This window comes from Cupressus sempervirens, chromosome 6, assembly GCF_028749045.1.
Source record: "Cupressus sempervirens isolate cs-2001-9-10 chromosome 6, ASM2874904v1, whole genome shotgun sequence".
Classification (NCBI taxonomy): Eukaryota; Viridiplantae; Streptophyta; class Pinopsida; order Cupressales; family Cupressaceae; genus Cupressus; species Cupressus sempervirens.
In genome coordinates this window covers 267,343,524-267,415,612 of record NC_143123.1, presented here as the reverse complement: position 1 = coordinate 267,415,612, position 72,089 = coordinate 267,343,524, and positions in this window count along the sequence as shown.

Below are 72,089 nucleotides of genomic sequence, written 5' to 3'. Positions count from 1 at the left end.
TCCCCAGTCAGAGTCACTATTAACCCTGGTTTTGTTCCCTATTATTTCAAAATAATCCTGCAATGTTTTTGAAATTTTAAAGTGATCATATCCCTTTGATAAGGGTAGGAAATTTGAATTAAACCCTAAATACAAGTGTGAAATACCTTTAAAAACCCTTGTATTATTTTAATTTTCTTTGGTAGGATTTTTTCCATGTTATTTTAAAATCTATGTAGAATAGGGTTATTTCCTTAAGCCATATCTTTGCCCAAATTTTCGTTTCATCCTGGTTATCCTATATCCCATATAAATTGCCTTCTTTTAATCCAAGTTATGAGTTGTTGTGATGATTCTTGATCTTCTTGAAGATCTATGGTTTTTGCTATATCATTGTAAGAAGATGTAGTAAATTTAACCAAAGTGAGATAGTGACAAGATAACAACTATCATGTGGGACCAAGGGGACACAACAATTAGAAGCATTAATTTCAGCCATCAGATCAATCTCATTTGGATCAACATTTCTTGCTATGTCACTATAAAAAGTTGTGCAAGTTTTTAGTAAGGTGACATAAAAACATTATGAAACCTATTAGTGAGACAAGGAAACTATTGTAGCACCCAAAAACAACCTCACCATAGTTATCCTCAAGATCAATGATCGTCCTTATGTCATTATGGAGAGTTACAAGGTTTTTAGTCTTGGTGACATAACAACAACATGCCACGTGGAACAGGCGAGACTAGTTTGAGTATCAAATAACCAAATATAGTAATAAAAATGAGTAATCTTAGTCATTGATCAGGTTGAATATCCATGGCTATCATTATATCATGATGAAAAGCTATAGGTTTGTTACATAGGGCAACATAGCAATAGGTTGACACTCATCCCTGTGGGCCAGTGTAGTTAGTAAGTATAATATCTTCTCAATCGTTAGATCAAGATTAAATCTACAATGGTCATTATGTCATTATTCTAAAATATATGAGCTTTAACTAAAGTGACATAGTGACCATGTGACACATGGAATGTGTTCCCACCTGGGGTAAATTAAGATTACTTCATTCATAGTCATCAGATCAAAGATCAATCCAGGGTTTTCATTATAGAAAGATGCAAGATTTTTAATTATATCAAAATAATGACATGATGAGATACATCCAAAATAGTATATCCATTACATGAAGGATACTAATAAGATGGAAGGATTCCAAATGTCATAGTGTGATTGGTTTGACTACCAAGTTAAGAGGCAAAATATGAATTGGCCACTAAATTAAATCAGATCCATTAGATTTTTCTAGATCAATAGTCTTTTCTCAAATGTCTAAGGCTTAACATGCATACCTACTCCCTCTAAAGTATTTATGAAAATTGAAGGCCTCTCATGCAAATTGATGTACAAAATATAAAGGAAATTTGACATTCACATTTTACAAAGAAATTATTGAAGAGCCAGAATATAGTGCTAGTAGAAGTTGGGGTCTATACAAAAAGATAAATTGTGAATCACTACAACAAGTAGTTGAAGAACTCAATCCCAATAAGTAATTTTCATTCCCCTTAAATTTTTTTGATAATTATCTTTTTCTTCTCACAATGCCTCCAAAAAAGGGGTTTTTTGAGCAAAGAGATTATTAGTAGAGAAATATCCATGATGGTTTTTTTGAATAATTGAATGAGTCAACTATTATCACAACACTGATCAAAAAATTGGTTCCTATTAATCCAAGGTTGAAAGTGGTCGAGGGTTTATATGATAGAGGAAATTGGACTTGTGATAAGATAATATCTAAGATTGGGTTGCATCTTTTCATATAGTGGCTCTCAAAGAGAAGAATATTTGCCCCACAGAAAAATTTGGAATTTTGAACTTGGGAAATTAGTTGTCCCTAGGGTATTCATGGACTTTTACCTTCTAACTTTAGTAACTAGAATGTATGATCTAATAATTAGGTTAGTGAGGGGTGTAAATAGAGAATTTCTATTGAAAATAACACCTAAGGATATTCAAAAAATATTTGGAATGGACCCTATATCACAATATCATCAAACTATTACTTTTTAGGAGTTAGAAAAAGGATACCAATCTCAAAAAATGAAAATTAGGCAAGGAGCCTTGAGGGGACACCTAACAACTATTGGAAACTGCACATTGGTCACAGACTAGACCCAAGAACATTTCAAGAAACAATTTTTCAATTCTCATGCCTTATATATCTATATGTCCTTATGTAGGGTTTTTGGTGAAGACGATGTTGAGAATAATTGAGAGGGGAGGTGAATTAGTTATCCAAGGTCTAGATGTACAAATAAAACTTTTCACAACTTAGTCAACCCATATCCATAAAAAAATATTCAACATGCATGCATCTATATTAGATCATACAACTCTTAAATTTGTAGGTTAGTATCAAATCAACTTTGTAGAAATATAAGCATGAAACATAACAAATTCAATAAAATATTTGACACAGTGATTTTATGTGGAAACCCAATTTGGGAAAAATCACCAGTAACATGATACTCATTCTCACTCTTCTAAAGTGATGCCTTGTGAAAGGCCAATCTTGTTAAAAGTTATAATACACACTATTAAATGTGACCTAGTTAGGGGATTTTAATCATCCTATTAGGAGTGAGCCTCATTAGAGGACTTAGGTCATTTCATTAGAATGCCACCTAGTTAAATGGTTTACAAATGATTGTTAGGTTAACCTTAATCCAAATAATTTTACCTAAAATGATACAATTATTAGAGAGTAATAATAAGGCTTGATCTAAGAATAAAATACAACTCACTTTGTAGATTACAGATCTTAGTTTAGTCCTCCATTTTTTTTGGCTTCATTCACTTAAACTTTAATAGCTTGTTCACCCTTCAAGAATTCATACCCTTAAGTCCTTTTTCTTTGCATGCCAAATGCAGACTATACAGTTTGGCCACCATATGAAACAACACCCTAGACTCCTTATCTTTCTTATGTTCTAGCACATGCCAACTATTGTTTCATGCCTTTTATCCCCTTGTAAAGATAACTTATATCATTTCTCATTCATCCTTCATCATCCTTCATCATCCTCTTTGAATTCACCTCAAAATGGTTTACCATGAATTATGTGGCACCATTTCATTAAGCTTATCATCCACATGTTTCAAAAAATTCAAGAAATCAAACTTGTCAACTCAAATTCATCGAATTCAAGATCTTTCTCATAATTTTGTCACTTGACATTAACTTGTTTTTAATGCTTGGTAGATACTATGTTACACAACATCTACTATCAAATTACTTATGAAAAACTAAAGTTTACTAATGCTTGACATCAACTAAACTTTACTTAGCTTACATTGTATCACTTGGCATACAATAAAAAATGACTTTTCTCAACTCCAATTAATTTTCTATTAAGCTTGCACTAACTTTTCTTAGCACATACTATCCACTTGGTCAAGCTTGGAAAACTTAATTCTTTTTGCTTTATCTTCTAGACTTTGTCATTATATCCAACCTTTGCAACCTTAAGTGGAAAATCAATGCACTATAATATCACTATCATAACTGGTCTTTGTACTTCTTTTCTTTATCATAACTCAACCTTTCCTCTAGGTGCTTTCATTATCTCATTTGATCAAGTCCTCTTCATCAATCAAACAAATTATAGTTCTCAAAACAATTATGAAATTATCTTACCAACATAGTAGGTTTCACATTAGTGACAAAACAATCATTGAAACATATTCTCATACTTGTATCAATCTATTTTCAACAATCTCCCTCTTTGGCATTGATGGAAAACTAACTTAACCAATACAACCAACAATAATACCAAAAATAAAATAATTCCTTGTATTGAAATCTTTCCCTCTATCAACAACTTTCACCTTTTTTATAGTTTACAAAATTTTGTTCTAATCAACAAACAATCAACTCATCCTTATGACTCCCTCTTGATCATTTTCTCTCTTTATGACTCCTTATATCTCCCTTAGTACTATCTCCCTCTTACTAGGTAGATGTATGTCTTTTAACTATTAGGTAAACTTTCTCTCTTTCTATATAATATAATCTTCCTCTTTGAAAATAATGCCAAAGACTTGTCATCTTAATATACAGATATGAATATTATCAGTTTCTCCCTCAGTCACCTAGCTTGTGATTGATTTGTAGTTCTGGCACTTTGATTACTTTAGTCAACTCCTAAAGTAAGGTCCACTACATTAATGTGTGACATATGTCAATCATCTCATTTTATTTAGGGCACTTCTCATGCTTCTTTAATAGCCTTGGATAGGGGTATCACCTCTAATTTACCTCTTAGATACCCTTGAGCATCCTTAGGTAATGTTTTTTTGAAGATATCAGCAATTTTCTCTTTTCTATTTACATATTCCATCTTCATCTCTTTTTCTTGAACTAACTCTCTCAAATAATGATACTTGATTAAAATATGCTTAGTCTTTGTACGCATCATAGGATTCTTTGATATATCTATAGCACTTGTGTTATCATAATAAAGTATCACCTATTTAGTGATTTCCTCTTTCATACCTTTGAGTAGCTATTTGATCCATACAATATTTGTACAATTTACTACTACAACAACATATTCAACTTCAGCAATAGATTGAGATATAGAGTTTTGTTTCTTACTAGTCCATGTAACCAACCTCTTTTCTAAAAAAAATGTTCCTCCACTAGTACTCTTTCTATCATCAATATTTCCAACCCAATTAGTATCAGTGTAGGCTCTTAACTCAAACTTCTAATTTTTCTTATAGTATAGACCATAATCCTCTATTCCTTTTAGATATCTCATTACCTTTTAACAACCATCAAATGATTCTCCTTGGGATTAGCAGAGAATCTTGCAACTATCCTAATATATAATGTAATATTAGCTCTACTATGTTTTGTATATTACAATTTGCCAATCATAGACCTATACAATATTTGATTCACTTCAACTGAATCATTATTCTTTGACAATTTATGTCCTATCACCATAGGTGTTCTTTCTAGTTTGGAATCTTCCAATCCAAAAAATTTCAATATCTCCTTGATATATTTTGACTAAGTGATGTATATACCATATTTCATCTAATGTACTTGCAAATTCACAAAGAACTTGACCTCTCCAAACATAGACATCTCAAATTATTTCTTCATTTCATTTGCAAAGGCTTTACATGAAGTACCTTGACCTCCAAATATGATATTATCAACAAAAATTTTAGATAGTAAAATATATTTCCCTTTCTCTATCTTCAAATAATTTTTTTTGTTATCATTAGTGCTCTTGAATCCAATCTTCACAAGATAATTGTGAAGCCTTTCATACCATTCTCTTGGTGCTTGCTTCAAATCATATAAAGCTTTATGTAGTCTACATACAATTTTTTTTGTCAACATCAATAAATCATTTTGGTTATTCTATGTAAACCTTCTTCTAATATACCATTCATGAATGCAGATTTGACATTAGTTTGATCAAATTTGTAACCTTTGTATACAAAGTAAGCAAGCAAAGTTCTTACTCCTTCCAATCTTACAACAGGAGAAAACTTTTCACCATAGTCTATCCCTTCTTCTTGTGCATATCTATTGGAAACCAATCTTTCTTTATTTCTTGTGATTTCACCATTTTCATGTAACTTGTTTTTGAATACGCACTTGGTGCCAATCACATTTTTATCTTCTGGTCTAGGAACTAGAGTCCATGTCTTATTCTTTTCAATCTCTTCTTTCATGACATTCCTCTATTCCACATCTCCTAAGGCATCTTTCATTGTTTTAGGTTCATGTATTCTAAGAAAACATATCATTTTTCAGCTTGTTCCTTGTCATTGGTCTTGCATCTTTATTTCCAATGATTTGTGTAGCAGGGTGATGTCTCTTGACATACTTCAACAATCTAGGTTCTATTCCATTTTTTTCATTTGGTCTCTCAACTTCTAAATCACTATGTACTACTACTCTATTAGGTAGCTCAACATCTCTTTCATGTACACTAATCTTTGAATTAGAATGTGCCTCAACTTTATTTTGTAACTTGGCATCTGATTGTAGCTCAGTTCCTAAATGCAACTCATTATTCAGTATATAACTCAACAATCACTAAAACTTGTTGTTGATTTACAAAAACTTCATTAGCAAGCATACCTTTATAAAAGTATACAAATGATTTGTATTCTTTTGGTTCCTTCTTAGGTTTAGCCTCATATTTTTGTATATTCATCAAATTTCACATTTGCACTTTCCAAAACTTTGTTAGTGTTAGTATTTAAACATGTATAAGTTGTACTTCTTATGGAATGGTCAAGGAATATACCTTCTTCACTTTTTGCATCTACTTTACCATTCTTGAAATCTTTGGAAATATAACACTTGCTTCAAAAAAACTTAAAATATTTTACATTGGGTGAATATCCATACCATAGTTCAAAAGGTGTTAAATGAGTACCTCTCTTCACTTGCACACAATTTAACATATGGATAGATGTACTTACAGCCTCTCTCCAATATTTCAAAGCAACATTCTTCTCCATCATGAGTCTCCTACCACATTCCATTGTAGATATGTTCTTCTTTTCAGCATTTCCATTTTATGGAGGGGTTCTAGGGGCGGATGTCTATCTTTTGATTCCTCTATCATTACAAAATATCTCAAACTCATTTGATGTGAATTCTCCTCCTCTGTTAGATCTCAAACATTTCAGACTTTTTCCTATTTCCTTCTCAACTCTTGCTAAGTACCACTTTTGAAAATCATCATATTTATGTATTAGAAACATAATTGTCATAATCCTAGAATAGTTGTCAACAAACATCATAATGTACTTATCACCTTTGTATCTTTTCACATCAATTGGTCTACACAAGTGAGTATGGAAAAACTCCAAAATTCTTTTATAAGTGTGAGCCTTACTCTTAAAAGTTGACTTAGTCATCTTGCCTAATTGACACTATTTGCAAATTATATTATCAGGTATCTTTAACTTAGGAAAACCTTTTACTCTTCTCATGTTACTAATACTAACCAAGTTATCAAAATTAACATGAAATAACCTCTTGTGCCATAGTCACACATCATCATATTCTACAACTAGACAAGTATCATCATTCATACCAAGGTAGAATAGATTACCTCTAGTTTGATCACCTTTTCCAATTAGCTTTCCATCAGTGCCATATATCTTAGCAATCTTATTTTCAAACTCAACCTTGCAGCCCAAACTATTCAGTTGTGACACACTTAACAATTTATAGTTAAGTCCTTCAATGAAATAAGCATTTTCACATTAAATCTTTTATGTGAGTTTAATAGAACCTTTTCCTTTTATCAAACATGGTGCATCATTACCAAACCTTACACTATTTCTATTATAATAATTCAAGGTAATGAACTTACTTTTATCTCTAGTCATGTGATGTAAACACCCACTATCAATTATCCATCTATCATTCTTGTTTACATAAGACACTAGAGCAGTTGCCTCATCCTCATTATATTCATCCTTCATTGAAACATAAACCACTTCATCATCATTATCATCTAATCCATCTTTGGTTTCCTCTTCTGCAATATAGCAAGACTTCTTTCCTTTGTCTTTGTAATCTTTGTTGTCTTCATCTCTCTTAATTTTGTACTTGTATCCACCTCTATATTTCTTCTTCTTTGGACATCTAGCAAGAATACAACCAACCTTATTGCAATTAAAGGACATGATAAGTAACTTACCTTTGAATTTTCCCTTACCTCTATGCAATCTCCTTGCTAGAAGTGCTTCAAGTTATTCCACATTTTCCTCATCTATATCACTATCAGTGCAAACAGATTTTACCTTTTTCTTCTTCTTTTCATTAGGTTCTTTTAATGAAAACTTGTCTTTCAAAGAAGATTCCATATTTTAGATTTGAAGTTATCAAAAATAGATAGCTCAAAATAAGTGAGTCTACCTACTATACCTTCAAGAGTCAGATTAGAGCATGGTATACATCTCAGTTCTTGTATTGCAAAAACTCTAATAGCATAGATAGGCAGTAATGTTCTCAGAACTTTTATTAATACAATCTCATCATCTACCTTACCATTGGTTCCATTTATGGCATTAAAAACATCTTTTATCATAGAGAAATATTGAGCAACATTCTCACCTTCTTGCATTCTCGTATAATCAAACTTACCTTTAAGACTTTCAAATTTTGCTCTCAAGATGTTTGCATCACCTTTATAGATGGTTTGAAGAGCATCCCATATATTATTTTCATTATCACAACCCTTGATGTCATCAAAATCGACACAACCTAGGGCAAAGGCAATCTCCAACATTGCCTAATTGTGTTCTTTCTTCTTTTTCAAACTTTCAATAGTTAGGGCTCTAGTAGGATCAACATGCTCAGTGATGATGATAGATTGTGCATGGTCTCCAAAACTTTCCAATTGAAACTTCATCAGGCTTTTCCATGTAGGAAAGTTATATCTATTAAGCTTAGGTACCTCTCTTTTTGACATCTTGATCTTTTACTTCTAGTACCTTCAAAAAATTCCTCTTAAGCAGATGGCTCTAATACAAATTATTTGAATTCTTAAAAATAACTGAGAGGGGGGTGAATTAGTTATCCAAGGTATATATGTACAAATAAACCTTTTCACAACTTAGTGAACCCATATCCATAAAACATATTCAACATGCATGCATCTGTATTAGATTGTACAACTCTTAAACTTTTACATTACTATCAAATCAACTTTGCATAAATGTAAGCATGAAACATAACAGATTTAGTAACACATTTGATATAATAATTTTATGTGGAAACCCAATTTGGAAAAAACCACCAATAACATTCTACTCATTCTAACTCTTCTGAAGTGATGTCCTATGAAAGGCCAACCCTATTAAAGGTTACAATGCACACTGTTAAATGTGACATGGTTAGAGGATTTCAATCACCTTGTTAGGAGTGATCCTTATTAGAGGACTTTAGGCCATTCCTTTAGAATGCTACCCAATTAAAGGATTTAAAATGACTACTAGGTCAACCTTAATCCAAAGGATTTTACCTAAATTGATACAATTATTAGAGAGTAATAGTAAGGCTTGATCTAATAACAAAATACAACTCACTTTGTAGATTATAGATCTTAGTTCAGTCCTCCATTCTTCTCGACTTCATTCACTTTAGCTCTGATAGCTTGTTTACTCTTTATGTATTCATACCCTTAAGTCCTTTTACTTTGCATGCCACTTGTAGACTCTATAGTTTGGACACCATATGAAACAACACCTTAGACTCCTTTTATTTCTTGGGTTCTAGCACATGCCAACTTTTTTTCATGCCTTGCATCCCCTTATAAAGATACCTTAGATCATTTATCACTCATCCTCCATCGTCCATTTTAGGTTTAGATAAGATTAGGTAGGATTCAATGAATCTACACATCTTTTCATTTTAGTCCCTTCTAGAAACTTATTTTTCAATGCTCTTTGAATTCACCTCAAAATGGTTTTCCATGAATTTTGTGCCACCATCTCATCAACCTTATCTTCCACATCCTTCAAAAAATTCAAGAAATCAAACTTGTTGGCTCAATTTCATTGAATTCATGATCTTTCTCATAATATTGTCACTTGGCATTAACTTTATTTTGATGCTTGGCACATACTACATTACACATCATCCACTATCAAATCACTCAACACGAACTAAAGTTTACTGATTCTTGACATCAACTAAACTTTACTCAGCTTACACTATATCACTTGACATATACTAAAATTTGAATTTACTCGACTCCAATTGATTTTATTCTTGACTTGCACTAACTATTCTTGGCACCTACTATCCAATCAAGCTTGGTAGACTTAATTCTTCTTGCTTGTTCTTCTAGACTTTTTGAGTGTATCCAACCTTTGCAACCTTAAGTAGAAAATGAATGCACTATAATATCACTATCTTGACTGGTCTTTGTACTTCTATTCTTTATCATAACTTGACCTTTCCTCTAGGTTCTTTTGTTATCTCATTTGATCAAATCCTCTTCATCAATCAAACAAATGATAGTACTCAAAATAATTAAGAAAATTTCTTACCAGCATAGCAAGTTTCACATTAGTGACAAATCAATGATTGAAACATATTCTAATACTTGTATCGATCTTTTTTCAATAGATGAATATGAATTTATGCCTATCAAGTTCATGTATATGATGGAAAAAAATTTCTATTTGATTTAGTATCATATTTGATTTTTCCTCTTTTCTAACTGAAGAAATATGCGTTGGATTGATTAGGATTACAAAAAGAAAGATAGAGAGAACCTTTGGGTGGTATTCAATGTTGAAGCATATTTTTCTTTTTAAAGGAGCTAATTATTTTGAGAAGGAGGTGTAATTAACAAGAGAGCACCTATACAACTTTGGAGTGAAGACATATCCTAGGATGTGAATGAAGCAAGTTTTATCAGGTTTGAGAGGTATTTCACATCTAGATTGAGAATTATTTTGTCTAGTGATAACCCAAGGATTCCCAAATTACTCTTAGATTTTATTAGACCTATGGATTCCCCAAATGAATTGAAAGTCTCCTATAATTGGGTAAACATTATACTATATCTAATTTCTACTATGTTCAGAGTGTATGGATTTCAATGAACTCCACATGTACTACCATACCAAGAGCCTCTAAAGGTTGGTTTAGTAGAGATATAATGGTAAATATGAGGGCTAGAGGAACTAGAATTAATAGCTAGATCAAGAGGCTATATTTTCCCCACATTCACTATTGCACATCAATTTGTGATCACCAAAGGGTGTTGGGTTTTTTGTTTAAACTTTTGAACCCTTATTAAATGGTCATTTCTCATGCAAGGTTTGCTGATAATGATGAATTTTTTAAGATATTCAAGAAGAGAGAAAAAAAAAATCTTATTATCATGTTTTCTACTACTATTAACTTTGAACCTCTTTGAACCTCTTTAATAATCATATTCCTAAAGGTTATGCTATCTAGAATGGTTTACTTAAAGCTAGGGACTTGGCAAAGGCAAAAGTTTCTTGGAAATTGGGAAAGGGGGAGGATATCCAGTTCTAGTCTAATAATTAGCTTTTTTAGGGGCCCCTAAAGAACAATTTGGTCTATGATGTTTGGGCAAACCACTGTATCCAAATTTTTGGGCTGAAAGTCAGTAATTATAAGAATGACCAGGGTTGGATAGATCTATCTATAATCTCTAAAGATCTAAGTCCAATCATGTTAATGTTAAACTCAATGGTTCTCAGCAATGAGAGGGATGAAATGATCTAGGGGGACAACTCTAGTGGCTATTACTCTATTGTTTCAAGGTATATGGATCTTTGGAGCTCTAAAGAGAGACCTCCTTGGTCAAAAGCTTGGATCACAGGCCTCACTCAAAAAATAAATATATTTTATTGGCTGGCCTTAGAGAACAAAATTCTCACTTAAGACAACCTATTAAAAAGAGGTCAAATTCTGCCAAGTAGATGTAGTTTATATAAGAACCAGCTAAAAATTGGCAATCACTTGTTCATTCACTATAACTTCTCTAGGGAGGTCTGGGACATCCTAACCCAAGACTTAGGGATTAGCTAGTCCATGATGGGCTATTACAACTCATCTATGAGCACTTCAAGGCTCAAATGATTAGTACCATCCTATCGCAGGCTAGGAATGAGGAAATCAATAGCTCTAGCTATTTTTCTAACTCAGATGATATTCAGAGCATTAGTTCTAAGGAAGAAGGGCTTACCTTCATGGGTAAAAAAGCTTTGCCAAATGTTAAGAAGTCTCCCTCCCCCATCATCCCTAGAAGAATTAGCCCTAGAGATCATGGTCAAAAGAAGACTAAGAAGGAGGAATAGGACACCTATGATGAAGAGGAGGTGATGGAGTCTAAAGATGAGGAAAAGGAAAGGCGGGAGGAAAAAATGGATTCCCAGAGTGGGAAGAAACACAAGAGGGTGGGCATGGAGGATGAGAGGTTACAGCAGGACCTGGATTCTTCCTCGATCCCTCTTTCCCTTATCCAGCCCTAGGCCCATTCGGAGGTGCAGACTCAAGATAGTTTTGGAGCTGAGAGTGGGGAGGTGCTGGCCAAAGATAGAAGGAAAGTATGGAGAAATTTTAATGTGAGGACCTTGAAAATGGGTATTTTCAAGGAAGTGATGAACCCCTAGATCCTAGTGGACAATCAAGAGGAATCGCATCTTGAAGAGCTCATTAACCATGCAATTGTGGCTATCTTTGATAATGCCAAGGAAATGGGGATGAACCTCTTGAACAATGCCCGCAACAACATGGTTGATAATTTCAAGTCAATCAAGTGGCTTTTTCATGAGCTAGAGGAGGTTAAGGAGAAGGTGGTTCAAATGGAACGAGCTAGGAATCTTAAGGGCCTAGAGAAAGGAATCAATTATAATGATAGGCATATCCTAGTGGAAAGGAGGATCCACAATTTGGAAAATTATAATCACAATCTGTCGAGCCAAATGATCTCACTGCTCAACTCGATCAATAACAACATTTTATCTTTAACTAAGTGGCTTAAAGATAGAGGCTTGTAGGGGGGTGTGGAAGGAAAAAATAGGGGTAAAGCCAGATTTGATGAAGACAATACCACTGGTATCACCTTTTCTACTCTAGACCAGGAAGATCTTAGGACTCACCGGTAGGAGGTTGAGGAGAACAAGATGGCTCAGGAGGCTGCTCAGGTCGTGTAGGAGCTAGAAAGAAAGATAGAGGAGTAGTTCCTGTTATTTTCCTTTTTTGCTAGCTTTTCATTCTGGCTTTTGGCTATTTCATTCTGTCTTTTTGGTTTGGCCTTTTCTTTGACCTTTGTTTATTTGGCTAGGCCTTGTGCTACTTCAAACTTTAGACTTGTTTCTTTTGTGGCTGGGCTTCTAATGCTTATTTTCAGCCTAATTTGTATTAACTCTCAAGTTTCAAGATCCCTATAAAACTTGTTTATCTAATCAAAAACTTTGAACCCTTATTAAATGGTCATTTCTCATGCAAGGTTTACTAATAATGATGATTTTTTTAAGATATTCAATAAGAGAGAAAAAATAAAAATCTTGTGATCATGTTTTCTACTACTATTAACATGTCATAAGGAATGAGTTTTCCTTACAAGAGTAGGAAGTGAAAAAAAATGGAGAGTTTGTTCTAGATTTTTGGAATTTGTGAATTATTTTAAGAAACATTATAGCCCATTATCAGATGCTAAAACAATGGGCAGTAAATTAAACAAGTTAATGACCTTCTTTGTAGAGATGATGGATACTCTCAATGAGAAGAAGTATATTCTCATCAGAACTTTCCCTAATAAATCAAAAAAGATCACGAGAAGACTTCTTTTAGTGCTCTTGTAGATCTAGGGAAATATATTGTTCAAAAAAGGTCTAGATATAGTGTAATAAAGATGGAAGAGCACATTGATAATAAGGGAAAAGAAGAAAAAATGGTAGATGTTCTTGTTAGCACACCTCACAAGAGACCTCAAGTTGAGGAAAGACCACTAGAAAAGAACCCAAGAGGAAAAGAAATGGAGAATAGTCCATGACTCAAGGGCCAATTTATACACCATCTTAGTCACCCCTTTGCTTGGGAGATGAACAACTCTCAATTGAACAAATGGAGCAACTTGGAAGTTAGGGTGGAATATTTATTACTTTAGTTGGGTTACAAGAAGAAAATTTGAAAGAACATGTATTTCCTCTCGTGTTTGTAGTCTAAACCTTGTTATATTTTGATTCAAGAGATACTTGATACTCTTGTTATGTTTCATTTGAGATGATCTGAGGGTTGGGTGTTATACTTTGATTTTAGTATCATAGATTCTATACTACTATGTCATTATGTTTATCATATTTGCATGTTCATGTCATTTTGAGATGACAATAGGTCTATGATGATATGTGGTTATCTAGTATTGGACATATCTCTAATTCTATTATGTGATGGATTTTATGCTATAGATATTTACTTCATTCTTGGTTAATTATATTTTATGCAAATGCAAGTGATGTAAATGGAGTATATCAGTATAATTGAGTAAATGGTAAAATTAGGTATTTAATGCATTTATTACTTTGGCTATGATATTATATGCAATCCCACTTGATCATTTATTTTAGTGTGTGGGATTTATATCCTTGGTAGTGGCTCACGGAGTTAGTCATTTAGTTATTCATAGTTACCAATATCATCCATGTATGGTCAATGTATCTTATTTAAATGTTTAAACTAAACCCTTGTATGATTTATTAAATCTAGACTTATTTGCATAATGCAATTAGACCAGTGAGCATGTCTATGCATTTAGAGTTTCTCATTATTGTGAAGTTGTTAAGGCCTTTTTTGATTTTGGTTTCAAGGTTTTTGGGCTTTATTTAATTGATTTTCAATTTCTAGTACCTTTTTGTCCTAGATGAATTCCTATTACTAGGAATAGTTTTTTTTTCTTTTGGGTTGATTCAGAGTCTAGCTAGTCTAATTGACTATTTACCCTAATCTATTATTCACTGAAAAAGTGAATAAATGTTGAAAAAGGAATTTAATTCCTCACTTCTCACTTTTTCAATTTGGAAAATTGAGACCTTTTCTGAAGGATCATGTTTCTATTCGTTGTGAGAGCTATGAGCATGCGATCTTCATGAGGATGATCTCATTGGATCCAAATTAGTGAGACCTTTCTTTGTTTTCATTTTTGGCTATATCTTTGGATAATTTATTTTACCCGACTATTTTCTATTTTAGCCCTTTTGGCTATCAAGTAGGGCTTTCCCATTTTCATGTTTCAACTCCATTTCTAGTTTTTTTCCTGGCAGTTGTTTGTTTAGAGGTTGAGTACTAGTGTTCCCCTCCATTTATGTTTGTTGATTCTGCCTAGTTGGTCAGGTATGAACATTTTCCCAATTTTTGGGATGAGGGTTTGGGTATGAACATTACTTTAGCCATTTTTGAATACAGTGTTCGAACCCAAATTTTTCTAGGTTTTAAAGGAGTTTATGCCCTAAGACCAAATGGGTTTTTATTTTGAAGGCTTCTAATTTTGGGTTTTTTTACCTCATTTTGTGTGCCACCCTATTTTATTAGGTTTTCTTGGCATGATGTTGGTCATGGACCTGGATCTTCTATTTGGATGTCAGTCAGACTATTATTGCTCTTTTTTTGTTGCATTGAGATGCATACCACATCCATCCTCTTGAGCTCATTTTTTATTAAGTGATATTTTTCTTGTGTTCTCATCTAGTCCTTATGTTATTATCTTTGTAATAATGGTCCACCATACATGAGTGCTTGTACGTACATTGTCAGGTGACTTATGAGGCTTGATCTCTCATTTGTACTTTAGTGGAGTTATGATCATTTGTAGTTGGGTTGGGAATATGCATGCCTATGGATACTCATCATTGGATGAGCATGGGTAGGGTAGGGTAGCATATGGAGGGGGCTTTTATCTTGTATTCTGGTGATCATTGTGCCCTAAGGGTTAGCAGAGGAATTTTTTAATCAAATTATAACTAAATAAAATGTTTGGTGGTAATAAAACTTAATATAATAAAATGTTATGTGCAAGAGCCTTCTATTGACGAGTTGAATTGCATGATTTGAGCTTCATCTTTCTGATACCAAGTAACTCTTCATGATGTTAGCCCCTACATAGTAGCCCATTGAGTATCTGAGTAGGACTTATAGTTTATGCATTCTCTCTTGTCTTGGTTTCAATCCTCATTATTGTCTAGTGTGAGTGTTAGCCATGGACATTTGATTTATGTGTGTTTGTGGTTGGATAATTATCTCTATTAGCATGGTAGGAGTGGGCCTATGGGTTTCACATGGTTGGGAGGCATAGCTACCAATACCACTATTGGGGACCAGTGTAAAGAGATGGTCTATTGTCCTAGTGTGAACATTGTTGGATGTTTTCACTTGGTACTTTAGATTTTAGAGTATGCTTTCTTGTGATTTATGCTCTCATTGGAATGCTTGAATATCATGATTAAATGATGTTATTTTATTGATGCATTCCCTTATTATGATGTTTAGACTATGATTAGATGATGTTATTTTCTTGGTTGGAGTATCTATTGCTTTTGGTTTAGCATGTTAGATTTCTTTTTCTTATGATGTTGTTAGACTTTAGTAGTGACATGCTTATAAGATAACTCTAACTATCTTGTTGGTTATTTTAGATGTTACATGGAAGGGATGGCTAGGACCATCAAGGTTTCAGGATGCTATTATAGTTGGGAGGAACCATGTATTTAGCTTGTTATTTAAGTATATTGCAATGTTTTTTTTAGTTCTTTCCCTCCATTTCTATGTTAGATGGTTAGATGTAGTTTCCATCTTGTAGTTATTGTTTGAGTTTCTATGCCTTGACTATGGATCCAATACTCCCCAATGTGGAGATTATGACTTCTTGTTTTATCCCTTTGTTTGTTCTTGGAGATTATCTTTCTTTTCTTGAGTGACCATGTTTCAGCATTGGGTGATACTTTATAGTATTTCATGCCCAAAGAAGAAGAATTGTGTGATATTAGAAAGTATCACACACTCATAGGAAAATTATCATGTGATACTTTAAAGTATCACATGCCCATTGAAGAATGGTTGTACAATACTTATGAAGTATCACATGGCTTTAAGAGAAGTGTTTCCCAGACCCTAAAAGTATCACATGCCTTCTTTAGAAAGGTCGCATGATATTGGAAAGTATCACACAATGTTGAATTAAAGTATCACCTAGGTCTTGGAAAAACATGTTTGAGCAAATAGCGAGAACTTTTTGGTTTGACTAGAAGTTTTTGGGAGGTGTTTTGGCTACCATCTATGGTGTTCTTCAATACCTTGGAATTGCATTTTGATTTCTAAATGTTTCAAATTTTAAATCATTTGTGTGCTTCTATGGTTAGTCATTTTGGTTAGTAGTAGCATTTAGAGATCTATTGGTGTTTGGATGTTTGTTTAGACTTCTATTGTGATCTTTGTGATCCTAGTATGTTGTATGTCATGTGCATCCATACTTGTCTAAAAAAAATTTTATCTCGCCTTATATTTATCCTTGTTCTAAGGAACTCTAGGTGGGGCATTACATATGGTAGCAAAGCCCATGTTGTAACATTGGGATCTCTATGTTATGCTTCCACTAAGTTTTGTTTTTTGTTTGTGTATTGTTATATTATGGTTGCTATTTTGATATCTTGTTGGTTCATGCTTTTGACTCTTATGTTTTGTATGTGGGTTAATTATGATGCTTATCTTGTGTTTCCTTAGTGATGCTTTTTGCATGTAGACCTACTGGTCAAGGTGGTAACCAAAGGAATAACTGTGAAGAAGAGCACCATGAGGAGGAACAATAGGATGGTGAGGGAGAATAGGGTAACATAAATTAATGGCATTGTGGCATTGATGTTAGTGCTTTAGGAGATTCTTGCTTGATTGGGTCCTCATGTAGATGAACACCAACAAGATCATGATCAGGGAGAGGGATCTCATCATGGAGATTCCCATAGGTTAGATCATAGGGAAGAGGAAGAGCATGGAAATGAATGGGAACATTCTCATACACCACCTAGTGGTAGACGATACCAGTGGAGAGACCATGGTTGGAATTTTAATGATGACATCATCTAAGTTGAGATGATGTGGGAACTTCAAAGGTCCAAACCACTACTATTTGATGGCTAGGAGACAAAACTCAAGGCTAAGACTTGGTTACTAGATATGGGGCATTTCTTCTCCTTACTACCTTATAGGAGAAATGTGAAGGTCCATTGTGCTATCATGTAGTTGAGTGAACATGGTTCAATCTGGTGGGATATGGAGTGTGAGAAGCCTCGTATCAATGTGGCAGATCTCTCTTTAGAGATCTTCAAGGAGAGGTTTAGAGAGAAATTCCTTTCTCCATAGTATTGTAAAGCTTGTACTCATGAATTTCAAGAGCTCAAATAGGGAAATATGATGGTGGGTCAGTATGAAATTTTTTTCCTTCGGTTGAGATAGCATTTAAGTTATTGGCATAACAAGGTACTCCTTGTGCAACATTTTGTTAGGGGCCTTCAAGACTCTATCATTGGGGATGTATGTGTTCACCAACCAAGGACACTTACACATGTCATAGAGAAGGAAAGAATCTTAGAAAGTAATGTGACCAAGGGGTTCAATAGAAAATTTAATTCTCATAACCAAATTGCACAACCTTCAGAGTAGGATGCACAATATCCTCAATTCTTAGGAAAGGCCCAAACCTAGTCAACACCCTCTCAAGGTGGATACCATTGTAAGAATCATAAGGGGTTTTGGCCTAAGGGTAGAAGTAACTTAGGGAATAAAGGAGATGACTAGAACCATGGATATAAATCTCAATAAGATTGCCCTCCTTAGAACAATTAGAAAAACTCTAGCAAGGGTGGTGCACCATATCCTAGTGTTGTACAAGGTGGTCATGGAATAGATTCCAACTTCAAGGGAAACTATTATTCTTGTGGTCATCCTAGCCATAAATATTTTGGGTGTCCTATCTAACCATCTTTAGGAACTAGTAACAGTACAACAAGATTGGAGCCTATTGTGGGAAGTGTAGGAAGGAATCATTGAGCCTTTGCGACAGATGATAACCATTAAGATGAGCACCAAAGTACAGTAGTCAAGAATATAGGTATATTACATGGTATTTCATCATTAGTGTTATTTGACTTAGGTGTTTTAGATTCTTTTATTTCACCATCTCTTGTTAAGAAATGTGGGCTAATGGATATATGTTAGGTCAATAGGTGGTAGGTTGAGTTAGCCATGGGTTCTAAAGTAGCTATAGACTCCTTGGTCAGTGGTTGTAGTTTGAATTTGGGAACCTTCACCACCATAGTGCATCTTTATGTCCTACCTCTAGGATTGTATGACATTGTATTGGGTATAGATTGGTTATCCATCCATTAGGCCAATATAGTTTTTTTTCATAAATTGATACAGTGTGTTGATGACACATGTGGGTAGATGGAACTTGTAGGGGTTCAAAGACCAGTCTCACTTTGAATGATCTCATCTAATCAGCTAAAGTAGAGTGTGTGGAAAATTTATCAGATGTTTCTTATTTCTATCAGTGATCTTGAGGAAGCCAAGAGTCATATGGTGACACTTGATGATCACACACTCCTTTGTGAGTATGCAAATGTGTTTCTTAATGGAATTCTAGGTATACTACCATAGTGTGACATTGATTTTTGGATTGATCTCATACCAGGAGCAGATTCAAGTTCATGAGCTCCTTACCACATGACTACTCAGGAGTTAATTGAGATCAAATTTTAGTTGGAGGAATTGTTGGCCAAGGGTCATATCATCTTGTTTATCCCGATGGGGTTCACCAGTTATCTTTGTGAAGAAGATAGACAAATCATTGTGTTTTTTCATTGACTACTAGCAGTTGAATAAGGTGATGGTGAAAAACCACTATCCTTTATCAAGGATTGATGACTCGTTTGATCAAATGAAGGGAGCATGAGTGTTCTCAAAGATTGATCTAAGTCAAGATACCATCAGCTTTGTGTCTAGGAGGTTGGCATTCATCAAATAGCTTTTCATATAGGATATGGCCATTATGAGTTCACAATTGTACCCTTTGGGTTAACCAATGCTTCATTAGTGTTTATGAGTTTGATGAATCTAGTATTTTGCACATACCTCGATTAATGTGTCATTATATTCTTGGATGACATATTGATCTATTTGAAGACTATTGAGGAACATGAGTTCTATTCATTAGTTCTATGGAAACTTGGGTAAATATAGATTCTTCCAGTTTGAGGTAAAGTATTTTGGGGCATATCATTATTGGTAATGGTATTGCAGTTGGATATGGAGAAAATTCATGCTAGCATGGATTAGCCAGTATCCAATAATGTTTCAGAGGTTCATAGTTTCACGGGGTTAGCAATTTATTACCATCTCTTTGTGAAGGATTTCTCATGAGTGGCTCATCCCATCACTTCACTTTGATAGAAAGGGAAGAAGTATATTTGGTCATACCAATGCAAGGTATCATTTGATAATCTAAAAGAGTATTTGACCAGTGTACTAGTACTTACAATGCCTAATCCTATAGGTGATTTCATGGTTTGCATAGATTCTTCATTGGAAGTTGTGGGTGTGGTGTTGATGTATGATGGTTTCATGATTGCATATGAGTCTATAAAGCTCAAGGACCATGAGCTTAACTACCTCACTTATGATTTGGAACTTGCGGTCATAGTCCATGCTCTAATTCATTGAAGCCATTTCCTTTTGAGACAAAGGTTTGAGTTGCATAGTAACCATAGGAGTTTGCAGTATATTTTTACTCAACCAAACCTAAATGCACAATAATGTCGCTGGATGGAGTTCCTATGTGAATATGACTTTTATATTTACTACATTAAGGGGAAGGAGAATGTTTTCCCTGATGCTTTGAGTAGGAGGTGACGTTAGATATCAATGTTGTCATTAGGAGTAGATTTGTGAGGCCATATCTTGGTGGCTTTTTCTAGTGACATTTGGTATCAGGAGGTAAGGGCAATGTTGGTTTCCAAAATTGTAGATTGAAAATCCAAGAGCCTACCACTTCTCTAATAGGACTTCTCAATCACTTCTGGCCAATGAATAGGAATACTATTTGATTCCCTTGCACTTTAGGGTCTGCTACACCCAGGCAAGTAAACCTTCACCTCAAAATTTGATTGTCTAGTTCAAGAATTTTCTATAGCAAATTTAAACTTTTGGAGCTCTCTAGTTGGCAAGGTCCTCAAACTCAAAAATGAAAAATTGGATGTTGGATAATGGTTGGATGTTTTGTATAATATTTGTAAATAGTGGATTTGATGCTTGTAGAATGAATATATAGATTTTATTACTTCAATAATAAAAGACCAATGCCTCTACTCATCTTGGCAATAGAGTCAACTTCAGTGAATTTCCACATACAACTTTATAAAATTATTTAAGCACTTGAAACATCAACAATTAAATAATCAAGATACAACAGATCAAATATATTCATAATATTAAATTAGTGCAAATTGAATTTTAAATCCTCTAGTAGGGAGACGAACTAGACATAGATACAGAATCAATTTAATATTTCACACTATTTGTGATGATCAAATTTAAAAGCTAAATGACTTTGTCCACTTATCTAACATTTAAATTGTATGCAAGATTCCAAAAAATAATTACAAAGATGATTCATCTACAGTTTAAATCTCCACGCCTTTAATAATAAGCAAAGAATATTTTTATATTATAATTAAAATAAAATAATAGAATTTATATTACAAAATCATATTAAACTCCTTTTCCCTTCGTACAAATAATATAAAACAATTTCTCCTGAATATAAATGTGAATGTTTGAATATTGAATTGTTTCTCTTACAAATAACTTGTCCCTTATTTATATCTTACATATAAGGAGACATGACTTTTAAATATGAAAGGGTGTTCCCCTTTTAAAATAAGTAATACTCTCTATTCAATTATAATCACACCTCTCCATTTTCTTAATTCATATTTTTGGGGAAAATAATCATTGTTAATTATATTATCAAAAATCACTTTGTAATTTCTTAGCATAGTCATCAAATATACATTCATATCTGACCATCATCAAATAAGGAAAATTGGTTTGAATCCATCAGTAAAGATGTTGTTAATATTATAAATAATATTTAATCATCCTGTGACTAATGGTTTCTCAATGCGGATGATGCCTCTGGTATTTTTTTAATTTCAATGACAATAGTCATAATATAATTCATGTACCACCAACACAATGACCCTTGTTGTTTCTATCTTTCTATATGTTGTTCACGCCTTTGATACCTATTCTAGCTTTTTATTTAAAACCTTGTCTCATTCTTGGACACGTGCTTATATGGCAACATTGCCCTGACCATGTCAAAATTGTGTTGGGTGTAGGTAGAAGAAATTTGTGATCATTGACCCTTTTACATATGCATTTTGAGTGTGACTTTAACAAATAATTTGTTCATTTCCAATACCTAGTGCAGGAGTTCAAATTGGTGCCATTATAATGAATAAAGGTTTTAGCGCTTTCCAAATCTACAGCTCTTGGGTCCTCTATAAATGCTACACCTTTTAAATCTAGTACATCTCAATATGAGTTCATAATCACCATGTAGGAGAAACATTCAATCCTAATGTGGCTCCTTATGTAGCATCTAACTAAGATCATTACATGAAGTCCTCATCCTTCATTTCCTTCACACAATGCTAAAGGGACGATCTAAACAATATAGTGTGTAAAATTGGGTAGTTTAACTCCACACTTATGCATTTTTAATCATATGTATCATTAAATATACTAAATATGCCTCCAATTATAGTGATGAAGATATCACAATATTGTTTTAAAGATCCCAATAATTCTTACTTAACAAAGTAGTTTGATCATATGCTCCATTATAGAAATTTGAACCATACTAGAAAGAGAGCTCTATCATTGAACAAAATATAGCAAGTGGGTTACGCTTTCCCTTTTTGAAACATAATGGTCCTCTAGGAGCTGCAAATGCAACAAGATCAAATACATCCAAGAAATTCTCCATTTAAAGATTTATTCTTGCATACTTAACATTTCTTTCATGACCATGTTAGGATGTTTCTACATGCCTCTTCTTCTTTAACACAGATTTTTCTATCCATGGAGAAATAGTGAATGAGGTATCCCCAATTACAATTCCATGAAGCCAAAAACCCATTCATCCAATATATTTGCAAATAGGAAATATTGTTTCACATGTAATAGAAAATTATAATGCACTTTACTATCACTATTCCTCTCTATATCAGAATGCAAGCATGATTTTTCAAACAACAATAACAAACCTTTTTCTTTTGGTGATAGATTGGCTTTAGTCTTCAAATATGTCTTTAACCCAAGGAACTTTGATTGGAATAGATTGCTTGCATTTGATGTACCAAAAAAATATAAATCCACAAAATTCTTAATTCTGTATACATCTACAAACCTCCATAAAATGGTGGGTATTTTAGAGATGATTTTGATTTATCCGATAGCAATATGAACAATAAACTTCTAACATGCTCTCTATAGGTCTTGAACACAAACAACTAACTCTTCAATATTTACACAACTTGTGATGATTTTACATTTACACATACATACATAAAGATTATCCTTTTAGTATTGTATCTAGAACTTTAAAATTCTACAAATTTTAAGGTTGCATCAGGTGGAGATCGAGTCTGGATGTAACCTTGAAAGGAGATTCTTAGGTTATGTGCTTGATTCTAATGGATTGTTGTAACACTTGGGTTGTATCTATGTACCTTTTTTTGATGATCTTCATACATTGGTTTTATTAGAAGTGCATTGTGCACCATATTCCACACATCCTAGTGTTAAAAAGATGCATTTTGACCTTAAATAGTCATACTTTTGGGTAGAGATGAGGTAGAGCATTAGCATCTAGCAAGCCTTTTGTAACCACATGTCATACTAGAGTGGAAAAGAGACACAATATTTGTTATTTTTATCATAGCATTGCCTATGTCATCATGGTGACATGATTGTATTATGGTGACAGTGGACAAGTTCTCCAAGGTAGCACATTTCTCACCCTTGAGAGCATCCTACATAGCTTCTTCTATAGCACATGTTTTCTTCTAGGATATTTTTTATTTGCATTGGATCCCTCATCAAACTATCTTGGATAGATATCTAGTGTTTACTTCTGCATTGTGGATGTCTCTCCAGCATGCTTTGGGTGCACAACTCAATTTTAGTTCGGCTTATCACCTAGAGACTGATGTTCAAACTGAGAGAGTGAACTAGGTTCTAGAGGATATGCTTTACATGTATGTTATGGACAAGTAGGTGAAGTGGGAGGATTATTTATACCTTGTTGAGTTTGCATACAACAACAAGTATCATAGCTCTCTTGGCATGTCACTTGTTTGGGCCTTGTATGGTAGACCATGTCACACCCCCTCAAATTGGGATTATTTAGAGGATTGAGTACTTTTATGTTTAGAGATTCTTTAGGATATGGAGTAGTAGGTTGTTCCTATTAGAGAGAATCTTCTTACTACTCAAGACAGGCAGAAGAAGTATGTAGATGCCCATATATTGGATCGTCATTTTTCTATTGCTAACAAGGTGTTTTGTGAGTGTGATTAAGGAAGAGCCCCATCCATTATGGGAAAAGCTCTAAGTTGGCACCACATTTTGTCAGAATGTTTGAGATCCTCGAGAGGATTGGTCTTATTTTTTATCAACTAGCATTTCCACCTAGCATATCATGCATCCATGATGTTTTCCATGTTTCTATTTTCAGACAGTATTTTCCTAATGTAACCCATATTCCTTATTGGGATTCTTTGCAAGTAGCGGATGGGCATCTTTCTTAATTTGGAGCCCATTTGTATCCTTCAACATCAAAGGTTGATTTTGAGAGGTTAGGACATAGAGAAAATAAGGGTCCAATGGGACCTGAGCAATGAGAGCTCTACAACTTAAGAAGATGCTACAAGATTGAGAGAATTGTACCCCTATCTATTTATCAGCTTCTAGGAGTAAGCATATGCCTATTGGTAGAGGATGTAATGTCTCTCATGTTTGCAATCTAAACCTTGTTATATTTTGATTCGAGAGATACTTGATACTCTTATTATGTTTCATTTGAGATGACCTAAGGTCAGATGTTATACTTTGATTTTAGTATCATAAATGTTATACTACTATGCTATTTAGTTTATCATATTTGCATGTTAATTCCATTTTGAGATGATAATAGGTCTATGATGATATCTGGTTATTTGGTATTAGACATATCTTTGATTCTATTATGTGATGGACTTTATGCTATGGAAATTCACTTCATTATGTTTTACGTGGACATGAATGATGTAAATGGATTATATTAGTATAATTGAGTAAATGGATAAATTAAGTATTTAATGCATTTATTACTTTGACTATGATATTATATGCAATTACAATTGATCATGTGTTTTAGTGTGGAGTATTTATATCCCTGGTAGTAGCACATGGAGTTAGTGATTCACCTACTCATAATTACCAATTTCATCCCTATATGGTCAATGTATCTTATTTAAATGTTTAAATTAAACCCTCAAGTGACTTGTTAAATATAGACTCATTTTCATTATGTGATTAGACCTATGAGCATGTTTGTGCATTTAGAGTTTTGCATTGTTGCAAAGTTATTAAGGCCTTATATGATTTTGGTTTCAGGGTTTTTGGGCTTTATTCAATTAATTTTTAATTTTTGGTAGCTTTTCCATAGATGAATTCCTATTACTAGGAATAGCACATTTTTGTTTGGGTCACTTTAAAGTCTAGCTAGTTTAACTAGTTATTTATCCTAATTAATTATTCACTCAAAAAGTGAATAAGTATTGAAAGAGGAATTTAATTCCTCACTTCTCACTTTTTCAATTTGGAAAATTGAGAGCTTTTTCTAAAGTCCTTTTCTAAAGGTTCATTGTGAGAGCTATGGACATGGGATCTTTGTGAGGGTAGTCTCATTGGATCAAGCTTGGGGAGATCTTTCTTTTTTGTCATTTTTGGTCATATCTATAGATTATTTATTTTACCTAGCTATTTTCCATTTTATCCCTTTTGGCTGTCAATTAGGGCTTTCCCATTTTCATGTTTCAACTCTATTCATTTGTTTTATATCTAGTGGTTGTTTGTTTGGACTCTGAGAACTAGTGTTCCTCTCTATTTTTGTTTGTTGGTTCTTACTGGTTGGTTAGGTATGAATGTTTTCCTAGTTTTTGAGCTGAGGGTTTGAGGTTTTGCACTGTTATATTGGTCATTTTTGTATACAGTGTTCGAACCCAAATTTTGTTATATCTTTGAGGCTTTTATGCCCTAGGACCAAATGGGTTTTTATTTCAAAGTCTTCCAATTTTTGTGTTATTACCTCATTTTACATGTTACCTTGTTTTCTTAGGTCTTCTTGGCATGATGTTGGTCGTGGACCTCGATCTTCCATTTGGATGTCAGTCAGACCATTGTTGCTCTTTTATTGTTACATTGAGATGTGTGTCACATCTATCCTCTTGAGCTTTTTTTTAGTTGAGTGATTTTTTCTTGTGTCCTCATCCAATCCTTATGTTACAATCTTTGTGATAGTGGTGTGTCACACATGTGTATGTGCACATACATTTTCAGGTGACTTAAGAGGCTAGATCTCCCATTTGTACTTTGATGGAGTTATGATCATTTGGGGTTAGGTTGGGAATATATATGCCTATGGGCACTCATCATTGGATGAGCATGGCTAGGATAGGGTAGCATATGGAGGGGGCTTCTATCTCACAGTTTGGTTATCATTATGCTTAGAGGGTTGGAAAAGGAAGTTTTTAATAAAGTGGTAACTAAATAAAGCACTAGGTGGTAATAAAACTTAAGATAATAAAATTTTACATGTAAGACCATTCCATTGAGGAGTTGAACTATGTGAAGTAAGCTTGGGCTTTTTGATGCCAAGCAACTCTCCATTATGTTAGCCCCTAAATAGTAACTCATTGAGTGTTTAACTAGGACCTATAGTTTATGCATTATCTCTAATGTTGGTTTTAGTCTACATTATTATCTAGCATGAGTGTTAGCCATGGATTTTTGAATTATGTGTTTTTTTTATTGGATCATTATCTCCATTAGTATGACAAAAGTGGACCTACAATTTTCACATGTTTTGGAGGCATAGCTACCTATACTAGTGTTGGGGACTAGTTTACAGAGATGGTCTATTTTCCTAGTATGATCATTGTTGGAGGTTTTCACTTGGTACTTCGAGTTTTGGAGAATTCTTTCTTGTGATTTATGATTTTATTGGAATGCTCGTATATCATTTTTAGATGATCTTAGTTTATTTATGCATTCCCTTATTATGATGTTTATCATATGATTAGATGATGTTATCTTCTTGGTTGGAGTATCTCTTACTTTTGGTTTAGCATGTTGCATTTCCTCTTCTTATGATGTTATTATGTTGTAGTAGTGATGTCCTTATAAGACAACTCTAACTATCTAGTTGGAAGTTTGGGACGTTATATGTAGGGGATGGATATGACCTTTGAGGTTTCATGATGCTATTATGGTTGGGAGAAACTACATACTTAGCTTGTCATTTTAGTACATTACGATGTTGCTTTTAGTTCTTTCCCTTCATAGCTATGTTAGATGGTTTGATACAATTTCCATGTCATAGTTATTTTTCAAGTCTCTATGCTTCAATAGTAGATTTGATACTCCCTAGTGTGAAGGTTCTAACTTCTTATTTTATCCCTTTGTTTGTCCTTGAAGTATTTCTTTATTTTCTTGGGCAACCATGTGTCAACATTGGGTGATACTTTGAATTATCGCACACCCAAGGAAGACAAATTGTGCAATACTAGAAAGTATTGTACACCCATAAGAAAACTATTGTACAATACTTTAAAGTGTCACACACTCATTGAAGAAAGGTCATACAGTACTTATGAAGTATTGTATAGCTTCAGGAGCCATATTTCATAGACCCTAAAAGCATCACATGCCTTCTTTAGATAGGTTGTACAATACTGAAAAGTATTGCCCAGTGTTGAATTAAAGTATCACCTAGGTCTTGGAAAAACCTCTCCTAGTGAATAGTGGGCACTTTATGGTTTGATCAAAAGTTTTTTTGAGGTGTTTTGGCTACCCTCTATGGTGTTCTTGAGTACCTTGGAATTGAATTTTGATTTCAAAATATTTTAGATTCAAAAAAAATTGCATCTTTTTGTGGTTAATCATTTTAGTCAGTAGTGGCATTTGGAGTTCTGTTGGTGTTTGGATGTTTTTTAAGTCTTCTATTGTGATCTTTGTGATCCTAGTATGTTTTATGTCATGTAAATCCATACTTTTAAAAAACAAAAAAAAATCTTGGCTTATAATTTGTTGGAAATATTCAAGACTAAGCTAAGTTATTGAGAACAGAGGGGTGAATCAATAGCTTCTAAAACTTCAACAATTTCAATTCTTAATCCAACCATTCAATTAGCATATAATCCATTATGTAAACTCTGATCTAATTGCATGCATAAGAAATTGAAAATATGAAAGCATTCATAACATTGTGACACAAAGATTTGGTGACACAGAAACCTTCCAAATAGAAAGTAAAACTGGGGCGGGGATGATACCCACAACTTTAGTACTATAGTATAAAGATAGCATGTTAAAGCTTACATTGATCACTTTTGATGATCTACCCTATTAGAAACAATAAGAACAACTAGATCCACCTTCTGAAATGATTTACAAACATACAATTAAGTATGCACTTAGTAAAGAGATTTACAAAAGACTATTAGGTCTACCTTGTGAAAGGATTTGATTGATCCACCTGTTAAGATGAAATAGTAGAAGATCTCTAATTTGAAACTTGGTTTTGTGAATGAGATTCCTTTAAGTACTGATCACTTTTTTGTGATAGATATGACTTTGCTACTCCTTATATTGTTGTAGCCATTGTAATTCACTCCTGCTTTTCTCTAATTTTGTTTGCATTTTTATATTCACATTCTTATACATACTCATACACATTCATACATGCATTGGATATGATACGATACATTACACACACACACACACACACACACACACACACACACACACACACATCAATCCAATTATACAAATTACAAAGTTGACCACAATACAAGTTACCACAAATATTACAAAGTTGGCCCACATGAAGAAATTTAGGTTTTGAAGACTGACTTAGTGAGGTTCTGATACTCAAAATCCACTATAAATGCTTGGCATCATCATGGACTTCGTAGATGTAGAAGCTTAGTCCATACTAATCACTTCCAAGTAGTCTTTAACTCAGTCTACATTGGTGAATCAGTATATATCATGAAACTCATCATATAAATTGAGTCTCTTGATTCACATTGTATGACTCGATATACACTATCACTTCAAGCTTAGTATAAATTGAGTCACTTGGACAACACTAGGAAGCTTGGTTAACACTGGACTTGTATGACATACACTATGAACTTGGTGAACACTGCACAACTTGACTCACACTGGTAAACTCAGCATACACTAACATGCACAGTTTATACTGTTGATCTTTACTATAATTATGATTGCCTGATAACCACTAAGATTTGTCCAAATGACTTATTAGCAACTTTAGAACTCGATGACAACTAAAATACTTGGTAAATACTGTGAACTGTATAATGCGTTCGATAGCTATATACAATCTGAATAACTGTGTGTCACTAATAAAAAAATTGATTGATATGTCAGCAATCTCCCCCTTTGGCATTAGTGACAAAAACACTTATAAGCCAAAAATGAATTCAAAAAGTTCCCTGAATACCATCACCTTGTAATACTAGCTCAGTAGAGTATTTTTTTTTTGATATTTTTCATAATTGATTTTCTAAGGGATATATTTGTACATGGTGAGGCTCCTTTATGCAATATACTATACATCTTCTTGCTATATACAATATATCTCTCTGTACATAACATACTCCCCCATTGATTTTTCAACTTATCACATAATCTCCCCCATAACATATGACTTTCTCTAATATAGCTTTTCTCCCCCTTTTTTAAATTAACGCCAAAGATTTATACTACTTATTTACATAGTAACACCAAAATGAGATAGAAAATATGAATGTACCTTGAGAATAATCACCAAGGTGTCATCCCTATTTTCTTGCAAAATCTTGCATGTGTGAAAAGAAATTTGAACTTTTTTTGATAGTTCTATCATGTGATACACAATGGAGAAATTATTGTCATGAATGAGATTTTTTGAATGCATAATATGTTTCTACAACACATCCATGATTGGAAGAATCATATTTTGAATATCAATTAATGTGGATCTTATTCTTGCTTCTTCTCTAAGTAGTTTGGCTTTCATATCTGTCAAAAATCTTATCATTTGAAGATGTACAAAGCTTGAACTAGGGTCAAGTTGTAGCTGTTAAGCACTAGCTTTCAAATCTTCATCTATTTTGGAAAATTTGTCCTTTATTTCTTTTCTAAATCTAGAAACATCACAAAGCTTTCCAAAAGTGATGACATGTGTGTACATGATGCTTCTAAACTGCCCAAAATTGTAAAAAGTTCTACTTAATGAATGGCTATCTACTGAGCAAAGTGCTCCAACACTTTATTATCAAATTTCTTCTCTGATTTTTGTACTAACTTTTCTTGTCCTTTGGTATCTTCATTGAATTTTTGCACTGCCTCTACTAATTGATACAAAGCTAGCTGAGAAGAGTCAACCTCAATACCTATGGCCTCCACCAAAATATTATTTTCATCTTCAATTATCTTAAATTCCTTATCTCTCTCCTCTCTTAGTTTCTTCTATGTAGCCTTTTTTAGGAGGAGTGCACCAAATAACTGCATTTGGTCTAAGGTGACCTTGGAAATATCCCAATTTGGGATAATAATTTCCTCATCTAGATCAAACTCTTCCTCTAGCTCCTTTCCTTTACTCAAAAGTTTTTTGCTTGGTTGATCTGTAGGCTCAACTATCCTTATACTTATTAATTTTGTACCTAGAATAGAAATAATTTTAGATATGCTAAGACTAGCTTTGAAAACTAATATTGTACTTTCTAAAGGAATATTTACAAATATACTTGAAGAGTCCAAAATTGGTGTGCTCAAAACTAAAGTACTCAACTTAGTAGATGAAGGAGGAATCTGCAGCTCAGTAGATAAAGTTTAATTCACTTGAATTAATGATGTGCTAAGCTGAGTAGGAGCAAAGAGTGATTGGATGATTGGCTTGGCACTTGTGGTCACAATCAAACTTGTTGGTACTATCTTTGTGCTTGATGTGGTCACTAGTTTTCTTGGAGAGGAAGGAAGTGAGCCAATGACTACTATAGCTATCTTGACTAGATTAGTCTCCTCATCATTTGGATTTGCTTCCTTGGTAGCCTCTTGTCCTTGATCCTCTTCATCTTCTTCATTTTCAAAATGAGTTAATTCTTCAACATTCTCTTCTTCATCTTTCTCCTTATCTTCTTCATCATCATCATCCTTAACATTGACTAGAAAATCACTTGGCTTAGGTAACAAATAAATATTCTTCCAAGTGTTTGTTTCATTCCTCACAACATGCTTAATGTCCTTGATCAAAACTAGACAAGTATTAAACTTTAGAGTCAATTTTTCTTCATTTTTCTTTAATGACTCTTTTACGTTAGCATCTGATATGCTTGGTAATAGTTGCCTCAAGGTTTTCCCATATATGTCTTTGATAATTTGCATGGAAAAATCCCATCTTGGCTTTATCTTTTCCAATAGCTCATTAGGAATTTGAGAGGCAAGTTGATCTAGTGAGTACTTTCACTTACCCATTTTATTCATCACCAGGTCTTCAATCTACTTTTGTTCCTCTATTGTTATAATTTCATATTTTAAAGATTTGAAATTTGATATTCCTACTCCTGATTCTAGATCTTTTAATCTATCTTGGAAGGTGGGTGGAGGTTTTCTAAATAAAATGTCTCCTCCTTCCTTATCAGACTTCTTCCTTGAAGATCTCCTTGTGAAAACTATAGTAGATGACTTGGTTGGCTTGGTAATAATTACCTTGCCTTTCTTCTTTAGTGTCTCTTCTTCAAATTCTACCTCCTCTCCTTCCACATCCTCTTCTTCCTCATCTTCTCCTCTACCCTTGGTTAACAAAAGGGTTGAACTAGATTTTAGTTTTGCAATTCTTTTCTTGCCTTTGTTTATCGCCTAAGGAAGTTTTATTTAAAGTTTAATCCTGGCTTTTGCTTTGTCATATGTTCCAAATATGTAGCCTTAGGATCAACTAGCTCATTGACAAGGGCTCCAATAATATCTTTGGTTTCATCAATATTGACCTCATAACCAAGAGGTTTTGCCCATGCAATTATAGGCTTAACTACCTAAATATAAACTTTGTCACAATCTACCATGAAACATATATCATCCTTATAATCTTCTACTAGTTTCTTGGGGATTTAGAGCCTATTGTTCATTTTCTCTTTGAATACATCAAAATAATTGTCCATTATACTATTATAATTTTCACCCATCTCTGCAATATACTCATTTATCTGATAAAGCACAGGCACATCTTTTCTCCACACTATAGTGCCTTTAGAAGGAAAAAATTTATGAACATAAAAGAATAGACAAGGCAACAAGGAACCAAACTTACATGGGTTATTCTTTGAAGTTCTAATGCTTCCCATATTTTTGTTGTATTATTTCAACAATAGCTTGGCAAGGTCAAATGATAGATTTTTCTTTACCACCTTGTATGCCAAGTCCACAGCTTCACATGGTACACTATTTAACCTGCTAAGCTAGAAATCTTATGTGCAATAATCTGAATACCAAACTTTAGTTCAATATTAGAAACGTTGCTGATTTTCATTCCCCTATCATCCCATTCTACTAGGGTTTTCTTTTCTAACTCTACCTAACCTAAGGTTTTTGTCATTTTGGCCTTAGCAAGCATTGGGAGGCTAGTGATTTGGTGAATCATCTTCTTTGTTATCAACACTAGTTGCTCCAACCACAACTGACCATTATGCACTTGGTTGAGGATAAACCTAATCCATTTGACTTGAAATTTGTGGGGTATGTGAGGGATATGAGTTAATCCTTTGGTTTTTAGGTGTTGGTGCTCAGGTTTCAAAACTCCATTAACACACAGTTGACTTAGGACATCATCCATTTCCAATGTACCAATTTCCTAAAATAACACATTTGAAATGAGTGCAAATATTGTTAATCAGAAGTACCTTTGGAGGGATTTGAGATTGAGCTCTACTCAAATCTAGGGTTTTAGTGATTGTAGGAGTGAGCTTGAAATCAGCTGATTTCCACTCCACAAACCAACATGTCAGATCATCACTTGAAATTACTACTGTTGGATGCCATATTCACTCGGTAGGGTTGAAGGAATTCAAAAACTTCCACTGGAAATTTAGTTAAATCATTTGGAAGCTCTAAAGATTGCACTTTCACAATAGCATTCAAAATTTCACGTTAAGAAATGACCTTGACTTCATGCTTTTTGTTAAAAAATTCCATAAATGCTCAGTATGAAGGTAGATCGATTGACATCACATTGACATACTATCATCCACTATGCTTGTATTGAACATTTGGTGAAGTCTTCATGACTCAGTAACCATGAACATCTTTATCACTCTTGACTTTTCTTAGTAGAGTCTTGTGACCCAACCTCACTCAATAGAGAAGATAATTTGGTAGATGCTTGTACTTGGTGATATCTGGATACTAATTTTCATCATTTTTCTCTTTCAATCTAAATTTTTTTGGATGTCTTCTTTGATAGCATAGTTTCAATTTCTCCTATGAGATCTTAAGCAAAAATGATAGTCACCCAATTCTTGACTGACTTGATCATTTCTTGGACTTGTATCCTTGGTACGTAGACTAAGGAACCCATTATTGTCTCATCTACATTTGGATGTTATCAACTTTTTCCTTTTTCTCATCTTCAATCCTACCATTATTCATGCAACTCTTGTCAAGATGACCAAGTTCTATACAAATGAAACATCTGTTAGTAGTGTCTCTTTTCCTCATGTGACATTTTACACAATTTATTCCAATGTGTCCAAATTCTCCATAGTAATGACATCTACACCAAGTGTTATAGTCCCATCCAAATATTTCTTTCACAATTTTCTCTGTTGGATTCAATACCTTGGTTTTGCATATGGATGACTTGTGTTTATGTTTCTTGCATTTGTGACATTTGCCTTCAAATCTTGGTTTCTCTTTGAATTCATTAGCCTTATGATCATGTTGATTGCAATTGTAGCACTTTCCATTGAATTTTTCTTTTCCATTGCTCCATCATTTATTTGATGTATGACCTATCTTACCACAGTGATTGCAAGTAGGTCTTTGGTTCTTTTGAGCTACTTGCTTGGATGATTCTCCTTTTTTAGTATATCCAATTCCTACTCTTCCTTTTTTCCTATAGAGGTTTTTCCCATTCAATTGATTCATGTCTATTTGGGATTTCATAATTCTTTCATTGACTTTCTTCTTAGAGTTTAGATCATTGGTAATCTTTCATTGATTTTCCTTTCAGAGTTTAGATCATTCCTCATTCTTTCATTGATTTGCTTTTTAGAATTTAGATCATTTCTCATTCTTTCATTTTCAAATATTATGCTCATGATTTCCTCATTTGCATTGGAAAGATGATCAATAAGGTATACTTGTTGAAGGGATTGGTTCTGAATTTCATTGTTCCTTCCATTTGTCTCTTCTTTTATCTTGTTTTTCTATTCCATGACTTCACATAACCTTATTGCCTGAATTTCTTATTCTCTTTTAAGTTTTCTTACCTCTTCTTGTAAGGATCCATTATTTTCTAGGAGTTTTTTGATTGCTTTATTGGCTTCATCTAAATTTCTTGAATGAAAGTCTTCAATGTAGAGATTGATGATACTCAAAACTGCATTCCCGTTTTGAGTGTCTATTCCAAATTTCAAATCAGTTTGAGCCCCCTATGAATGCTTTTCGTGCATATGTAATCGGTTCTCATTTCAATGCTTAGGTGGTGATTCAGTTGTTTAACACCCTTCATTTGACATGTACATATGTTTTTTATTGATAACTAACATTCTAAGCCATTTCATGAAGTCATGTTTTGTGTAATTTCCAAATCTGCATTTTTGCCCATGTCAAATAGCGATAGGAAGCCCAATTTTCCTTTGAATATCTTTAACCCAAAAATATTTTATGACCCACCACTTTTGGGATATTTCATATGCATATAAGAGAACCTATTTTCAAATTTTCAAGTCATTTTGAATCCATTTGATTAGGTTTTGAACCCCTCAAAGTTGGTAGTTTATTGTTTTCATGCATTCACAAATGGTGCAAAATTTTGGAAGGCCCTGTCTAATCTATCATAACTTTTGACCAGTTGACCCAAATAAGAAATTTTCTTTTGCATCATATTATAGAGGTTAGATATTTTCTATGTTCCTAATTTGAGCTTATGATGAATCCATTTGATCAATTTTCAAACATGATTCTGAATGTGATTTATAAAGTTTCATTGGTGTCTTGAAATGTAGATTGGTCAGTACCCCTATTCATGATGTCATATCTCAAAATCTATGATAGGTGAGATTGAATGGATTGCATCACTATGTTTTACTCTAAAAATACTTCAAGTTTTCCAATTTTAAAATATTGATGAATCCATCTGCACACTTTCCTAGCTCCATTCCATTTGCAAAAAAAGTTTTTTTGTCAATGTTTCCAATCTACAAATTCTGAGTAGCCCACTTTGACCATTTTCCAGATGTGCCTTGTTATTTTTCATGAGCCCAAATCCTAGATTTATATTTTCCAAATGACAAAGAATCAATGCCCTAGTTTTCATTTGCCCAAGTGTCAGTTTGCCTAGTTTTTGAAGCCAAATCCAAATGCAATTTAGTGTTTTTTGACATGTTTATGTGCAACTGATTTTAAGTAAGCAACTTCGACAGTCAATATCTTTTAACCAAAAATTCATCATGGGATGAGATTTGATACGTTAGGAGTATGCAAAAAAAAGAATCAGTGTGTTGATTTTCAGAGCTCGATTATCTATTTGGATCAATTTTTAACGCCAGTCAAAGGATCTCCTGATGCAAAGATCACAGTTGTAGAAAGAGGTGAAATAAGTTTTAAAAAGTTAAAAAAGTGGTGCAAATTGATTGATTCTTCATCAAATTGGCATCAAATGTTCTATGGATTAGTTTGACATTCTATTTGTTTGAAAACAATTCTTTTTAGTCGAACCCACTTTTGGGGGCCAGACTAATTACATCCAACTAATTAGAAAGGTGAGGGTTAGTCAATTGAAACTTAGGATGTGAAAATAACATCTTAGGGTTAGGAGGTTAGTACTAGCATAGCTTTTGGAAATGCTTGTGCTAACATTGAACATGCTTTTAGAAATGAGCATGATCCTTTGCTAGTTAAAAAAAAAAATCTCCCCAATTGCAGTAAAAGAAAAAAGTATGGATTACATTACAAATGTAAAAGATAAAAGTGAACAAGAGTGATTAAAAGATAATGCACCCACCTCACTAGTGAGATCTGACATTTCATAGGAATTTGACATTTTGTGTTGGCAATAATATTGGTGCATCGACAGCTATCATGGGATTTTCTTAGCCAGACTAAGATTCAGATTCAGGATCGTGCTATGCTATCTTAAATGCATTTTCCATTGACTGTAGTGAAGACCAACACTTTATTAGCTTTACAAAAGGGCATACATATCTAGGGATTTGAAGAGACCTGTAGAACCAACCAAAATGGCTAGGGCAAAAAAAATTGAGATTAATCTCAATTCTCAAGATTTAGTTCATAAGCTCGATGATAGTAGCATTAGTATAGTGAAAATTGTACATAAATGTGAGGATATTTCTAGAAATCATATTGAAAATTTTCCTATCACCTATATCTGGGATGGTGACAATCAAAACTTGGATGATCTTGGGGAAAGTTCTTACAGCATGAAAAATAATATTGGAATGTCACTAGTTGGTACTTCAGGTCATGTAAATGTAGTGATGACTAAGAGTGAGAAAAATTTACTAGGTAGCAACAAACACTAGAGTGTAGATGACTTTGGTGAAAGTTCCTCTAGTACAGTAAATGTTAATGTAGGAACCATGTTAGTTAGAGGTTCAAGACATGGTAGGGGAGTCATGGCTAAGAGAAATAGTAACACAAACCTTGGCAACGAGAAGTGGACAACAGAGGAATTTAAACTTTGGTGTGAAAACTTTGAACCTAAAAATAGCTCATTTGAAAGACAAGATAGTGAGGAAGATTAGATTTTGGAGTCTGTGACATTCAATGGCAGTGATGGTGAATGTAGAAAAGGTGAAGAGAGTTTTGCATTTTCATTTACTGCTAGTGCAAAAGGGATGGAAAAGAAACTAGACTCATAAACATATGAAAATGGTACACATCTTCAACTTGGGGAATTAGCTTGTTTGGTTCAAGCAATGACACAACTTAAGATTTCTTAAGAGACATCCACACAAAGAAGGAAGAGCCAATTTGGTGAAGCCACAGGAAGAGGGCACAGTACCCCATGTTGGAAATCGATGGAGAAAGCTTTATCCCACATTAGCTATGGGAGGATAGTTCTAGGTTTTTAAATACTCTAGCGTGCAAGAGGTATAATGTCTTAATAGCAAGAGCCTTTTAAAGGCTAGCTACATGTGGAGGGGCTCGTTGGGGCCAAAGTCAAAGTGTTTTGACTCGCAATGTTCTAATAAAGACCAACGCATATGATCGAAAGAAAATTGCAAAGTCCCTACGATGCTACAATTACCCCATATGGTCAGAAGGTGGAGTTCCATAGCATTACAATGCTCTAAAAATTGAAGTCCAACATATGATTGTAAACTAAATTTTGACATCTCATGATGCTATGGGGGTTCACATGAGCATAAGAGTGGGAGGCATGGAATGAAAGCTTTACACTACCATGGGAAGCCAATGGTGAGATATTTCAATGGTATAAAGGATTAATATATTGAGTATATATTAATGTGTTTGGCATATGGACAGAAGGGCATATTGTAAAATGAAAGATGATTTAAAATGTTTCAAATGTTGCTCGACAAATGGGAATCTACCATGTGGCAATGACAGATTGGAGAGAATTGAAAATGAATATAAAATTCAGAAATTTTAAATGCATGATTTTCAAATGCAAAGATTTAAATGAATTTAAAAGTTTTTATATAGTTCAAAATATATGATTTTTGAAATTTTTCCATTTTTTAACCTCTGTTCATGGCTTGGGAACAAAATTTTTAAATTGACCATAGGAGGGCAATTTTTATCCAAAATATGTAGTGTAGCATATTGTTGAAACTAGGAGGAGATAAATTTTCTAGATTCGGGGTCACTTTTTGAGCAAGTGTTCACCGGTTCGCTCTATAATCATATTTGTGTTTTCTGGGGCATTTTAAGTAGAATGGGCATAATTCATCATCAGCATCAAAATCAGTTGGGAGCCAAACATTGAAGTTTTTTGAAGCCTAAAATGATTATTAAAAAGTTTTCTTGCCTTTAGAGTTCAATTTTAACCAATTTTTGTTGTTTCCTTGAGTTCAAATTAGGCATCATAATAAGTTATCATTTCCATCAAATATCTAAATCACTTTATATTTTTGGGAGGCCAAAATGATGGGGATTTGATATGCAGTTGTAGAGAGAGATTAGAGAATGTTTTTTACTTGTTGAGGAGGTTTTCCAAGTGGACACATGTCAAATGTAGAGCAGATCTAGGAATTCATTTCTCTTATATCATTCTCTTTCTTTCTCATTGTGATGGTTGGTAGTTTTCTCTATGATACCAGTAGGGTTCCAGTGTTCTACTGTGAAACTAGGATTGTTGATGGTTTTACTTCCTATCTATTGAGTTGAGCTCTAGCAGTGAAGGCTACACATCCACTCTTGTGTAGATTTTTAGTTCATTTCATGTGTTGTTATTGTGAGATAATGGAAAGTTTATGATAGATTATGTGACATATCTAGAGTTTCATTTAGTTTTACCAGTTTATGTATCTAGTCTTTCCAAGGATGAATATAAAAGGGGATTTACAATGCATAATAAGTTATCATTTCCATCAAATATCTAAATCACTTTATATTTTTGGGAGGCCAAAATGATGGGGATTTGATATGCAGTTGTAGAGAGAGATTAGAGAATGTTTTTTACTTGTTGAGGAGGTTTTCCAAGTGGACACATGTCAAATGTAGAGCAGATCTAGGAATTCATTTCTCTTATATCATTCTCTTTCTTTCTCATTGTGATGGTTGGTAGTTTTCTCTATGATACCAGTAGGGTTCCAGTGTTCTACTGTGAAACTAGGATTGTTGATGGTTTTACTTCCTATCTATTGAGTTGAGCTCTAGCAGTGAAGGCTACACATCCACTCTTGTGTAGATTTTTAGTTCATTTCATGTGTTGTTATTGTGAGATAATGGAAAGTTTATGATAGATTATGTGACATATCTAGAGTTTCATTTAGTTTTACCAATTTATGTATCTAGTCTTTCCAAGGATGAATATAAAAGGGGATTTACAATGAGTTATCTAGGTTTTCTTATTCTATCTTCTAATTCTTCATATGCTATTAGCTTTTTAATTGAGTGAATAAGGTTCATTTGATTTTAGACATCTTGGATGAGTTGTGTATCAAATCTATTGTTTCTTTTGATTAAAGGAGTTAAGTAAATGCTTCAATGTTCTAATAAGGTTTCTAGGTGTATGGAGGGGATATTTCATAAGAATGGAATTTGAGAATTTTAGTTGACAAAATTAATTGTAAGGCAATGAAGTTAGGTCACCCTGCTGGTAATGACTCTATGTTGCAATGGATAAGGCATTGATCACTAAATCGGATTCAAGATGAGATGAAGGGCATTTACACAAATCATTATAATCAAATAAATTTAGTTTTCATTTTTTGTAGTGGGCTAAAAAGAATTAACCCTCTCTTAGCTTATGAGTTCATAGGTTATGATTTGTAGCTATTTTGTTCCTATGTTATTGCATATGTATCAGAAGACAAAAGGATTTCATCTGCTATTATTAGGTTCAAATTATATGTTTAATTGCACTAGTAACATATATTAGAACCTCAAGGTTGACCCACCTAGGTTTTGCAAAGCCTAAAGTGAAGAAGGAGTTATGCCTTATACTTGGCCCAAGATTGTAGTCAAGTTTATCCATCATAGGAATTTTCTAGCCTTAGATGCATTGATCTAGTTTCTTGGTTATTTTAAAAACTATTAAATTAGGAGCCAAAAAAATGGCAACTTGGTTGGGGACTATATTGAATCTGAATGGTAGACAAACCTTGAGAATTTGAAAAAAGGAGATTCAATAAATTAGGAGAAACACAAGGAAAGTAGTGCAGTAGTGAGAAATTGTGGTATTCTTTTCATATCCTTGTTGAGTTTTGTGTTCCCCAGTTAAGCTTGGTTCATGCATAGTAGTATGTTGTAAGAATTGGATGTAAATTGTGTTCTATTACTTTTATAAGTCTATCTTCAATCAGTTCAGTTTTTGCAACTATTGTTGAGAAATTTCAGATTTATAATTGTTTATGAAGTGTATTCTCTTTTCAAGATGTTGATTATCTACAAGTTTCTCCTATAGTGAAAGTTTGGTTTAGAATTTATCAGTGGTAAATTATTTCAAATCTTGTCTCACCAAGTGTGAGTGGTGACTCTAACCTAAATCTCTATACCAGTGCATGGTTTATTTCAATATCAGAGGCTTTCAATATTTGTGGGCAAATCTAACTTGTTGGAAAAGAGAGGTGTATTTTGGATCTACAGTGTTTTGTGTTCTGTGTATCTGTTGTAAGTAGAATTATTTTAAGAATAAATCATTGTTTTGATTTAATTTTCTCTTCAAGGAGGTGGTGGCTCTATAATGATTTCATATGTGGTGTGAGGAAGTTCGTGTTAGTACCAATGCCAAACTAGCAGATCAGTGGTTTTAGCATCAACACTTGAGGTATTTTCTTTTCCATGATGTTATTATTTTCATGAAAGAAAGTGGTATATGTGTGTGTTCTACATCAAGTGATTTTCAGCACTAGGAGGAGGAGAATAGTGTGATAACTTTAATACACTTCACTGGATTGAGTCTCAGCTTGTTATATAAAGTTTTGCAAAGTGTTTGAAGTGATTCATTGGTAGAGGGTTATAAGCCTACTACAATTTACAAATCAGAATTATTGTTGATGAGTGTCAAGGCTTTGAAGAATGACAAGTCTCCTTTCATCAAGTATGTAGCTAGTTAGTAAAGTTTGTAGATCTTTTTCTACCAAGAGATACATACCATTATGCTTTGATGTTATCTATGGTTTCCCAAATGTCATTCCTAATGATATTAGAAAATATTTGCCTAAATTTAATGGGAAACATACTATTTTAGCTAGTCACCATGTTCAAGTTTTTAGTGACTTGATGGGTGACTATGAGATTGCTCATGAGGATGTGCACATGAAATTATTTGTTCAAACTTTAGAAGGTAATGCTAGAGACTAGTTTTCCTTTTTACTAGCATGTTTTATTTCATCTTGAAGTGAGTTTCTTTTAGCCTTCATGGAGCAATTTTTTGCAAGGGTAAGCATATATAATTCTTATAATAAATTTTTAAGGATTCACATTAAGTATGGTGAACCTATTCCTCAATTTAATATTAGATTTGCAAGAGTTTTAAATGAGGTCCTTGAGAGTTATAGACGCAATGATCAAATGTGTTTAGTTATTTACTTTGATCCATTTAACAAGAAAATGAATTGTCTACTAAGGGATAAAGAACCATAGACATTATATCAGGCTTTTATGACCACTAGAGATATTGAAAACAGTTTGAAGTATGGATTGACTAGAAGTCATTTTTCTAAGAATGATTGCCGATATAATGGTTATGAAAGAAAAGTTGAACATAGTGTTGACACTTATATTACAAATTAGGATATCAAAACCCCTGCTATAATGTATAATCAGATTGAAATTTCAAATCAGACTATCTGTATAAGGAAGGTTAGTTTAGTTACAAATGAAGTTACACATGTTCTTGATGCTACATCAATAAGATGTATTTTAGACTTTGATAGAAATGACAATGTCATGATATTATAGATCAAGGGTTAGCTATAATAGCAAGTTCTTGTAATGTTGATTATGTACATGATAATGTTGCTAATGTTTCTAGACATGAGGTTGCTACACCTAGATCTTAGTCTTATGCAAGTGAGGAGGCTAAGAGTTATCTCTTTGATCATGAGTTTGATGATGCTAATCTGACATGCCATGGAGAGATAACACAAGATGAAGAATGTGAGTCACATTCATCTCAGTCACAGTTAGAAGAATAGAATGCACTTGTTTTTAATGTTTTAGCAGTGGATGATAAGGTGGATTGACTTGATTAGTAAGATATGCAAGAAATAATTTCTCTTATTCATAGATTGCATCATGTTGAGAATATTATAAAATCTAAAGTTGAAAGATATTCATCTCAATATGAGAACAAGGAAGCTGAAAGTCATCTTTCAAGTGATGAAGGTAAAATTCTTGATCCAACATATTATGAAGAAGCATCATGTGAAGACAATGATGAAAGTTGTTACTCAATTCAAGAAGAGGACAATGATAGTATATGTTCGTCTTCATATGAATCAGATGCAAATTGGGATGAGGAAAGCAATAATAGAAGTGATTACTCTTATGTGAGTAAAGGTATGAGTTCTTTTTCTAAATCTAAAAGTGAAATTCCATTTCAGAATTGTGCAAATCAGCTAGAGGTTGAAAGTTCTAAAGAAGATTTGTCTACACAATATGAGGATAAAGAGATTGTTTATAAAGATGAATTGATTAGTTGTATAGATGAATGGTGTGAAGATGCAAGTAGTAATAATCAGCAGTACATAAATGATTCTGAGATTAATGCATCAGCACCTATTAATAAGATAAAAGGTGATTGGTTTGCAAGACATTTGAATCATCTAAATCAAGACAATGAAAGTAACATTGATTTATATTCTACATGCTTTGTTAATGGAGTTGATGGTGTGTCTTCTTGTAATGATTTTTATTTTTCTTCTTCACATGCTAAAAGTGTCCATGACAATGATGTTAGAAATGGTTTCAAGGTTTTCACTAATTTTTTGTATGGTGAAGAGTTTGATGTTGATCATCACATCACTTGTTATAATGTTTACAAAGGAGCTTTGCAAGGAGTTATCAATCCTTTGTTTGAAGAGCACATGGAAGTGTCAGATTTAGTTGAGAAAGAGTTTAATGATCATACCTTGTCTTACTGCTATAAGAGATTAGTTTTCTCTTCTCCTAAGTATGATAGTGAAAATGATAATGATGTTGCATCTCATGAGACTGAGAATAAAGTGTTTGATAAGGTTGTTATTGAAGATCAGTGTACACGTTGTACTAAGTTTTATGATGAATGTTCTAAAATGATGACTAATCCATTTCTTGATTTTAAAGAACCATTTGAAGATTCTAGGTTATTTTCATATGCTAATATTGATGACATGTATGAGTACAAATCTGATTTCTCATATGGGTACCATTTGGTTATGCATAAGGATACACATTTGCAAGGTATGTGTGATCTTTTTCCCCAATTTGAGTATGAAGCTTTCATATTCAAGACTGATAGCATGCATGATTCATTTGATGAAGAATATTTTCAGTTTGAACCTAATATTTGTGAGCATGCTGATCAGAACTTTCATAATGACCAAGTAGTTGAAAGTGAATCTAGTTTTTATATGCATTATGAAAGTCAAGGTGTAGATTCGGTTCTGCCAAGAAAGTTGATTCACGATACTAATCTGATTGGTGAGATTGAAATGAATAATATTTCTAGCTTACCTCGTACACATTCAGATGAAAATCAAGTTTATGATAGAGGTAAGAAGTTTTGTTGAAGTTTGGTGCCCTAGGGCTATCGTTTATACACAATAGGAGTAGTTGTTTCTTGCTTTCAATAAAGTTGTTTGAGAGGAAGTCTTTGGGTGTGGTCTGCTTCTTCTAGAGATCTAAATCCTTGCCATGCCCACAAGGGACATGCATCCCTAGACAGATCCATTGATGGCACTCAAAATTGCATTCCCATTTTGAGTGTCTATTCCAAATTTTGAATTAGTTCAAGCCCCCTATGAATGCCTTTCATGCATATGTAATTGTTTGTCATTTCAAGGCTTAGGTGGTGTTTCAGTTGTTTAACACCCTTCATTTGACATGTGCATATTTTTTGTATTAATAAAATGACATTCTAAACCATTTTGTGAAGTGTTGTTTTGTGTAATTTTTGAATCTGCATTTTTGCCTAAGTGTCAAACAGTGACAACAAGCCTAGTTTTCCTTTGAATATCTTTAACCCAGAAATGTTTAATGAACTACAACTTTGTGGATATTTAATATGCATATCAAAGAACCTATGTTCCAAGTTTCAAGTCATTTTGAATCTATTTTATTAGGTTTTGAACCCCTCAAAGTTGGTAGTTTATTGTTTTCGTGCATTTGCAAATGGTGCAAAATTCTAGAAGGCCCCATTTGACATATCATAAATTTTGACCAGTTGATCTAAATAATAAATTTCCTTTTGCATCATATTCTAGGGGTTAGAGAATTTATATGTTCCTAATTTGAGCTTATGAAAAATCCACTTGATCAGTTTTCAAACACAATTCTATTTGCGATTTATAAAGTTCCATTGGTGCCTTGAAATGCAGATTGGTCAGTAACCTTGTTTGTGATGTCATATCTCAAAATATATTATAGGTGAGATTGAATGGATTGTACTACTGTGTTTTACTCTAAAAATACTTTGAGTGTGCCACTTTTCAAATTTTGACGAATCCATCTGCACACTTTCCTAAGTCCATTCCATTTGCAAAAAATGTTTTTTTGTCAATGTTTCTAGTCTACAAATTATGAGTAGCCCACTTTGACCATTCGCCAAATGTGCCCTATTATTTTTCATGAGCCCAAATCCCATATTTCTATTTTCCTCATGACAAAGAATCAATGCCCTAGTTTTTGTTTCCCCAAGCATCAATTTGCCTAGTTTTTGAAGCCAAATCCAAATGCAATTTAATGTTTTCTGACATGTTTATGTGTAGGTGATTTTAAGTAAGCAACTTTGATAGTCAATATATTTTAACTGAGAATTCATCATGAGACAAGATTCGACAGGATAGGAGTATGCAGAACAAAAAATCAAGGTGTTGGTTTTCAAAGCCTAGTTGTTTGATTGGATCAGTTTTTAAGGCCAGTCAAAGGACCTCCTAACACAAAGATCATAGTTGTAGAAAGAGGTGAAATAAGTTTTAAAAAGTTAAAAAAGTGATTCAAATTGATTGATTCTTCATCAAATTGGTATCAAATGTTCTATGGATCAATTGGACATTCCATTTGTTTGAAAACAAAAAAAAAATTAGTTGGACCCACTTTTGGGGGCTCGACTAGTTACATCTGACTGATTAGAAAGGTAAGGGTTAGTCAATTGAAGCTCAAGATGTGAAAGAAACATCTCAAGGTTAGGAGGTCAGTACTAGCATATCTTTTGGAAATGCTTGTGCTGACATTGAACATGCTTTTAGAAATGAGCATGATCTTTTGCAAGTTAAAAAAAAATATCTCCCCAACTATAGTAAAAGAAAAAAGTATGGATTACATTGCAAATGTACAAGATAAAAGTGAAGCACCCACCTCACTAGTGAGATATGACATTTTGGAGGAATTTGGAAATTGGCATTGGCAATAATATTGGTGCATCATTAGCTATTGTGGGATTCACTCAGCTAGATCAAAATTCGGATTCAGGATCATGCTATGCTATCTTAAATGCATTTCCCATTGACTTTAGTGAAGACCATAGCTTTACCAACTTTACAAAAGGGCATATAGATATGGGGATGTGAAGAGACCTATAGGACCAACCAAAAAGGCTAGGGCAGAAAAAATTGAGAGTAATCTCAATAATCAAGATTTAGTTCACAAGCCTAATGACAGTAGCATCAATACAAGGAGAATTGTACATAAATGTGAGGATATTTCTAGAAGCCATATTGAAAATTTTCCTACCACCTATATCTAGGATCGTGACAATAAAAAATTGGATGACCTTGGGGGAAGTTCTTACAACATGAAAAATAATATTGGAATGTCAGTAGTTGATACTTCAGGTCATGTAAATGCAGTGATGACTAAGAGTGAAATATTTACTAGGTAGCAACAAACAATAGAGTGTAGATGACTTTGGTGAAAGTTCCTCTAGTAGAGTAAATGATGTAGGAACCATGTTAGTTAGAGGTTCAAGACATGGTAGGGGAGTCATGGCTAAGAGCAATAGTAACACAAACCTTGGCAGTGGGAAGTGGAAAACAGAGGAATTTAAACTTTGGTGTGAAAATTTTGAATCTAAAAATAGCTCATTTGAGAGACAAGAGAGTGAGGAAGATTAGATTTTGGAGTCTATGACATTCAATGGCAGTGATGGTGAACATAGAAAAGGTGAAGAGAGTCTTGCATCTACATTTACTGGTAGTGCAAAAGGGATGGAAAAGAAATCGAACTCGCAAATATATGAAAATGGTACACATCTTCAACCTGGGGAATCAGCTTGTTTGGTTCAAGCAATGACACAACTTAAGATTATTGAAGAGATGTCCACACAAAGAAGGAAGAGCTGATTTGGTGAAGCCATAGGAAGAGGGAAAAGTATCCCATGTTGGAAATTGATGGAGAAAGATTTATCCCACATTGGCTATGGGAGGATAGTTCTAGGCTTTTAAATACTCTAGCATGCAAGAGCTATAATTTCTTAACAACAATAGCCTTTTAAAGGCTAGCCACATGTGGAGGGGCCTACTAGGGAAAAATTCAAAGTGTTTTGACTCATGAAGTGCTTATAAAGACTAATGCATATGACCAAAAGAAAATTGCAAAGGCTCTATGATGCTACAGTTACCCCATATGATCAGAAGGTGGAGTTGTGTAGCATTACAATGCTCCAAAAATTGAATTCTAGTGTATGATCATAAACCAAATTTTGATGTCTCACGATGCTACGACGGTTCACGTGATTGTAAGAGTGAGAGGCATGGAATGAAAGCTTTACGCTACCACGGGAAGCCAATGGTGAGATATTTCAATGGTATAAAGGATTAATATATTGAGTATATATTAATGTGTTTGGCATATGGTCAGAAGGGCATATTGTAAAATGAAAGATGATTTAAAATGTTTCAAATGTTGCTCGACAAATGGGAATCTACCATGTGGCAACGAAAAATTGGAGAGAATTGAAAATGAATATAAAATTTAGAAATTTCAAATGCATGATTTTCAAATGTAAATATTTAAATGAATTTAAAGATTTTATATAGTTCAAACTATATGAATTTTAAAATTTTTCCATTTTTTAAGCTCTATTCATGGCTTGGGAACTAGAATTTTTAATTGACCATTAGAACTAGGAGGAGATAAATTTTCTAGATTTGGGGTCACTTTTTGAGTGTCTTCATCGATTCGCTTTATAATCAGATTTGTGTTTCGAGGGCATTCTAAGCAGAATAGGCAGAATTCATCATGGGCATCAAAATCATTTGGGAGCCAAACATTAAAGTTTTTTTAAGCCTAAAATGATTATAAAAAAAATTTCTTGCCTTTGGAGTTCAATTTTAACCGATTTTTTTTGTTGCCTTGACTTCAAATTAGGCATCATAATAAGTTATCATTTCCATCAAATATCTAAATCACTTTATGTTTTTGGGAGGCCAAAATGATGGGGATTTGATATACAGTTGTAGAGAGAGATTGGAGAGATGTTTTTTACTTGTTGGGGAGGATTTCCAAGTGCACACATGTTAGATGCAGAGAAAACTTAGGAATTCATTTCTCCTATATCATTCTCTTTCTTTCTCATTGTGGTGGTTGATAGTTTTCACTATGATACTAGCAAGGTTCCAGTGTTCTACTATGAAACTAGGATTGTTGATGGTTTTACTTCTTGTCTATTAAGCTGAGCTCTAGCAGTGAAGCCCACACATCCACTCTTGTGCAGATTTTTAATTCATTTCATGTGTTGTTATTCTAAGATAATGGAAAGTTGATGATAGATTATGTGACATGTCTAGAGTTTCATTTAATTTTACTAGTTTATGTATCCAGTCTTTACAAGGATGAATATAAAAGGGAATTTACAATGAATTATATGGTTTTTCTTATTTTTTCTCTTGATTATTCATATGCTATTAGCTTTGTAATTGAGTGAATAAGGTTCATTTGATTTAATACATCTTGGATCAGTTGTGTATCATATCTATTGTTGCCTTTGAGTCAAGGAGTTAAGTAAAAGCTTCAATGTTCTGATAAGGTTTTTGGGTGTATGGAGGGGATATATCATAAGAATGGAATTTGGAAATTTTAGTTGACAAACTTTATTGTAAGACAATCAAGTTAGGTCATCCTACTGATAATGACTCTATGTTGCAATGGATAAGGCATTGATCACTAAATCAGATTCAAGCTGAGATGAAGGGCATTTGCACAAATCATTTTAATCAAATAAATTTAGTTTTCATGTTTTGCAGTGGGCTAAAAAGAATTAACCCTCTCTTAGCTTATGAGTTCATAGGTTATGATTTGTAGCTATTTTGTTCCTTTTTTATTGCATAAGTATCAGAAGACAAAAGGGTTTCATCTATTATTATTAGGTTCAAATTATATGTTTAATTGCACTAGTACCATATATTAGTACCTCAAGGTTGACCCAACTAGGTTTTGTAGACCTTGAAGTGAAGAAGGAGTTATGCCTTATAGTTGGCCCAAGATTGTAGTCGAGTGTATCCATCATAGGAATTTGCTAGCCTTAAATGCATTGGTCTAGTTTTTTGGTTATTTTTAAAATTGTTAAATCAGGAGCCAATAGAGATGATCATTCATTTGAATTACAAGTTCTTTTCTTCTTTTCAAGGATTGAGATAGTTGCTCCTTTTCTTTCTTGAGTTGAGCAATGACCATTTCTAAGTCTAGCTTCTCATCATCAATAGCTTTGTCAAGTTTGAATATCTCCATAGCCTTGATCTTTGCTCAAGTTGTTAAGCTTTCTTTTGAGAAGTACATTGCTCTGATACCAATTCTTGGAAATATTCAAGACTAAGCTAAGTTATTAAGAGTGGAGGGGTGAATTAGTACCTTCTAAAACTTCAACAATTTCAACTCTTAATCAAACCATTCAATTAGCATATAATCCATTATGTAAACTCTGATCTAATTGCACGCATATGAAACTGTAAATATGAAAGCATTCATAACACTATGCCACAAAGATTTGGTGACCCAGAAACCTTCCAAATAGAAAGTAAAATTAGGGTGGGGATGATACTGACAATTTTAGTATTGCAATATAAAGATAGCCTATTAAAGCTTACATTGATCACTTCTGATGATCCACCCTATTAGGAGCAATAAGGATTGCTAGGTCCACCTTGAAAGAATTTACAAACATACAATTAAATATGCACTCGATAAAGATATTTACAAAAGGTTGTTAGGTCTATCTTGTGAAAGGATTTGACTGATCCACTTGTTAGGATGAAATAGTGGAAGATCTCAGATCTACAACTTGGTTTGTTGAATGGGATTCCTTTAAGTATTGATCACTTTGTTGTGATAGATATGACTTTGCTGCTCCTTATACTATTGTAGCCTTTGTAATTCACTCCTTCTACTTTTCTCTAGTTTTTCTCTTATTTACATCTTCACATTCTTATACACACTCATAAACATACATGCATTGGATATGATATGATGCATTACATATATATCAATCCAATTATACAAATTACAAAGTCAGACACAATACAAGTTACCTAAAAATATTACAAAGTCAGCCCACATGAAGACATTCAGGTTTTGAAGACTGACTCGATGAGGTTTTGATACTCAACATCCACTATCAAAGCTTGGCATCATCATTCACTTGGTAGACATAGAAGCTCGGTCCATACTGATCACTTCCAAGTAGTCTTGAAATCAATCTACACTGGTGACTCAGTAGATACTGTGAAACTCATCATATAAACTAAGTCTCTTGATTTACATTGTATGACTCAGTAGACACTATCAGTTTGAGCTTGGTATAAACTAAGTCACTTGGTTAACACTGGACTCATGTGACATACACTGCAAACTTAGTGAACACTACATAGCTTAGCTTGCACTGGTAAACTCAGAATATACTGAGAATCATGGTTTATACTACTGATCTTTACTATAACTGTGATTGCTTGGTAACCACTGAGATTTTTCCAAATGACTCAGTAGAAACATTAGAACTCGATGACAACTTAAATACTTGGCAAACACTATGAACTATATAATGAGCTTGGTAGCTATAAAAAAATTGAATAAGTGAATGTCACCAATAACAAACTTGACTCATATGTCAACAATATTTATCCGTGTTCCAAGGATCTCTGGGCGAGGCATTATAGAACCCCATGTATCCATCTTGGATTTGAAGAGGATAGCCATAAATTCTTATCAGATGATAGTTTCATCAAGTCAAGGGATTTTGATCAATTTACATGGGATCTAATATTGCAAATTTTAAGGAGAGGTGTTAGAAAAGAAAAACAAAGAAACCAAGTAAAGAAGACTCTATTATACAAGATGAGATCAAGGATTAAATGATGCAAGAGTTTAATAGGATAACTCTGGAGGAAGGAAGAGGAATTATCATAAGAGCTAGAGTGCAACTTCTTCCCATTGGGATATTGTTGATTCTATGGTTTTTGATGCAATAAGAAAAGGAATGAATACTGAAGAACAAAAATAAAGAGCATTAGGAGGGGTCAAATATAGTGATATCCATGTTGCCCTAGTGATTTAGTCATTACAAAAAGGGAATAGGTCCCTCTCCTAAGAGCCTAGTGATTCAAATATAATAGGTGATATGATTGTAAAAAGAGTAGAAGATACCTCAAGTGATGAGGTTGCTGAGATGAATGTTGGAACAATGAATAATGGCTACTACAAGGAAAGAAAGAAATTAATGCAGGAATTAGATGGGAAATATGAAAAATTTATAGTGGCCCATAATGAAGAGATCAAGAAGATGCTAAGACTTGAAATTTTTTTTTCTCAATATAAAGTTCAAAAAGTTAGAATATTATAAATGGGGAATTCATCCCAAATAATGATTTCATCTTCACCTATTCCTCCACCACCAACTAGCCCTATAGTTGAAATTCTTGACACTCCTCTACATCAAGAACATATCACTAAGGAGGATATGGAGGAAGAAAAGGCTAGGCTCAAGGTCATACAAATAGAAATATGGAAGAGGTATGAGAACAAAATAAGGGAGGCAATGTTGTTCTTTTTTTATGATATTGATACTAGGAGATTGCATCACATGGTGACACAATTACTCTCTATTATTAAATCTCCTAGTAATGATGATAATAAGTTGAGAGAAATCCTAACTAAATGGGTAGAAAGAGAGGAGACAATGACTAACATATGTTTTCATATAGTTGATAAAGAGAGTGGTGACTAAATATACGTTTTCATATAGTTGATGAAGAGAATGGTGACTATTATGTTAAGAAAATATATGATCAAGTGGTTCTCTTATTATAATTTGATACAAAAAAGAAATTATTGCAAAGACATATTGGGTCATACATCTCCAGATTTTAGAACAAAAGGTTCACTTTCTTCCCTTCATTGTTCATAAAGGGAAATGAGATAAAAACATTAACAAAATGGTATGATGACATTTTGGCCATGTTAAATGATAAAATAAGAAAGACAATAAGTAAAGATGACAATACTTTATTTATAGATGTTGTATCAAACTTAAAAGAGGCTAGAAGATTTTATAAACTTTTTATCTCTAAGGCTAAAAATATTAAGAATGAATGGAGAGACATTGCTGGAAATGAGAAAAAATCATCAGTTTTGGCTCGTAATGATTCAATATATGACAAATGGGTGGCCTAGTATATATCAACAACTGAATCTCCATAGATAGCAATAGATGTAGTGCAGAAGTGCCCTAGTGTCTTACTTAGATTCTAGTGCATTTTTTGCATGTAGGTGGTTATATCCAACCACCAAGTTAATAAGGAATAATCATAAAGTTCCAAGGATCATTTTGTGTGTATGTTGAGGTAGGGATGCTTAGAGTTTGTGGTTTGTATGCTCAATTAGGCTTTAGAGTCAAAGTCTTAGTGAAGTAAAAAAATGAAAAAGGTCAAAGTTTCACCAAAATCCCAAAATGGAGTGGCACTTGAGATTTTGATTTTTTTAATTCATTTGGGACCTAAGGAGTTTATTTTGGAAGGGGATATGCAAGTTAGGGGAGAAATTTCTTGATGAGCAAAAAGTTGCAAAATTGCTCATGACAACATTTCCCCAAAACTAGGCATTAACTATATAGGATTCCTAACCTTGAACTTAGGGTATGAACACAAGGGGTTAGCATATTTAATTTTTTGAAAACCTTAACCTAGTAGTTGGTTAATGGATTGTATGGATTGAGGATTGGGAAGAGCAAGAATTGACTATATTTGTATGATAGAGCCTTCATCCATTCATACATAGATTGAAAGGACTAAACTATTGCATTGAGACTTTCATTTATTTTGTGTAATTATCCATAGTAGCATTGGTTTTTTTTTTTTATCATATTTTTTATCATTTTTCAAATTTCTTGTGTTTTGTTGATTCACTATCTAGTTCAGAACCAGTTTTGTAAATGTGGCTCCTACTTGAGTTCTCATGGTTGAAATTCCATGGCCTCTTGAAAAAAAGTAGGAGACTCTATATATAGTGTAAATATGGATTTTTGAGTCATGGTTTGTAGGGTAACTAATTTTTCCATCAAGCCCTAGGCAAGTGCTGAGCCATTTTGGCTCGACATTTATGTAGAACACTAGTAAGAAGGCTTGCAAGATTGATTGGTTTGTGCCAATAGGAGTGTGAAAGGACATCTATCCTTGGTAGATGACTACAAGGATGAGGGAAGAAGGGTTGGACAGAACATCCAAGAACCTATATTGGTTCACATGCCCTAGAAATCCTTAAAAATAGTGTTTTGTTGAAAGTCCTGTGTACAAACACTTTGGGAGGCTAAGACCTAGGAAATTTTGAAGCCTAAGAAGACCTTAGAGATGATCCTAAACCAAGTTGGGGATTTTTTTGGAAGAATTTAGACTTATACCAAGAAATTAGGTTTGAGGAGGCCTAATTGGGGAAAAAAGGCTACAAGGTCTAAACCTAGAAAAGCAAGAATTCGATAGGAAATATAAGAGGAATCCATCAGAATGGATCAAAATAGAGTGGAAAAAAAAAACAAGGAATAGGTGGGAAACCAATTCCTATCTTTAAGAGAAATTTGGGAAGGAGAGTGTTGATCCCATGGGTGTATAGATTGAAGTTGAGGTATGGTTGATGTCTTAAATTGGTGGAGAATTCTAAAGGGGATAGGGATGTTGTGTGTAGAAAAAGTGCCACACTTCTCATTATTCTTGAGAGTACCCATGAAATATGGAATCTCAAGAGGTGGCTTATAGCTCTTTATAAATGAAGTACAAAGGCTATTAGATGGTAGCTCTCAAATGAACTAAACTATGCAACCCTTGCAAGGTGCACCATAGAATGAGAGATTCAAATATGGGAGCTAGAATGCTAGCATCCAAGAATCTAGAATGAATGTAATGAAAATGAAAGCTAAATGAGAGAAATTAGAATGAAAGATATTAGAAAATAAGTATTAAAACCTCTATTTAGACTAGATGATTTAAGCTATAAGCATTGAGAGAAACTAGAATGGATGAGAAGCATGAAGAATGAAGAAGAGGAGCTCCACAAGTATGAGATATTCAATCCTATATCATAACATTACTAAAAGAGTGAAGTTTTTGAAGTGAGGAGAGAGCTATCCCTTTTAAAGAGAAATGTATGACAGAGATCATGAGGCAAGATGCATGTGATCAAGGGTGGATGTTGAAAGTGGGAGTGATCCATGTGCACAAGCATTTCCACAAATCATGATGAAGAGTTGACTTTTGTCCCCCATGTGGGACAAAAATGTCTTTTCTTTTATTTTTTATATAAGGTAAATGCTTTTGTGTGTGCAACTTAGGATAAGAGATTAGTAGGGAATTTTATTTAATTAAAAGTGGGACATGTTTTTTTAATTAAATATGAACTTAGGATAGAGTGGTCAAACTATAGGATCAAATCAAATAAATAGATTTTTGGAGATTTGATCAAGGATAAGCATTAGATAAATTATGCAAAGATGCTAGAAAGGGGGCTCGTAATCTAGATGACCATTTTTTACATTATTGACAATTGGCTAATAGTGATATGTAATTGTTGTCATTTATGACAACACATGATGTACATATCCTCAAGAAACCTTAGAAATAAAGATACATACTGTTTGGTAATCAAAAAATTGTCTAAGTATAGAATTTGGTTTACAACAGTGTATTGTTCTATTTATAACTTATTACTGACATCATATTATGACTAGTGAAGTTACATGGAGATAGTATACATGTTGGTCATGAAATGTATAACCTTGGAACTCAGTATAGACTATATAGAATAGATATATTCATATTTTGATGGAACAGGATACCAGAATTGAAGGAAAGAATTATTTTGTTTACAAGATAATTACTTGTCCAATTAGGCCTAATATCCTAGATGTTTACTCTAAGTTAGAAAAGTGGTATGTGGTCTTAGAAAACCTAGTAGAAATTTGTGAAAAGGCATGGTATTTATGCAGAGGATATTTTGCGATAAGAAAGTTTTAAAAAAAAGTGCAAGTGCTATATGTGATTTTTTGCGAAAGTGAAATTTGTGAAGATTTATATAATCTATTTGATGATCCAAGGTCAAGATGAATATCAAAGATTAGTCAAAGAAGAAGATACACTACCTATTCCTAAAGTCTAATTACTTGTCTGGGTAGTGAGCTCTTATTGTAATTGGAAATGCACGTTTGGGTAGTGGGCTCATCTTGCATCTACTATACTACAACTCCTAATAGGGTTGGAATATCCTAACAAGGATTAAAAGTCTCCTAACATGGATTCCTTATACTAAATTTTCTCATTAATTCCTAACACGGTCCATCCTCTAACAAGGAATTTATATATATTAGTATATTATCTAGTGGATATCATCCCCACCAAGTTTTCCCTTGGCCAAGATTTCCCTAGTTAACAAAATATGGTGTTATGAGCTATCTTTGTGTATTTTTATTGTTACTATTCACCATTACTTTATTTCTTTGTTATGCATGGTTTAAATTAAGTAATAATATCCATTTGGTGACTAAATTTTGTAGATTACTGATTCACCCCCTCCCCCTCCTCTCACTATTCCCTATTCTAACAATTGGTATCAAAGCATAGTTACTTTGAAGAGGCTTAACAACTTAAAAAAGATCCCTATGGATATGGAACAATTGATGAAGAACCTTAGAGAAGCTCTTGAACAAATTGATCTCCTTACTAAAAAAAGAGATAAGCTAAAGGAGAAAAGTGAAGACTCCAAGGTATACATTGGTCAATTAAAGGAAAAGGTTGAACATCTCAATTCTAAGCCTAAATATATTGAATCAAGAACTAGTGATGATGATTATTCAAAGTTGAAAATAGAGTACAAGATCTTGAAGCATGAATTGAAGATTGCAAATCTAAAATTGACTTTGAGAAATAATCCTAGAAAAATTGAATCTGAATTAAAGACTAAAAATGTAGATCTGAGAGCAAGTTTGGCAAAGAAACCATCTAAGTTTGAAACATTGAAAGAAGATCATGAAGAACTCCATAAGTACAATACTATTGTGAAAAGTGAATTAACACAATGCAAGTAGTAGCTTTAGAAGCTTTATTCTAATAGATAAAAGCTTGATGATTCAATGTCAATAAAAAGACCTACTTATGATAAGACTAGTCTTGGATATCTAATTAACATGCCTATGAAGAAACCTAAGACTAGATCAGATCTAAAAGAAAAATACAAATTTGATGATAAGATTGAATCTAGTAAATCTTCTAATAAATGTAAGGAAGTTGAAATTTGGATAAAACAAAGCAAGTGGAATCTCCTAAGGAAACCAAGTACGAATTTAGAGGTAAGTGTCTCTTATTTAATGAAATAGGTCATATGAAAAGAGATTGTACTGATAAGTCATTTAATCATGTTAAGGACTTTTATTATTATAGTTGTCATGGTATGGGTCATAATAAAATTGATTTTAGGAAACCTAAGTATGATAATGATAGAGGAAATAGTAGAATGTTTAGAAATACTAACCTTGCAAATAGAAGAAGATCTAATGAAAGGACATCAAGAGAAGGAAGATCTTATGAAGACAGAAGATAGGTCATGTATTACAAGTGTAAAAACTTAGGACACATTTCTCATTATTGGCATGCACTTAATGCTTAGCAAAATTCTAGAAGTAGAGTACTTGTATGTCAATTTTGAAAAAAACTTTGGACACATAGAAAAGTACTACATAATGGATAGAAACTTTGGAGATGGAAGGAACAATGGAAGAAACTTTGGGAATAGGAGGAATGATGGAAATAATAGAAGGAACTAGGAAAGGAACTTTGGAACTAACAAAAACAATGAGGAACAAAGAAAAATTGTTTGAACTTCGAGAAGAACTTAATGAAGCATTTGTAAAATGAGTAGATATCTCAAAAGAAAAGCTAGATGAGGATGAGATAGGAAGATCAAAGTCAGTTATTAATTTTGATTCAATTAAGTCAAATTAAGCTTGTTCACAGTATCAAAATTTGAGAACTTCATTTAAAGATCAAATTATACGTAGCAAAGTTGGGAAAAGGTGTATCCAGTTATGTTTATATGGTACCTAAGCTCACTTGTAATTTGGAGCTCATCTAAACAAGTTACGAAGGAATTTAGAGTTATCAGTATTATAGTAAAGGTTAATTCTGTAGCAGAAGATGGAAAGTATTTTTTTGTAGAGAATTTTGTGATGCAAAGTCTTGTAGAGGTTTTTCATGATGAAAGGAGTCTATAGTAAACCTTGGATGACATCTAAAGATCAGATAGATGATTGGGAGTAGTTATTTAATTATAGAACATAATCGATAGCTTTTTCATGTGTGCAAAGTATCCAATTAATGCAAGTTCAAGTTGATGGAATAAATAGATTACATAATTGATTTTCACTTCATTATGAACACATCTAAAGTGAAGAGCACTCAAAAATGACTTGTCAGAATGATTTTGAAGCAAACCCTATTTTTGGAAAGAGGTATTTTATCATTTTTTCACAAATTTGTTTGGTAAAAAGTTCATAATTGATAGAATCATGGATATGTTAGTAGTGCATAGTGTTGAGAATGAAGATAGACCTAAGGTAAAGATTGTTTCCATAAAACCTACTGAAGGAAACCCTAACTTAGCATTGTCTATCACTCTGAACAATGTAGTATATCTTCAAGATGTAGGAAGTTATTTAAATAGTTAGTTCAAATCAATTGGTACTGAATTCATGAAAAAAGATATGGAATTAGTTTTCAATCACGATGTGACTATGAAGCCTAGATTTGAACATCAAAGAGAATTAGACTTGTTAAAATATCACTTCTACCATGAGTTAGAAATATATGAGTGGACATAGATCATATTAAGTAGGATACATGCAGGTAAATTATGGATGTAAAACAATATAGTTGATATTTTTGTTGACCTTATTCATGAGATAACTGGTCTTAGTAAACAAGGCAATGTACCTATAGGTGAGAAATTGGTCAAGAAGAAAGTTGAAAGTTATACTAAAGTAGTGTATAATGTAAAGGCTATGGTGATCAACACCATCAAGCAAGGTGATGTAATATTTTTAAGTAGAACTATTGCTTATTCTATTTGTGCAAGTTCTAAGATTGATGAACTCTTAGCAAGATTTATTTATGCAGCATATAAGATATGTGTAGAGAAGAACAAGTAAATCTTAGTTAAATACTAAGAATGCAACTCTTAGAAAACCTAGAAAAGATAAAGAGGACAAAGAATTGTGTGTTCCAATTCCAGTCATTGATCAACCACATATTATTTCATGTAGTTACAAGATTTCCTTACCTATTAGTCACATACATCATGAGTAGTGACAGATACACAATGGAGAAGATTATAGAGGTGTGTAGAAGGTATCCTATAGATAAGATATTAGATAGTGGCAACCTTATAACGAGGACATTTCAGAATGAAATGAAGCAAAGATTTAGAATCACACCTGTAATTGTGGATAGATTTAAGGAATACATTTATATTTTGGTTGATATAGATCATACTTATATTCAAGTAGTGGAACCTTGGGAAACATTTCTTGATTCCTTGAGCTATGACTTAATTGATGATATAGCACTTGCTTATATTGATTTGTTGTTGAATTTAGATAGAGACAAAGAAGAGTATAGATTTGGAACATATGATGAGATCACATAGTTAGCTCATCAAGCAAACTTGGAGAAGGCATCACATAAGAAGGTAGATTCTATATTGAAGAAGGCACTATCAGAGGCCATAATGACAAAGAGTGAGCCTAAGGCTATAAGACAAAAAATGAAGCAAGGAATACTAAACATTCAACCTTTTTCAAGATTAGTTGCTAAGACATCTTCAGAATAGAGAATTTCATATGCAGTAGTGTCTAATGTTTAGACTAGTGAGTTGAAGAAAGTTTGAAAGACTAGTGGAAGAAGTGTCTACTAAGACAAAGAGAGTCAAACAATAGGCCACCAAACAAGGAAAGAGACAAAAAAACATTGTTGGCAATTGATTCTAGTGATGAAGAAGATCAAGAACATGAGACCAAACAAGAAGAAAAAGTGACTCCATCTAAGAAAGTAGTAGAAAAAGCTCAACAACCTTAGAAGTCGAAGATAGAAAAGATCAATACAACTATTGCTAATCAATGTACTTTTGTTCAGATGAACAAGTTTTACAACTTGTTTAATAGTTTTGAGAAAGATCAATTTGATATATCTACTATGAGATATATCACAGAAAACAATTTTAAAATGAAGGATCTTGAGAGAATAATAAACTAGAAAGTCTATGAGAGACTCATTCGAAAGAAGGCTCCTACAAGAGAAGAAGACCTAGAACTTCATAAGTCTATGCTTAGAACTATTTGCAAGACTGATGATGAATAATAAATTAAAATATTATGAAATAATCTTGCACCATACCTGAGGAATAAATTGAGACCATTTCTATTCATGGTTGGTGAAAAGGGTAAGCTAAGAAGTGAGACTACAACAATAATCAATCAAATGATGACAGAGTCAGGGGAAACATCTCCTCCTACTCCTAGAACCTTGAAAGTTTCAATGAGTGGTGACACCATGAAAATTTATCAAACCAATGTTACCATTAAAATTGAAGATACCAATCCATTTGGTGGTTCCAAACCTAATGAACAAGATTCCAAGGATATTAGGGCTAAATTGATATAAATTGAAGAAGAGAAAAGGCTACTTGAAGTAGAAAAGAAGAAAATAGACGAAGCCAAAAAAAACTTTCTTCAGGAAGAAAAAAAAAGAAAGAAAAAAGAAAACTAAGGAAGATGAAAAGAAGAGATTAGAAGAGAAGAGACAAGGAGAGGAAAAGGAAAAGAAAGAAGAAGAAGAGAGAAGAACAAAAGAAGCAACAAAGAAATAGAGGGAGGATGATACTAAACCATCTAGTTTACCCACTCTACTCTCTCTTGCTAGTTTAGGTACTGATGATGATGATCAAAAAAATTTAATCTCATCCCTATCTAAACTTATATAGAAGAACAAGACAGTGAAAATTTTATAGAAAACTTTAATGGAAGTAACTTACAGACTAAGCAATACCTTGGCATTATAGCACACTAAACTAGATCCTAAACAAAGTGTACAAGCAGTTCTAAAATCATTTATTGAAGAGTGTACCAATTTTTTGTATGTTGTAGAGGAAAAGGCTTAGATTTCCCTAATGCTAACTTGTTTAGCACCATCTATCAGAATATAAGGAATGACCTAGTTAATCTTGATACTTGTATAAAAGAACTTCAGAAATGCCTACAAGATGGGAAAACTATGTTTATTAAGTGTACATTATCATACAAACTGATCAAAGACATTGATAGTCAAATAGAAGTAAAGATGAGTGATTTAGAGGCTTTATCCAACCAAATCTACTATCCATCTTGCAAAGTAGATGATTTTGAAAGATAGGTGTCTAGTATTCACAGTGACATCAGGAAACTAGAAATTAGAAAGGAACAGATCTTGAAAAGGATATAAAATTTTAGAGAATCCATTGCTCTAAAATTATCTTTTGTTGAGAAATAGTTAGAGGAATGTATCAAGGCCAAAGACACATATTCCAACTTTTTTATATTTAGATCTTAATGTAGTTGATATTGCATCATATGCTTTATGTGCAATTCTCACCTTAGCTAAGTCCACCAAGGAGACATGGACTAAGGGTATGGATAGTCTAAAGGCTAATTTTGATGATTGCATGAAGATCATATTAGCATAAGGAAGGATAAAATTATTGGACAATTTTTGGATAGATCTTGGCATTTTGACCTTTGTCATTGATGTCAAAGGGCAAGAAATACATATGAAAATTGTAAAGTAGGTTTAGAAGATTAGAAAGTTAAGTATATTATAAGGGGGAGCATATGTAAAGATGAAAAAATTGTAATAGATATTATGTAAGGTGTTATTTATTCTTGTGGTGTTAAGTTTTTGTCACTTAACCAATTTTCCCTATTTTGTTGCCATCAATGCTAGAGGGGGAGATTGTTGAAAACTGGTTAATAGTGATATGTAATTGTTGTCATTTATGGAAACACGTGATGTACATGTTCTCAAGAAACCTCAAAAATAAAGATACTTAGCATTTGGTAATCAAAAAATTGTCTAAGTGTAGAATTTGGTTTATAGCAATGTATTGTTCTATGTATAAACTATTATTGACATCATATTATGACTAGTGAAGTTAGATGGAGATAGTATACATTTTGGTGATGACGTGTCTAACCTTGGAAGTTAGTATAGACTGTATAGAATAGATATATTCATGTTTTGATGGAACAGGATAGTGAAATTGAAGGAAAGAATTTTTTTTTTATAAGATAATTACTTGTCCAATTAGGGCCAACTAACTAGATATTTACTCAAAGTTGGAAAAGTGGTTTATGGTCTTAGCTGACCCGGCAACAATTTGTGAAAAGGCATGGTGTTTATGCAAAGGATATCTTGCAATAAGGAAGTTTTAAAAAAAGTGCAAGTGCCATATGCAAACTTTTATAAAAGTGATATATACAACATTTTATATGAGCTATTTCATGATCTAAGATTGAGTTGTAGATCAAAGATCAATCAAGGAAGAAGATATAGTACCTATTCTAGAAGTCTGATTACTTATTTGGGCAGTGAGCTCTTCTTGTAATTGGAAATGCATATTTGAGCAGTAGGCTCATCTTGCATCTACTATACCACAACTCCTAATAGGTTGGAATCTCATAATAGGGATTCAAAGTCTCCTAATAGGAACTCCTTATACTAAATTTTCTCATTTACTCCTAATAGGGTTCATCCTCTAACAAGCAACTTATGTATTAGTATATTATCTACTGGGTATCATCCCCATCGAGTTTTTCCCTTGGCTAGGGTTTCCCTAGTTAACAAAATATGGTGTTATGAGCTATCTTTGTGCATTGTTACTTTTACTATTTAGCATTACTTTATTGCTTTGTCATGCATGGTTTAAAGTAAGTAATGATATCCAGTTGGTGACTAAAGTTTATAGATTACTGATTCACCCCGCCCTACCCTTGCCCCCCTCCCCCCCCCCCCCATGTGATCAATCTAGGAACACACTATATTAAAGAATGAAGAATCCAAGATGATAGAGAAATCTAATTCCAAGGAATGAAATGAATGTAGAAAGAGATAGTTGGTCTGGAATGTACAACCTAATAGTGATTGTATTGAACACTTGGAGAGAGAAGAGACAATATCAATACCTATGATGAGCACTGATATGTCAAGAAAATAAAGAAGATAGATCAATAGATAATAGATAGTTGTAGTAGAAACCAATTTGCAACAATGATAGAATTTTCTTGCCCCCTCGAGATTGAAATTGAAATGAGATAGAGGAGATGTATAGATGAGCTACATTTGATCAAATCATAACAAATAAAAGTTCATGACAATAGATAAGAGATTAAGACCAAATAATGACCATCAAGTAATGAAGATATGCCCTAGTTTGACTAATTTTGACCAAGAAATATAAAGCATAAGAACTAGGCCAACGAAAGAAGAAAGATTAAATGAGATAAAATAGAAATGAAAGTGAAGAGTAGAAGAGAGTAGAAATGATAAAGAAATGATGATTACCCCAAAAAGATTCAAAGACTAAGCCTAATAGGTCAACCATCTATATAGAAGAAGGGAAATGTTGACTAGCAAGATGAACTTGAATTTTGATTTCAATCTTGAAAATAGATCCATGATGTTGAGATTAGAAAAGATAGGTCAAAAGAATAGATGAGATGGTAAGATAGAAAAGAAGAGATAAATAGGGAAGAAGATATAAGATAAGATCAAAAAGAGGAAAAAGAAGGATGAATTTAGTTCGTTGCCACATCCATGAAAGATAAAGAAGAGAGCTCTCTCAACATGAAAAATGCAAAGCTAGGCTAGAATGAACCTTAGAAGTAGGTCCTATTTTTCTCATCGAGCCTTATTAGGGAAATTGGAAGATCATACAATCATCACTAGCATTAACTATGAGGATATGAATATGATCTATATCAGATAAAAATTGTGGGGACCCAACCTAAGCATTAAAGATATGTAAGTCAAGATGGCTAATGTAGTTAGATTCCCTATGTTTAATATAGCAAGATTACACCTATATCAAGGCATAATGGCTAAGATAACCCCTGAGTGTGATCTTGAGAAAAAAAAAGGACAAGGATATTACTTTGTAGGTCTAAAGTGTCAAGTAGGACAAGTATGAATGCTCTAAAACATCTTAGACTAACAATGTATATCCACAAGTAGAAAGCAATTAAAACATGCCCCATGCCCCCTAGTTTTCTATTCCATGAGATTTTCATGATATGCTCTTGAAAAGATAATGGGGGATTAGCTGAAGTGGGCATAGTAAGCATAGCATCACATGAAATTTGAGGATCTTTAGGCTTGGTAGCATGGAAAATAGTTGTAGCCAAGTGAAGATTATCTTGATTTTCTTTTAGAGGTAGCCCTTGAGGATAGGCATAGTATACTCAAAAAACATTATGTTCTTTATTTGATGGAGGCATGTTGGAAAGCTTTGAATTTTTGAGAGGTTCATGAGTTTTGAAAGAAGTAGGGGGGTCATGAAGACCATCACTAGACATAGGTTCATCAACGGGATCTTTCTTAAGAAGATATCACTAAAAGGGATAAGGAGGAAGAAAAAGCTAGGCTCAAGGTCATGCAGATAGAAGTATGGAAGAGGTATGAGCACAAAATAAGGGAGATAATATTGTTCTTTTTTTATGATATTGATACCAAGAGATTACATCACATGGCGATACAATTTCTCTCTATTATTAAATCTTCTAGTAATGATGATAATAAGTTGAGAGAAAGCCTAAGTAAATGGGTAGCAAGAGAGGAGACAATAACTAAAATATGTTTTATATATTTGATAAAGAGAATGATGACTATTATATTGATAAAACATATGATCAAGTGATTGGATTATTATAATTTGATACAAAAAATAATTTATTGCAAAGACAGATTGGGTCATGCATCTCCAGATGTTAGAACAAAAGGTTCACTTTCTTTCCTTCATTATTCATAAAGGGACATGAGATAAAAAAAACTAATAGACTAGTACGATGATGTATAAGAACTTATGATTATCTAGACTTGGTTGAGGTTTTGCAGCACAAGTTTTGAAGCTCATAGTAGTAGATAGAAATCAAGTATGAAGGAGATTAGAGGAAGCTAATAAGGTGACACAAGATAACTTGATATCCAAAATAGATAGATAGAGTCTTTACTCATCAAATAGACATAGCATTTAATGAGTGGCTTGTCAAGAAAAGTGTCCAAGTAGCTTACGACACTAGGGACTCAAGTCAAGAGCTGGGAATGAAGCCAAATAGTTAAATAGATAGAGCAAGTAGGGTGACAAGTGAACAAATTTCCCAAACCAAGAGTGTATTCAATAGATCAAGTTAACCTTTAGAAAAAGAGGGTTCTAGAAAGAGGACATAGATGAAGAAGGTGGGAAACAAAAAAGGCCACTTTAAGCATGTTCAGGCACTAGAGACATAGAAGATCAAAGTCAAATGATGAAATTCCCCTAGTAAGCAACACAAGAAAAATGTTTAGAATTGATGGTTTAACTTGGTCAAAAAAGTTGATAGCATAGCAAGTTTAATTTTCAAAATAAAAATGTGACAAATGGAGTAGTTTTAAAACAATCAAGCAAGGGAAAAAGCAACCTTGCATGATACAAGCATATGTGAGGTCTTAAAAGAAAGCCCTAGAACTATTGTCATGTGCATGTTCAAAATATTTTCATGGGTCTTTTCACATGTGAAGACATATAAATAAATATCTACCTAAAGGACACAGTTCATTACTCAAAAATTTTCCCCATGCTTGATGCCCCTTTGTGTCACACCAAGTGGTTACATGTGAGAAATATTGGCTTTGTCATAGAGATTTCATTGGCATAACCAAGGGGACACAAATGGTGAGTATAAAATCTTGGGGTGATTCAAGTAATCCACTAAGATTGATCATTACACCAAGATATTGAGCACAAAAATAAGGTAGTTTCTATCCTAGGTTCTTAGTAATGGCTTTCATTCACAGCACTCCTCTTTCTCTTGATATGGGACACCTTATCATATCATAAGTAATGAACCTCGCAGCCACAAGAGTACCTTAAGCATTATCATCTAGTTATTTCCTCATGGTCACAATCCCACAAGTACTTCCACTAGATGCAAACAAGTACTATTTCTACCAAGGTTTTGTGTCCTTGATAGACTTGAGTTTATAGTGGGTTGGAAGAGCTGGGTTTCCTTGTACCCACTTGGGTTGTTCCTCTTGATTTCTCAAGAGCGAGCCTTCTAAAAGATTCTAAGCCACACAAAATGGATCCTCTTTTTGAGGTCAAAATTTTTTATTCATAGCAAGGGTGAAGAGCATATTCTCCTATTCCAATTGTTTCCCCTAAACACACCAAGAAGCTCAATTAACCCACTTTACCTTCAAAATATAAAGGTGGGTCAAGATTTCTAATTCACCACAAGGTGAAGAACATACTCTCCTACCACCAAGAGATCCCAATTGAAAGTTTTATGTGCCTATGAAATATGAACAACTACTAATATTGCCACACACAAAGATAAGGAAATATAGAACACTTCTTTGTTTATTTTCTTTGGGCAGCCTATTGGTAAACATATTTTTTCTTTTGATTATGACCCTTTAATACCCAAATTTTGGAACAATATCTAGTTAGAAATAGTTGAAAAGCCACCTATGAATAAACATGCTTTTCTCTAAACTAATAGGTAAAGCTCCCTATGCAAAATCTTCAATGAATTATGTTTTCTTCCTAAACTAATTTGGAAATATGTTTTAACCTAAGGATAGAAGAGGTATAACCAAGCTATACCTAAATAGAATCTAACTCAAGCGAATAGATATTTCTGAGTACCAAAATGGATTTGTACATTCACATATCTTATGAATTCATAAAGTTTATCCAAATAATAACTAATACTAAACTAAGCTAATTTGAATCTAAAATGTAAATAAATTGGAAATGTTGGAAGAATTTCTCTTTGAATGAACAATAACAATGCTTATCACATTCATCCATTGTTTCAAAACAAGGGAAGTGAAACTTTGTTCTATCCTTATTTTGACTCAAACAAAAAGAAAAAACATGGAACTAAAACTAATCCCAACTAGAATAGAAAAAAATTGACATAAAATACCATTCACATGTCTCTGCAACAAAAAGTACTTCACATCAAAAAAAAATTTACCTTTTATTGATCTTTCAATTTCATACATATAGAGTTTTGAGATGACCGTTACAATAAAACCTTAATCAGTTCATCTTCTGAAAATGACAAATGGCAAGATTCCAGTTTTTAGTATTACAAAAATTACAAAAGAAAATGAAAAGAGGGCATAATGTAAATCATTTAGACTTCTTCCCCTTTTCTATTTTTTCTCTATATACCTTAGCAGCAACTATAACTAGAATTATCTCTTCATGCCTAGGTATGTGGATATTGGTAAACCTTAAGAGCCATTTAGAACTTTCTCTAGCCAATTCCTTCATGACATTAGACTGATTTTCTAGTTCCTCTTTGACCATTTGTATACATCCACTGAGTGCCTATAGTTCAGTGATCCTACCTTGACTATTGAAGTTTATATCTGAAAAACTATCCATAAATCTGGAAAAGTTCTCCTTCATGACATTGACTCCAATAGGTTCTCTTCCTTGGCCACTAGTTTGAGAGTCTATGTATAATCCCCTCATAAGTTCAAATCCTTTGTCCTGTGTCTTTTTCACCTTTTCCTCTATTTCTTTGAGCCCTTTCTCTACAAATAGATCACCTTAATTTTCAACTGCATGCTTTGAAGCCACTCAAACAAAGGCTCATCTCCCTTTGATAATATTTTAGCTTCCACTACTTTGGCCTTCATTTAGATGATCATCTTCAAGAGGGAGATGCAATCTTTGCATTTCACCCTTTCTCCAGCCAGAGTATTCCTATTTGATATAATGTTATCTTTTTCTATTTCCAATCTTAAGATAACATTACCAATCTATTCCACAATTGTGACTCTTTCCAATTTGAGTTTCTCAATCCATTCTTTACTAATCTAGCCATAATGCCTATCTTCTTGGAGATTGTAAATGAGGGCTTGTGCTTTAGCTACAATAGGAGTGTGGGTTACAAACACACCATAGATAGTTACCAGTGGAGTGGCTAGTTGCCTAATGAACTTGTTCAATTCTTCTATCTTGACTTTCACCCTAATCTTTGCTAACTTAAGACTTTCTAATTGTCCTTCTATTACCTCATTACTTGACCTCCACAAGCCAACTTTTCTGTCATATCTATCTTCTCCAAGATTGATTGAATGCAGAGTGAAATCAATAGGCGTCATATCCTCAATTCTCCCTCCTTTGTTTGGATTGACTATTTCTATTGTCAAGTGCCCTATTTCCGAATCTTGCCCAATTATTGAAAAAGTCTTTTTCTTCTTAACTTTTTTCAATGCAGACTCGAAATGAACTATGAGAGTTACTATATCGATCATGGAAGTACTTTCATCCTTTCTCTTTCTCTTCCTTTCTAAATTATCTTCCAACTAGGAGTCTGTTCTATTGGTGTTTGAAAGCGTTACCCATTTCCAATTACCCTGATGAGAACAAAACACATCTAGGGGCAGCTAACTCCCATTTTCAACATACCCATTTAGATACCAGGCCAACTATAAGGCTAGACCCTTCTTCTTCTTCAGGCTCTGCAAAACCTAGGTGGTTGGACCTATAGATTCTTTATATGGTACCAGTTGTTAAAGCATACACTGAATCTAATATGAAGCAGATAAAACCCTTATTTCTCCTAATAACCCATGAAATAACATCAATCTACAGTAGCTAAATACAGATCTAGGAACCTCATAAGCTGAGTGAGGGTTCAACTTTTATAGCTCTTTCAACATAAAAGGGAAATACAATTGAATAATAATGTTGATGTTCAACAAATCCTCAAACATGCAGCAAAACCTAATGATCCTATCTCTGATCAGTGCCTAATCCATTGGGTAATTCCATGAATTGAAAACATACATCTGTGACATCAGGACATGTTCTGTATACGCAGACATCAGATCTATCTAATCACCTTGTGATTCAAACATCAATTTTCATTTAGATCTCATTCTTACAAAATATCCTTCTCAACATAACCAGTAACCCTATCAAACACATTAAGCATTTACTTTGGGCTTTGTTCCAACAAAAAATTATATCAGACACACAACCTGAAGGGGAAGCAAATGGATCTCAGCTCTTTATTCCAAGACCACATAAGACTATAGATTACTGAGATAGGAGACAAGAAATAGAATGAAGCTAGTGAAACTATTGCTCATATGTATTTATTTTCTTTGAAAATATACATTCAAGTGCATGAAATCAAAACATGAAACAACCTAACATGTCAGAACTATCTGTATTATCTGCACTATTGTTGTTCACATAAGAGAAAAATGCTGAAGAAAATGGTGTCACAATCATGGGAATGCAACCAGAACTGGATCCAAAACCTTGGTATCATAGTAATGTGCAAATTTTTCTCCAAAAGACTGGAACCAACTGGTTTTTTAGTAACAAAAAATGGAACCCCCAAAAATTGGAACCTACTAAATGGAAGAAAGAAAGCATAATATAGCAAGGAGATGAATTCTCAGATTGAAATTGAAGACGACAAGTGTCCATTTGGAATTCCATCTTGTGCAACTGAAAACCTCTTTCATCTCTCTACCATTTGATCTAATTTTTTGTTTCATCATTACACTCTAACTGATTGGAAAATATCTCTTTTCAAATGATAAATCCTTTGTTGAGTCAGTAAAAAGTGGATTGCCCCATGAAATGCCAGTGAAATTTTAGTTTTCACTGAATGAACACTATCAAAATTCGACCCAAACTACATTTCAACTATCTTTTAACCACATTCAAGTCATTTCTTCGCTAGAATTCAATTCTAAACTTTCATACCTGAATATGGTTACAATCTGGGAACCTGGGAGAAAACCTAGTAAAGCTCAAACACATTGCTACCTATGCAAAATTTGACTCCAAAAATGGATAGCTCAACTTTTCTTGATTTTGATGGTATATAACATCGCCTATTTCGGCTTCCAGAAACCCACTAAAAGTCTATCTGAAAACAGTCTCCTCTGTTATAACTATCAGATCTGCAACTCATTCATTTTTAAATTTTTTAAAAATTTAAAATTTTCTAAAGTTAAAACTTTAGAAAAATGCCCTTTTGAAAATTAAAATTTTTGATGTGCATTTTTGCCTAAGAAAGAAATAAAAATGTTTTTCATGACTTTCATATTTTCCCTTGGCTTTTAAATCTAAGGTCAAACCTCTGTTGACCAAGTTCCACATGGTGCTTTACGATTGGTTGACCTCTCAAATGCAGTGTCACATCATCACTGGGTAGGCCCACTACCACGTGGCACGATCCTACATTATCGCATTATGTAATGACCTTGCACTTCTGTCTAGCAAGGATGCGCGGACCGTTGGATCTCGCCACATGGAAAAATCTTGTGCCTCCATCTTGATCTACTCATTTTGGCACCACATCACTGACTCAAGGCCATGCTTTCACATGGCAATTTTCCACTTTCTTGCATTTTTTATTGGGTGTGCATCTTCATATTACAATTTTGCCTCCTTCGTAGATCTCCGCCATGTGTCAACATCTCGTGCCTTGCCGCCAGAACTCGCCATGTCATCATGCTTGTACTCCGATTTAAAATTTTGCAAGGGCTTCAAATTTGACATCATCTATCGGACCACGAGCCCCACCCTCTGACCTACAGCTTCCCAAAAGCACTTGCCTTCATAGATATTATATGTTGTATAAATCATTGCATTTAAACATTTAAAAACTCACCACATATAAAATGTGGGATAAATCATTGAACCACTTCTCCTGCGCTTTCCTCTGCACTTGGCCTTTCTCATTATAAGGTGATTTCTATGTGCAAGTAAGGATCACAGCTGGAGAGGGGTTTTAGTGCAAAATCATAACTTGGAGATTTTCCTATCCACATAGATAAAGAACTTTGGGGAAATCGTGAGCAGAAAAGCCTGGTTCAAAAGTTCTTATCCACTGAAATTTTCAAGTATGCGTCCATTTCATTGTTATCCAATGCCTTCTTTTTTGCAACTGTCCTCATTTTATTGAATGTTATCTTCCACTTGGGCGCATGCATCTTCTTTAATGTGTAGACTGGTACTTCTCTCATGCATTGATTTTCCCTTTCATTACACTTTAGCCTCCCAAACTCACCTTGGCGACAACTAACTGTGTTTTATTTTACTGCGGCTTTCAATAGCTTGATCTCTCTATCTCTTGCTAGCCTCCATTCATGTCCTCTGCTACCTTCTCTTCACATCATGGATGTTTTGGATGTTGCCATTGATGTCGTTCTCCTTCCTTGCTTTAGCGGCAAGCTCTCTCTTTTCCTACTAATCGGGTCTTTGTCTTTATGCCGGCTATTTTTAACTTTGCACTTTTATACTTTTGTTAGCTTCCAACATGGCGCTTATGCTTTGATTTGGCATCCTCATGTTTTTCTGCTCACATGAGTTACCTATCAAATTACGTGGGTTCTCTCCTTATTCTCATGCCATGGCCTTTACTGCAGCTTCCTTCACTGATGCAACCTTTTATAGCGTGAGGTTCTGTTTTGCTTAAGAACAGACTTCCCCTATCTCTGTGGCTTTTTCTTTGCATGAGCTTGGTCCTCTGCTCCTCCTCTATCATATATACAACATGAGAAAGCTACCATGTCCTCTTCAAATGAAAGATTAACAAATATATATTTCCCATTATGCTTGGAACTTGCCTTAGTCATGCGCTTTACTAACTTTTCTACAAGCAAAGCAATGGGCTCAAAAAATTTCAATGCTTCATAATTGGCCAAACATCGAAGATGTTGTATGTTGTATGGGATCTCTGATGCCAATAGATTTGCAAATGGAGATATCTAGATCACACTAATATCAAGTAATTTAGGAAGAATCTTTCGCGGGTAGTAATCAATAGAAGACCAAGCCTTAATCCTGAAATTTAAGATATTGCTTGTATTGTAGCCAAACTTCTCCATTAAATCTTGTGGGAGCTCTCTCACTATTTGCACATCATTTTTCAAAGTTCTTATGAAATGTCCCTCATCATATATATCTCCAAACTTTCTTGGATCTCACCAAATACTATTAAAGTGGAACATGGGAATCACAATGGTTTCATTCAAAAGGCCTACAGCACTACTGCACTGCAGATTGATGTGCGTTGTTGATTCAGGCCACCATTTGCTTCAATAATTATATAACCAGTAGAAGGTGGTAATCCTCTACTCAATGTATGGTTTATACAAGGTATCCATTCTTCTTCCTACCTTGTATATTTTTCAAATGCTAAATATATTGATGTGTTATTATTAAATCTCATACCTCTAAGCATCACGCCCACCTCCAATGGAGAAAGAGGACATTTCTCATTCTTCTTGTTTATCCCAGGCCTAATGATGCGACCCTTTCTAATGAACTTGCCCTTCCATCCTCTTTGTTCCACATACTTTCACCTTGTTGAATCTCGTCTTATGAAAAATTTAGGGTCAAAAGATATTGACCATCAAAGTCACCTCTTCAGAATTACCTACACAAAACCATGTCAGAAAACCATAAACTGGGTTTAGATTTGGCTTTGAAAATTAGGCAGACTGACACTTGGGGAGATGAAAACTGAGGCATTAGTTCTTTGTCATGAGAACATTACAAATTTTGGATTTGGGCTCATGATGAATCATGGGGTGCGAATGGCAATCAATCAAAATGGGCTACTCAAAATTACTGACTAGAAACAATGACAAAAAGCGATTTTTGGAAATGGAATAGACTCAGAAAAGTGTGCAAATGGATTCGTCATGACTTAAAAATTGACACACTTAGAGTCTCTTCAGTGGACAATACAAGGGAACAAATTATTTAGTCTTATTAATCACAGGTACAAATATATGACATCTCGAATAGGGGTTCCAATCAATCTGTAACTAATGCCAATAGTGAAAAGATAGAAATTCCATTTGGAATCACGTTTGAAAATTGATCAAATGGATTCATCATAGGCTAAAACTTGAAACATAACAAGTCTTTGACCTATAAAATACAATGCAAAAATAATTTCAACATTTTGATCAACTGGTCAAAAGTTATTACAAGTCAAACAGGGCTTCCCAGAAATGTGCGCAAATTGCAAAAGCATGAAAATAGTAAACTACCAACTTTGGGGAATTCAAAACCTAGTCAAATGGACTTGAAACGACTCAAAATCTGAAACATATGTTCTTAGGTATGGATACTAGACACTCCCAAAGTAGTGGATCATGAAATATTTCTGGGTGCAAGATATTCGATTGCAAACATAGCCTCTTGTCGCTGTTTGACACTTAGGTGAAAATGCAGATTTGAGATTTGCTCAAAATGAG